This window comes from Nicotiana tomentosiformis, chromosome 4, assembly GCF_000390325.3.
Source record: "Nicotiana tomentosiformis chromosome 4, ASM39032v3, whole genome shotgun sequence".
In the NCBI taxonomy this organism is placed as follows: Eukaryota; Viridiplantae; Streptophyta; class Magnoliopsida; order Solanales; family Solanaceae; genus Nicotiana; species Nicotiana tomentosiformis.
Window position 1 is genome coordinate 39,853,481 of NC_090815.1, and position 72,089 is coordinate 39,925,569.

General features: G+C 38.4%; 2 protein-coding genes and 1 non-coding gene across 3 annotated transcripts; 2 read left to right on the plus strand and 1 right to left on the minus strand.

Moving 5' to 3' along the window:
• The first annotated feature begins 28,566 nt into the window (after nucleotides 1–28,566).
• LOC138909540 (secreted RxLR effector protein 161-like) lies at nucleotides 28,567–29,056 on the plus strand. Its single transcript, XM_070200744.1, has 2 exons — nucleotides 28,567–28,743; nucleotides 28,841–29,056. Exons 1-2 carry the CDS (start codon nucleotides 28,567–28,569, stop codon nucleotides 29,054–29,056), a joined length of 393 nt encoding a protein of 130 aa, XP_070056845.1.
• Nucleotides 29,057–31,423: 2,367 nt separating this feature from the next.
• Nucleotides 31,424–32,671, minus strand: LOC108948464 (probable DNA-directed RNA polymerase). The gene has a single exon (XM_018777623.2). The coding sequence runs from the start codon at nucleotides 32,669–32,671 to the stop codon at nucleotides 31,424–31,426; it is 1,248 nt and encodes a 415-aa protein (XP_018633139.2).
• A 33,949-nt stretch (nucleotides 32,672–66,620) lies between these two features.
• Nucleotides 66,621–66,692, plus strand: TRNAT-CGU (transfer RNA threonine (anticodon CGU)). Its single transcript has one exon. It is a non-coding gene; the product is annotated as a tRNA-Thr (tRNA).
• Nucleotides 66,693–72,089: the final 5,397 nt, after the last annotated feature.

Below are 72,089 nucleotides of genomic sequence, written 5' to 3' on the forward strand. Positions count from 1 at the left end.
TGCACTTTATGAGTATATGAAAATCATAAGGACGAGTGATTATTTGTGAAGAATGTAGTGCACATGGAATATGAATTCAATCGGTGGTGTTAAAGCATGGTTACTTCTTTGAGTGTTGTTGTGCTAATGGGGAACGTGTCTTTCAGCCCGTTTGGACAGAACAATTTAGATTTGGGCAGAGTGGATGACTCTCGAGAGGGTTCTAATGGATTCAAAATTTATATGTGGCAAATGAAATTTTTTTGACTTTTGTATATCACTAGAATTAGTTATTTACATTGGATGGTTTCAGGACTTGCGGTAATTCTATATGACTATGGATTCTACCTTCCAGTATAAGAAAGGTAAGAAGAACAATTATAAATTCACATAAGGTATTTTCAGAGTGGGTATTTCGGTTGTGGTATTTATTGGGGGTAATTATGATGTGGTGAGGCTTTACAGATATTTTTGTGGAAATATTCTTGGGTTCGGTGACCTGCGTGTCTTGGTCGAGTTATAGGGATTCAGTTCCGATAGCTTGGTTATGTGCAAATGGATTTTAAAGTGTTCTTGATGGTTTCTGCCATGGTTCGAACGAGATATTTTCTTCCGGTGTGAGAAACGTGTTATGTATGGTGATTTCCTCCTGGAAGGAAGCAAAAGGAAGGTTTCTAACTCACCGAGTATTTTAATTTTCTGGTTACCCAGAGTTGATAATGAGTTTCTTGTGCTTGTCACATGATGACATGATAGATGTGGTGTATTGTGCGGGATTAAGATTTACATGTATAAGGTGGCAGTTCATTCTTGAAGGTAAGGTCACAAATTCAGGACAAAATGGTCAGTTTTAGATATTAGATGAAAGTTATAACTGCTCGGTAATCCCTGAGAAGGGTGCGCATTTCAGTAGGCGCATTGTGTTTTGACTTACGAATGTTCATCGGTATTGCGGTACTCACCTGATTGATAGACTGTTGATATTCCAATTATTGCTATGTGGCACGGAAGAATTATGGAAGTATTCCTCGTGGGATGATCGTGCATGAAAGATGTGTTAGTCATTCGAGTGCTAGAGTTGGGACCAATTACGGTGATTTATGTGTTCTATGAATTTGGAGACTGGGAGTTCTTAGAAGCATATTGTTTCAGGGTTGTGGCCTGTTTGAGGTGAGCAATTTATTTAAACTCAGTGGAGGCACTAGTTGCGTTAATTTTTTGTGATAGCTACGCGTTACAAGTGCGTATATATGTGAGGTTTTAGCCCATGTGCGGGCATCGGGCAAGTATTCATACTCGGAAGAATGCTTAAGCTATGATATGCCTAGAGTTGACTGTTAAGCGCCAAAACTATAATGTTTCTCGTATTAGTACCTTTGTTGAGAACTATCTGGCTATACTTGAGTTTACAAATAGGGTAATTCCCTGAATAAACTGGGTAGTTACTATTTCTACATTAACTTACCGATTTGAGTTGTGATAGAACACTTTGCACATGCCTACTCTATGGCGTGCTATTTATACCAGTCTAGGAGCATGTGAATCTTATTTCATTTATCATATACATGTGTACTTATTTGATTGCTCCTGTATGATATGCTTGGACTGGAGGCCTATGACCATGCCCTGCGGATTATGTTATTGGCATGTGAGTTGTCCGTACGAATACATATACTGATATTATTGGCACGTGAGTTGTCCGTGCGGGTCCAAATATTGATACTATAGCACATGAGTTGCCCATGCAATTGATATTAATGTGAGCTCTAGGAGAGCTGGTTATCGTTATTAGATTAGTGTGTCTTGGTTCTACTATATATGATGAGCTCATAGCATTGCGTTTGTGGTGGTGCTTGTTGAATTTGCAATACAGTTCTCTTCTTTCAGACATTTTCCATTTTTGGGTACACGGATTGCGCATTTTGTGTCTTGAGTTATATTGGTGTGACATGTCTATGGAATAGTTGTGTTTGATAATATAAGGCCATTGGACCTAGAATAGGTACTATCAAGTTTGATTATAGCGTGTTTGGGAGAATAATTTAGAATTTGTCTTAAATAATTGGCTATGGTACTTGTTGAACGAAGAAAGCTCTATGACCTGTTGATCTGGTGAGTGGTTGTGAGTTCCTGTATGTTTCTTCCATTTTCGGTGGTGTACAAAGGTCTTGGAACGAGGTTTTATTTGATATGGGGTTTAATACTAGTACCAGGTTGGTTTTGGGTAGTTAATGTGATCGAAAATGGTGCTGCGAGTATGCGAGTTGTGTAGTATGTTATGTGATTATATATGGGTTTATGGTTATGGCTTGATACAACTTGTTCTAACTTATACAGTTTGTAGATGTGAGATTCGGGTCTTGTAAGAAATTTTGAATGCTGGAAATTGGATTCTAAGTTTTACGGACTAAGGTTAAAGTAATGATCTTCAATTATATTGTGTTTTTAGGCCTATATGGAATAGGGTGGTGTGGGATCACCCCCGGGTATGAGCATGGTAAGGTGGAATAGAGATTTGAAGGTTTAGGAACAACTCTTGGCACGTTCGAGGACGAACGTATGTTTAAGTGTGGGAGAATGTAACGACCCGACCTGTCATTTTGAGTATTTACGCTTCTTTCAACGGTTTGAAGTCTTGAATAGCTTCATATTATGTATTATGACATGTGTGAAACGTCGGTTTTGGTTTTCAGGTGTTTCAGAATTAGTTCGGAAGAATGAATTTCATGTTTGAAGATATAAGTTGGAAGAGTTGACCAAGTTTAACTTTTTAGTATTCTAACTCAGATTGGAGTTTTGATGATTCCGTTAGGTCCGGATGGTGATTTTGGACTAGGGCATATGCCCAGAATTTCATTTGGATATTTCTAGAAGGTTTCGACACCAATTGGTGAAAGTTGGAAATTTGAAGGTTTGGAATGTTCATAAGTTTGATCGGGAGTTGACTTTGATGATATCGGGTTCGGATTGTGGTTTCGGAAATTTCAATAAGTTCGTTATGTCATTTATGACTTGTGTGCAAAATTTAAAGTTATTCCGGATTAATTTGATACATTTCGGCATGAGTTTTGATAATCGCAAGATTTAAAAAATTCTAAGTTTGAATTGTGGTACGATTCATCATTTCGATATTGTTATATGTGATTTGAGGCCTCGAGTAGGTCCATAATATTATTTGAGACTTGTTTCTCTATTCGGATGGGTCCCGAGTCGCTCGGGTGTGTTTCAGGGTGAGTTTTGAGCGAGTCTGGGTATTTCGGTGCTCCAATGTTGTTCTGGAACATTTGAAGTGTGGGAGGCACATTTTGGAGTGTTGAGGCAAAGCCTCAGGTGCGGACCGCAGAGGAAATGTGCGAACCACAGAAATTCTCTCGCGGCCGCAGAAAGAAGATTTTGCAGATTCGATGGTCCAACTTCGGAAGCTTATATTCTTTCATATACAAGGAATTTGGAGATGATCGAAAAACGAAAGTTGTAGCCCTTTGAATCCAGTTTCCAGAAAGTTAAACCATTTATCAATTGGACATTTGGACATTTGTACCTAAAGTTATAGTCAAGTTACTGAAGCCTGGTAGTGTAGTGGCTTCTGAAGTGCAGTTGCAGAAGGATCGCGGCTGCAGAACTTGGAATGTGCGGTCAGCACAATGGGAGATCAGATTGTTGTACTTTATAAACGAGGGTTAGAGTATTATTTATTATTTGGACTTTGGGAGCTCGGTTTGTGGCGATGTTTCGTGGGATTTTCAAGAAATTCATCGGGGTAAGTGATTCTAACTCGTATTTGGTTAATATACATAAATATATCATTGTTTTCATCATTTAATTAGTATTTTGAGATGAAAATTTGGAAAAAATTGTAGGGATTTCAAAAAATGTATTTTTGGGATTTGAATGTCGATACATAGTCGGATTTGAGTAAAACTAGTATGGTTGGACTCATAATTGAATGGGTTATCGGATTTTGTGAGTTTTTTCAGATTTCGAGACGTGGGCCCCACTTCCAACTTTTTGGATAGAGTTGGGAATTTTTATATATTGTTAAATTGTAAGCATTGGAGTACATTGTGATTAATTTGCACGTTGTTTGAATAGATACAGATCATTTGGCTTGAATTGAGGAGGTAAGAGGGCATTTGGAGGTTGATAAATGCGGAATGGAATTTTTGGAGTATTATTTATCTTGCTCGGCATTGGATTCAACTTGTTTGAGGTAAGTAACATTTCTAAATTTGGTTATGAGAGTATAAATCCCTGAATTACATGTTATGTGAATTGTATGAAGGTGACGCACATGCTAGGTGACGGGCGTGCACCGTAGAAATTGTGGCTTAAATAAATTCTGTGGAGTTGTAAAATTTAAAGAATCATGTTATCCGAATAATCTTCACGTGTTAGGGAAGTTGAACTGAGACTCGTATTAAAGATCATATTTAGGCTATGTGCCGATATATTGGGATCCATAGGGTCGTGTTGCTGTTGAATTTAGTTGTTTAAAAATATACATTTCACACTCAGTCATGTTTATCCATTGTGAGGATATTGATGGGATCGAGCTGTGCGCCGCAGCAGGCCATATTGACTTTATATATATTATTATATTGGTCGGTGTTTCCCGCTGTAGCAGGCCTTATAGGCTTCATTATTATATGGATTGAGGCTGCCTGGCTGCAGCATGCCATATCGGCTTTATATCACACTTGGGTTGAAGGAGCCCCTCCGGAGTCTGCACCCCCCACAATGAGCATAGATGATTTATATTCGGGATAGACTTCCCAGGGCATGGACTTGCCTTATTAATTTATAATTGTGATAAATTTCCCTGGACATGGATCTTGTCCAAGCCATTTACATTTGGGGATAAATTTACCCCTAGGCTGGATTGGCCTTATACAGTACTGAGTGACTGACTGTCAGTCGATGTGTACATATATATAGGATGGATCTTCCCTGAGCTGGGTTGGCCATATACGGTACTGACTGATTGAGTATTTTGAGATTTCAATATATGAGGTTTCCATTGAAGTGCATCACATACAGTATGTACTTTGGCATGTAGATATAGATATGTCATATTCCTCATATTAGTCAGAATTGAGTTATTTTACTTATACTGGGCTTAACTGTTTAACTGGAAAGCATGCCTATATTTCTGTACTGTTATTTTTATATTGGACTATACCTGTTGAGCTCGTCACTACTTTTAGCCCAAAGGTTAATCTTGTTACTTATTGAGTACATGGGTCGGTTGTACTCATACTATACTTCTGCACCTTGTGTGCAGATTTCGGATGCTAATGTAGCTGTATACAGCAAGAGCAAGATCTGAAGATGTACCTGCATTCCAGTAATTGCTACCTCTTATTCATGATAGCTTGAGAATTTTAAATCTGTTCATGTATATATTCAGGCAGATGACATATTTTTATTTCACACCAGTTTTGTAAATTATAATATTAGAAGCTCATGATTTGTACTGTTAGTCCTTGGGGAGTATATTAGAGTCAGTTAAATATTAATTGAATCGGATTATTGTTATTTGGTTTACCTAGCGGGTGAGGTTAGGTGTCATCACGGCTAGTTGGATTTTGGGTTGTGACACAGCTCGGGATGTAACAGTAGTTGCAGGATCAGAGACTTCAGCTATATTGCCCATGCCCAGTGAGTCAACAGAGCATACATCCAGGGATGATATCACAGAGTCACTATCTATTTCAACTCATAAGGAGTCGAGGCAGTCTACTAGGACAAACAATCCACCAATTTGGATGCAAGATTACATTGTGAAGGGCCCTAAATCCTCACATTGTGCTTATCCTATATCAAACTACCTATCATATGATTGTGTGACACAACAGTAAAAAGACTATGTCTTGGCATTTGCAGTCCTTAGAGAACCACAAACTTTTAGAGAAGCAACCCAGGATCCCAAGTGGGTAGAAGTTATGCAACAAGAAATTCATGCCTTGGAGGAAAATAAAACATGGGAAGCAGTAGACTTACCACCAGGGAAGAACTCTATTGGTTTCTAAATAGGTTTATAAGATCAAATACAAGGCTAATGGAGAGGACAAGAGGTTCAAAGCTCGACTAGTAGCTAAGGGATACAACCAACAAGAAGGCATATGTAACAACCCAATTGGTCGTTTTCAGAATTATAGCCATGTTCCCCCATTTACTGCATATTTTATACCTTATTATTGTTATGTGACTTGTCGGGGTAGTCGGTTCGGGTTCGATGAGATTTCAGAATGAAATGAGACACTTAGTCTTAAGGTTGAAAGCTTAAGTTTAAATGATTGATTAGATATTGATCTTTGAATAAACGACTTTGGAACGGAGTTTTGATGGTTCTGTTAGCTCCGTTGGGTGATTTTGGACTTAAAAGCGTGTCCGGGTTATAATTTGGAGGTCCGTAGTGGAATTAGGCTTGAAATGGCGAAAGTTAGAATTTTTGGAAAGTTTGACCGGGAGTGGACTTTTTGATATCGGGGTCAGATTCTGATTCTGGAAGTTGGAGTAGGTCCATAATGTCAAATGTAACTTGTGTGCAAAATCTGGGGTCAATCAGACATGTTTTGATAGGTTTTGATGTCATTTGTAAAAATTGGAAGTTCAAAATTCATTAGGCTTGAATCTATGTGCGATTCGTGTTTTTGACGTTGTTCGAGCTGATTTGAGGGCTCGGTTAAGTTCGTATGATATTTTGGGACTTGATGGTATGTTTGGTTGACGTCCCGGGAGCCTCGGGTTGAGTTCGGATAATTTTCAGATTGATTTGAAGTTAAAGGGAATGCTGAAGCTCACCAACTTCTGGTCTAATCGCACATGCGGAGTAGGGATCGCAGGAGCTTTCTTGCAGAAGAGAGAAGGGAACCGCAGAAGCTGCCGGGGGGAAGTGAGCAGAGGTTACAGGTGTGAGATTATTTCCGCACCTGCGTGATCGCAAATGCGATATTAAGGGCGCAGAAGCGGGGGCTCGCATGTGCTATGGGGAGTTCCGCACCTGCGGATGCACATATGCGAAGCGATGACCACAGAAGCGGAGAGCCAGCTCCAGTGGTTCACCAAAGAAGCAGAATTTTGGTCTGTTTTGCAACACCGCAAATGTGGTTAAGTGTCCACAGAAGCAGAAAGGCTGGACAGAAAGTTAAATACAAGGATCCGCAATTTTGGCTTCATTTCAAACATTCCAAGCACGGTTTAGGCGATTTTTGAGAGGGTTTTGATAAGTTGGTATTTTAACAACTTATCTTGTCTTTAAGCTTAGATTTTTGTTGTGTTTGAATGATAAAATCATGTGTTTAGTATCGTTTATTTCTATAGGTTCTATGTGATTTTGAAGTTATCATGAAGTAACCAAGTGAAAACGAGTCAAAAATGAGTTGAAAAGAAGAAAATCTGGAAACTGGCCTCAGATGTCGCAATTGTGACATAAATGTGGGAAATGTGGGAAAGGATCGCAAATGCGAAGTCAAACCAGACAGTCAACCTTCGCGAATGCGAAGTCTTTATCGCAATTGCGATAGTCAACAGTAAAGTCATAGTTCGCAAATGAGAACGTAGCTTCGCAAATGCGAAGATCGCGCTTCAGTCTTGGGTACTTCTGTAATTTCATATTTTTTGGCCCCAAAACCATTTAATACACGACATAGCTTATTTGTAAAATTTCTTTGGCATATCTTGGGCTTATTTTTCAGTCTCTTGACTAGAGAAGACAAGTTATGGAGTAAGGGTTTTTGCACACACACTTGAGTCTTGAAGATTTGAAGTTTTTGGTTGATAATTTCTTACTCATTTATATTCATTTCTTCATTTTCTTGCTTTGTAATGTATATCTAAGTGTGTAGTATTTTTTTCTAACACTTTAATCTTGTTTATGGGAATATTCATATTTAAAGTGTGGATTAAATATCATGTTGTGCTTATGTATTGAACGATTTTTATTTATTATGAAGTGAGTTATAGTTTCTTTAATTATACTTGTTCTTTAATATTTCCAAAGGGATTATCTAACCCTAGGACTCGCCCATTAACTTCGAATTAATTTTGGAAAAGATAATTTGGGGTTGGGAAAGATTAATTAACAAGAACTTAAGGTTTTAACCCTCATTTTATAGATTCTACCTAAGGATAGGATTGAACTACTTGTATCCATATTCGGGTGTGCTTACTCTCTTAATTGTTTTTGGCATAATTCAATTAGGAAGTCTTGTTAGTCTTCGGAAGAAGCTAATATAGAATTATTACTCGAGGCTAATTCATATAGCTCCCTACAGAATTTGACCCCGACTCTTGTTGGATAGTACTATTGCATCGACCGTTTTCATAACCTCAAATAGAGGAGTGAATTTGGACGAGATCAATTTTTGGCGTCGTTGCTGGTGAGCTAAAAAATGGTGTTAGCTATATATTTAGGTATGTTTTTGGGATATATTATTTTCCTTCCTTGTTACTAATGTGTGAGTATTGTAGGTGCAATCATGGCAAACAACGAGCTCGAAAACATTGCCGTATGGGATGTGGATGTGAGGATGATCAAATGGATGAGGTCCCTTTTGAACCTCAAGCCAATAGACGAGGCCGACCGCCTCAAGACAATGTGCCCGCTCCACCCCCACCTCCACCACGAGTAGCTCCACACCGGGTGTTACTGAATGAAGGGTATGCAAGCACTATAGTCCCTCCCCGTATTAGGGCGGGCAACTTCCAAATAACCAACATGATGCTCACTTTGCTCAAGCAACGAGGGTTCTTCACCGGTGCACCGGGTCAAAATGCATATTAACACTTGAAGGGGTTCGTAGATATGTGTTGGGGGAGCAAACAAACAAATATCTCCGAGGATGCTTTAAGGCTAAGGCTTTTTCCCTTCTCTCTACGGGGAAAGCTTTAGATTGGTTGGAACGTTTACCAAATCATTCCATTCATATTAGGGATGAACTAGTAGAGAAATTTATTTCAAAATACTTCTCTCCCGGGCATATGGCTATTCTTCGGGATGAAATTCTAGCATTGATGCAAGAGCCCAATGAACCTGCACAAGATATGGGAAAGGTATAGAACAATGGTTAAAGAGTTCCCCAATAATGATATAATGGAAAACATGATTCAACAAACTTTCTATCGGGGGATCAATACCACAAACCAATGTGTAGTGAATCAACTTGCCGGTGGGAACTTCATGACAATGCCCTATGCGGAGGCATGTGAGATTTTGGATGAGATGGCGGATACTTCATCGGTGTGGCAATCTAGAGCCAATGTTCCACAAGGTGATCCAGATGTGATTATTCTTCACAAAGAGTTACATGACCATGGACATGCCATAGCCGAGTTAACAACTACCATGAACCAATTGGCAAAGACTCAACTTCAACAATTTCAAAACCCGAGGCAAGTCAATGCAATGAAGGTAGTCAATATGATGGTGAACAAGAGAAGGACAAGAAATCCATAAGTACAACAAATAGTGGACAATTTTGTGCAAGATGATAATGGATTTGATCAAGATGGTTCTTATGATGACCAAGAGGAAGAGGTTCAATATGTGAACAATTTTCAAGGGCAAAGAAACAACTTTCAAGGCCCTAATCAACAACAATGGAGACCTTCAAATAACCAAGGTAATTGGAATAATGTAAACAATCAAGGCAATTGGAATAACAAAAATCAAGGCAATTGGAGTGGAATAAATAACCAAGGGAAATGGCATAACAATAATAACCAAGGCAATATGGGAGGCAACAACCAAGGTGGGTGGAACAACAATCAAGGAAATCGGGGGTCGGGTTTTCAAAGGCCCCCGATGTATCAACAACCGCACAACCCACCTCCTTATCCTTCCCATGGTGCTATTTCGTCCAACAATGAAATGGGTCGTATTCAGAACATGTTCAAACAAATGATGGAGAAGAATGCTGATTCTGATGCCCAACTTGCTTCACACAACACATCAATCCATAATCTAGAAGTGCAAATGGGTCAAATATCTCAAGCTTTAAATCTTAGTCCTAACGGGGCACTACTAAGTGATACGGTGGTAAACCTGAAGGGTGGGAACAATACGGGGCATGCCATGGCCGTTACTACAAAAAGTGGAAGAGGTGGGAATGCACCTACCTCAAGTCAAAGGCAATTTGTGGATGCTGAGCTAGTGGTAGAAGAAGAGGAGATCCTAAACAATGTTGAGCAAGCAAATGATGAAGTACAGATTAATATTGATGACACGATGGAAGAGACTGAAGAGGATGTGAACCCATCTAGAGATCATGTGATTGACATACCGGAACCGGTAGTGCAAAAAGCTAAGGCACCATTGCCTAAGACACCTCCTCCCTATCCTCAAAGGTTTGCCAAGAAAAATGGCGAGAATCAATTCAAAAAGTTCGTTGATATAATGAACAGTCTCTAGATAAATGTGCCATTAGTTGAAGCTTTGGAGCAAATGCCCGGATATGCAATGTTTATAAATGACTTGGTGACGAAGAAACGGTCGATGAATTTTGAAACTATCAAAGTCACTCACCAAGTGAGTACAATTGTGCATTCGATGACTCCTAAGTTGGAGGATCTCGGTGCTTTCATAATCCCTTGTACCATTGGAAGCATCGAGTTTGCAAAAGCTCTTTGTGATCTTGGGGCGAGTATCAATTTGATGCCCTATTCAATTTTTAAGACATTGGGAATTGGGCAACCAAGACCCATATCTATGAGATTACAAATGGCTGATCGTACAATGAAGAGACCGTTGGGGGTGATTGAGGATGTATTGGTTCGAGTTGACAAGTTCATTCTCTCAGTAATTTTTTTTATTCTGGATTGTGAAGTGGACTATGAGGTCCCGATTATTCTTGGTAGACCTTTTCTTGCTACGGGGAAGGCTCTTGTTGATGGGGAAGCCGGAGAACTCACTTTCCGGGTGGGTGATGAAAAGGTAGTGTTCCGCGTGTGCAAATCTATGAGGCAACCGAATAGCAATGAAGTGTGTTCGTTTGTGGACTTGGTGAACGATGTGATTATTGATGATACAAGTGCCACGATTAATGTGGGTGACATGTTGGAGGCCGTCTTGCTAAATTCTGATGATGACGAGATGGATGTCTTCATGGAATGTGTTAATTCTTTACAAGGAATGGGGTCGTACAACTATGCACCCCGAAAAGTTTTCTTGGATCTTGAAAATAGGAAAACTCCTCCTACAAAGCCTTCAATTGAAGAGCCTCCTATCTTGGAGTTGATTCCATTGCCTTCACATATCAGGTATCAATTCATTGGCCCTTGTTTTACTTTACCGGTTATTCTTTTCTCTTGTTTGACTAACGTGCAAGTTGACTTGGCGATGATCCACAAGAGGAAGAAATCTATTGGGTGAACTTTGACGGATATTCGGGGAATAAGCCCCGCATTTTGCATGCACAAGATTAACTTGGAGGAAGATGCCAAACCCTCTATTGAACATCAAAGGAGACTAAATGAAGCCATGCAAGACGTGGTCAAAAAAGAGATCATAAAGTGGTTAGATGTTGGGGTTGTCGACGCCATTTCTGATAGTTCATGGACTTCTCCGGTGCAATGTGTTCCGAAGAAGGGGGCATAACTGTGGTCACCAATGATAAGAATGAGTTCATTCCTACAAGAACGGTGACCGGGTGGAGAGTGTGTATGGACTATCAGAAGCTAAACAAAGTCACAAGGAAAGGCCATTTTCCACTCCCCTTTCTTGACCAAATGCTTGATAGGTTGGCCGGCCGTGCTTACTATTGCTTTATATATGGATATTTGGGGTACAACCAAATCCCTATTTCCCCGGAAGATCAAGAGAAAATAATTTTCACTTGTCCCTATGGCACTTTCGCTTTCAAGCGGATGCCATTTGGCTTATGCAATGCACCGACATCTTTTCAACGGTGTATGATGGCAATCTATATGGATATAGTAGAGGAATACCTTGAAGTCTTCATGGATGACTTTTCGGTAGTCGGGGATTCTTTTGATGATTGCTTGGCAAATTTGGATAAAGTAATGGAAAGGTGTGAAGAAACGAACTTGGTGTTGAATTAAGAGAAATGCTATTTCATAGTCGAGGAGGGCATAGTCCTTGGCCACAAAATTTCAAAGAAGGTCATTGAGGTCGACAAGGCTAAGATAGAGGTGATTTCTAAACTTCCACCTCCAACATTAGTGAAAGGCGTGAAAATTTTCTTGGGTCATGCGGGGTTCTACCACCGCTTCATAAGGATTTTTCCAAAGTGGTAAACCCTTTGTGCAAGATTTTATAGAGAGATGCTAAGTTTCACTTCAATGATGATTGTATGAGAGCCTTTGAATTCCTAAAGTTAAAGTTGACAACAACTCCCATTATCACCGCTCCTAATTGGAGTATTCCTATTGAGCTCATGTGTGACGCTAATGATGTAGCGGTTGGAGCAGTTTTGGGGCAACGCATCAAAAAGATTTTTCATCCGGTCTACTATGCTAGTAAGACCATGAATGATGCCCAAGTAAATTACATCGTTACTGAAAAATAGCTTTTTGCCATTGCGTTTGAAATTGAGAAGTTCTTCCCTTACTTGATGGGTGCAAAGGTTATTATTCATACGGATCATGCGGCACTTTGCTATCTTCTGAGCAAGAAATATTCAAAAGCTAGGTTGATAAGATGGGTACTATTGTTGCAAGAATTTGACATTGACATTCAATATCGGAAAGGGAATGAAAATCAAGTGGCGGACCACTTGTCTCGTTTGGAGGAGAAGGGGAGGCCGCATGACAGCCTTGAAATCAATGACTCCTTCCCTGATGAGCAACTCTTGGCCATTTCAATGAAGGAGGTGCCATGGTTCGCCGGTCTAGCAAACTTCCTTGTATGTGGAATCATCCCGGATGAGTTCTATGCAAATCAAAGGAAAAAGCTCAAACGGTATTGTCAAGATTATTATTGGGACGAACCTTACCTCTTCCGGATTTGCATGGATGGGGTAATTAGAAGATGTGTACCGGATGAAGAGCAACATGTTATTCTTGAGGCTCTCCATTCTTCGCCTTATGATGGTCACCATGGTGGAGAAAGAACAGCGGCTAAAGTTCTAAGTTATGGTTTCTATTTGCCCACTCTCTACAAAGATGCAAGTGATATGGTGAAACGATGTGATGAATGCCAACAGGCCGGTGGAGTCTCGAAGAAGAATGAAATGCTTATCACTACTATTTTGGAGATCGATATCTATAACATGTGGGGTATTGACTTCATGGGTCCTTTTGTGAGTTCTTGTGGAAACACCTACATCTTGGTCGTGGTTGATTATGTGTATAAATGGGTTAAGGCTATTTCTCTACCCAACAATGAAGCAAGGAGTGTGGTGGCGTTCTTGAAGAAGAATATTTTCACAAGATTTGGTATTCCGCGGGCTATCATAAGTGATGGGGGATCGCATTTTTGCAACAAGGCGTTTGACACTTTGCTTAGCAAGTATGATGCTCATAAAGTTACAACTCCCTTTCATCCTCAAGCTAGAGGTCAAGTGGAAGTATCCAACCGGGAGATAAAGAGTATCTTTTCCAAAACAGTGAATGCTAACCAGACGGATTGGTTAAAGAAGCTTGATGATGCACTATAGGCTTATCGGACTGCTTTCAAAAATCATATCGGGATGTCTCCATACCGGTTGGTGTTTGTCAAAGCTTTTCATCTTCCGGTGGAACTTGAGCACAAAGCCATGTGGGCTTTAAAGAAGTCGAATCTTGATTAGGATGCAGCCGCCAACTTGTGGGTTGCACATTTGAATGAATTGAATGAGTTTTGGTATCATGCATATGCAAGTTCGTCACTGTACAAAGAGAGAATGAAGTACCTTCATGACAAATACATCCGAAACAAGGAGTTCAAGGTGGGCGATCTTGTTTTGTTGTTCAACTCACGATTGAAGATGTTTCCCGGAAAGCTGAAATCCAAATGGAATGGTCCCTTTGAAATTGTAGGTGTGACGTCTTTTGACGCATTGGACTCGAAGAACAAAAATGATGAGGTATTCCGAGTCAATGGTCACCGGGTGAAGCATTATTTGGGACAAGCTAATGATGGCCACGTGGTGGTAGTTATTCATTTAAAGTGATGGTAATATGCGTCGTGCCGCGACGTTAAATCAGGCGCTTCTTGGGAGGCAACCCATGTCTTCTTTTTCTTTTTCTTTTCTTCTTTTTTAGAGAGGTGTTATTTTCTCCTAACTGGATTTGAAGTGTGTTGCAGGAATGAGTGTGCTTTACAGCACCGTGCTCAGAAAAATTGGATAAGTGTGGAAAAAGTGCGAACCGCACATGTATTTTGAATGCTACAGCAGAAGGCAACTGCGGCCGCGCAATTCTTGTGCGGACCGCACAACTTGGAAGGGGAAAATACAAACTCTTTGAAGTTTGGTCTATTAGAGAATTGGCCAATCTGCGGTCGTATATTGAATTATGTGGTCCGCAGTTCAAATCTGCGGTCGCACCGCAAATTGTGCGGACCACAGATCAACAAAGACTATTGAGTCTTCATGTAAGAGAGTGCAGACTGCAGAAGGAATTATGCGGCCACACTCCTCCTTTAATTCCCCAAGTCTGCGTCTAAGTATAAAGAGTAGCCTTGGGCTACTGTACAAGTTTTTCCCTCTTTGAGCACTCTAAATTCTAAAACTTGGAAATCATCTGCCATACTCCATACACATCTGTGATCACTTAGTTGCACTCCTTCATATCTGGTATGTTTAATTTCTCATAGAATTTTTCAACTTTTAGTTAAATTTATAATTTGTTAGATAGTTTTAGGCCATTTGTCAATAGATTTCAATTTTACTACCATGGGGGGTGGGGGGAGGGGTTAATATTTGTTGGGTCAACTACTAATTGCTTTACGGGGAGTGGGTAACTTGATTTGCATGCTTAATTGTTAATACCATGTTGAAACTGTGCAAAAACTTGAAAACCCTAGAGGACTGATCGAGTTTATTTTGAAATATGTGGCCGCACAAGTAATTGTGCGGTCCGCAGAGTTGAGATCTAGGGTAGTTGATCAAGTAAGATTTTGCGGCCGCACTTGAAATTGTGTGGACCGCAGAAATTCCATCGCAGCCGCAGAAAAGTGTGCGCGGCCGCAAATAAGGCCAATCTCTATCATCAGAGAGTTGGCACTTTTGGAAAATCTAATATGCGGCTGCAATGAGAAATGTGCAGATCGCACTTCTTTTATTCGGTCGCATTCAAAATTGTGCGGATCGTTGTTCTATCTCTGCGGCCGCAAGTCTAAATTGTGCGGTCCACACAACCCAGTCTGTGGCTGCACTAGTAGTTGTGCGGACCGCACTTTACCACCCTGCACTCATGTTCTGTACTATGTGATATTGTCTGTTTGCAATTGAACCATAACTAACTGTTGATGTTGCTTGTAACAGAAAATGGTCAGATCTCAAGGTCGTGGCAATACATTAAAGGGGAGGGGTGAACCTTCTAGAGGTAGAGGCAAAAGCACTTTACCCCTCGCCCTCCAAAGGATAATCACTAAGAAATCTACTATAGGCCGAGGAAGACAACCTGAGCCCTCCTAATCTAGTTCAAATGCCCCATCTCGGGAAGCATCAGAGGGCGAGTCAATGCAAAAGTAGCTTGCTGTCCAATCACAGCCACAACAACCACATGGAAGGTATCAACTCCGGGACGAGCCTTTCTTCTCACAAAGCACCTCCAAGGGTTCAAAGAGTGCCAGTCAGACTTCAGAGCCTTCTTCTACACCTACCCCTGAGGCACCAACAGCCGTTGTTGATGATATTCCGGACGATGGTCGAGTGGTGATACTACAGTTGCCGACCTCGAGAGGTCGAAGAAGAAAGAGGTCTGGGAGGACCGTTTTGTGAGTCTCGCTACCTTCACCAACTTCCGTAAGTGGTGGCCGGTGAGATCGCTCACTCTTGAGCGGCAATTCTAACTCAAAGATCTTGACAAGTATAATCCATCTGTGTTGAGATAGTTTCAGGAGAGGAATGTGTGGATGTGGTTCACCCATACTGTGGTTGATGCCAAGGAGTATTTGGTTCGGGAATTCTATGCCAATGTGGCACACATAAAGAAAGGGACCAAAGTTACAAAATTGAGAAACCTGAAGGTGCGATTCGACCAGCACACATTGAACCCCTCCTTGGTGTTTGAGGACATGGAGCCAGTGCAGTACTTGGAGAAGCTGGCGATGGGTGATGCAGCTTGCCCATGGCAAGCTGAGATTCTTGCGGCCCCGGAGCCACCACCACCATGGATCACTGCAGGGGTTCTTATTCAGTAGAATACCCTAAATTTGAGGCGAAGGGATTGCAGACCTTCGTATGCAACAGACTAGATCCGTGCCAGAAGGAGACAAACTTACCTATTCCACGAGTTGTTCTAGTCATATCTATTATGGTCGGGTACCCGATCAATGTGGGTGTCGTGATGTCAGCCAACATGTCAGTGGTCGCCAGGCAGGCTAATATTTCCTACCTGTATCCCAACACCCTCAGTGAGTACCTTATAGATGCACGGGTAAAGCCCAGGGATTTTGACACGAAGGTTCAGGCAAAGAAGCCCTTCTCTTGGTATTCTCTGATGGATCCGAAGAACTCGAAGAGAAAGGGTCAGGCGACTACTACCGTAGACCAGTCTGATGAGCCTTCAGTGGTTGCTAAAGAGTCAGCAGATATGCCCTCCACCTCAGTAGAGCCTTCTGCCAGTGCAGCTGCCATACCTTTACCTTCATCCTCAGTTCCTCCCTCCTCGGCTTTGAAGCCGGTGCCTATGCCTTCTGCTCCACTATCTGTATTGTGAGTCTCCCATACTTTGGCGAGCCTCAACATCTGGATGCAGACAGCTACTGTAAAGTTGTCTGACATATCCAATCATATTGCAATACAATCATCTATGTTGGGACCCTAGATTCCTCCCAAAGTTGAAGAAACTTTGAAGAAGATCCTGGACAACCAGAACACTATCATGGCCACTCTGGTACAATATGGGTCCGTGATTGAAGAATTGTTCAAAGAAGTAAAGAAGATGCGGAAGTCACAGGCTTCGAAGAAATCAGTGGATAAGCTCCGGCGATAGGTCACCAAGCTTGCAGCAGCCGGAGACATTCCATTTGACATGTTGATAGACCCGCACCAACCCGGACCAGATTCCACAGAGCCCACAGCAGCAACTGGCTAATCTGAGGAGCCAGACCTGCTGCTGATACTACTGAGGCAGTCCATCAGATGTTCACCAACCCAGCTACTTCCAGAGTTGAGGATGATGAGATCAAAATGGAGACTGAGGTCGGTGCCACTACCGGGGACACAGAGCTGGCCACAGAGTCATAGGGAGTTTTTTTCACTCTCACCCTTTTATACTCTTATTTTGTTAAGCATTGGGGACAATGGTTATTTTTATTTGGGAGGTGGGGTTTCTTTGATATTTTGATGATTCTGATTCTGTATTTTGACAGCTATGACACATTTGGCATGTAATTAACTTATTACTATTTTCTTCTTCTTTCTCATTATGTATATATTCTCTCTATTCCCTTATTATGTATATTCATTTAGCTTTCAATAGTTTTTTGTTTTATAGCTTCTTTATCTTTATGTTTGTCTTCTTTTTGTATTAGTAGCTTCTTTTGGATTTTCTTTTTGAATTAGTAGCTTTTTTTGCTTTAATAGCTTCTTTTTAGGTTTAGTGGATAATAAGCCTTCAATTTTTTTAATGGCACAGTTCTTTCCAAAGGTGGTTTTGTTTTGTGTGAACCGGGTGACTCTTCCTAATGATGGATAGCGTGACAACCTTCTTAAGGGATTGAGTTCGTTTTTGGTAGTTAGGCAATAATAGTAGTAATAATGAATAAAAAGACCTAATTGAGTCATGCTCGAATAGTCAAAAATACTTCATTTGGTACCAACACACTTAACTACATGCTTATGGTTAAAAACAAGGGTTTTGGAAAGAAATAGCTCTAGTTAGTGACCTTTTGACTCTTGTGTTGACTTAGGCAATCATCCAGTGGTTTTGTCGAACCATTGTGATTTTCAATCTTGAATATGGTCATTGTGGGCCCTCGACTCTATCCTCTTTAACAATCCAGCTGCGAGACAGATGAGATGTTGTTGTTGCAAGTCCAAGTACTCGTGCGAATAGCCTAGAACTTGTCCCGAATGTGTTGCTAGGCAAAATTTTAAGTTTTGCTTTTCTTGAGAAATGATTGTAGGCTCTCCTTGTCCCGTTTGAAATTTTCCATGGCCCACCAATGTTGTTATCCCTAGTCAACCCATTTGAGCCTAAAGCCTTTCTCATTTGATAACCATGTTACAAGCTTTTACCCATTTTGTCGTGACCCTCTCTTGGCACCCGAGCTTTCCTTAATACTCTTGTGAGATAATTGAATAAAAATGCAAGTTTGGGGGAGAGACGAGGAGTTTGAAAATGTTATCAAGGCACAAAAGATAAAAGAAATGAAGAGAAGGAAAGGCAAGAAAAAGAAAGAGCAAGAAAACGAAAAATGCAAAAAAAGAAAGTGAATAAGTTGAAAAGTTGAAGGGATTCAAAGAAAAGTAATGATGTGAAGCATGGAGAAATCAAAGAAGGAGAAAATGAATAACATGACCAACAAAAAGTGATGTTAAGTCTCTCTAGTTCCTCTAAGAAAAAGAAAATGCCTCAAAGAAGTGGCAAAGGATGAGCCGAGAAAAGAAAATGGAGTGCTTAAGGAAATATGAGCCCGTTCTCTGTCATAGCATATCCAACCTTAGTCCAAAAATCTTCATTACATTCCGAAAAAGCCCTACATGATTTCAAGTCGAGTAAGCTTACATTAGTGGTCATTTACATGAGGGACAAGCCTATGGTACTTAAAGCCGTACTTGCGACATTCTTTTGGGAGAGATGATCAAACCTTTCACAAATCTTTCGATTGAGTGATATATTCTTAAGTGAGATAGGCAAACGGAGAGTAGAGGAGGAGGAGTTTGGGATCCACAATGACCTACATGAAACATCGAGCTTCTTTGATGAACAAAGTCAACTCTTGATGCTGTGTCACACTAGAACAATATGTGCTTAAAAGTTTAACTTGCTGCCTTGTTGATAATTCATAAGTGGTGTGGGTAATTGTTGGTCCCAATTGATTTGTGAATGACTCACCTTTGATTAGTTGGAATAGCTCTTAACTTGTGGAGGTGGGAATTACATTATTTTCTTGAGGACAAGCAAAAGCTTAAGTTTGGGGGAGTTGATAAGTGGGGATTTTGACTACTTATTAGCACCCTTTAGCTTTCGTTTTAGTCCAAAAGTGCTTAATTGTGTTCCCAAAAACTGATAAAATGTGCTTAATTGAAGGAATATTGGTAGCTAAGCTCCCAAGATGAAATCCAACTCAAGAAGGAGTAATCTTAACGCAAGGACAAAAACAGGCACAAAAGCTCAAAAGTGCGGTCCGCAGAATATCATCTGCGGCCACAGGTTATGAAGAAATTGCCATCAGAGAAATGTTCAAAGTGTGGTCCGCACATGAAATGTGCAGCCGCAGAAGCTGGGTCAGAGCAAAATTTCAAAGAACCTACATCTCAAGTCCAACAAAAGTGCGGACCGCACAATTATTGTGCAGCCGCAATCACATTTGTGCAGACCGTAGAAGAGCAAGGTGCGGCCGCAGACCTTATTATGCGGACCACAGAAAGAGTGCAGTACGGTCACAGTTCAGAATTATGCGGCCGCAGATTTCCAATCCTGTCAAGCTGAAGAAAAATACGGACCGCACATGGAATTGTGTGGCAGCAGAACCTCCGAAAGGGCATTTCTATCCGAAAATTCCAGCCCTGTATAAATAGAAGAGTTTTACTTTTTTAGGTTCATTTTTGACATCAACTACTATAATAGACGGTTTCTTTTACTCGTTTTAGTGGTTTTAGCTATTTTGAGCTTTCTAAACATGGAGTTTATCAATTTAGTTAGCAATATGTGTTTAATTATCATTTTGTTTCCTATTGCTTCTAGTTTAAGCATGAGTATCTAGATTTTTACTAGGGTTGTGACCCAACCCTAGTGTGTAAACTTAATGGGTGTTTGATTTATTGCTTGTTTATGATTGGGTGTTTATTATTTAGCCTTGTTCTTGCTTTTAATTGAAGAATTAATGGTTGCAAACATTAGTTCATGCCTAATTGACTTGGTTGCTACTTGAGAAGGAGAGATTTAGTCTAGGAAAACTTGGCTAACACGAAATTGGGTCAATTGAGAGATTGATAAGCCCAAGTAAAAGGTTGAACCTAGAGATAGTATAATCCGACTTGAGCTTTTATTCAACCATTTGTTCAATACCTATTTGGACTTGAGAAAGCCAACTTGGGCAAAATCATTCTCCGGTCGAGAGGTATTGAGTGGGTAACCGAGTGTTGATAGCTATAATACACACCGACCAATAAAACAAGCTTTAAAGTTTATAACCCATTAGGCAAACATCTAGGTGAAGGTCATAGTCCTAGGCCTTTTATATCATTTGAAAAACAACAAAAATAATTTCCTAGTTTCAGTTTTTAAATTGTAATCGTAGTGCAATTTAGTTTTTTAAACAAACCAAATATTGTGGAAGTGCAAATTTAGATATACAAACTCACGCGCTAAGATATATACTACTAACTCCCATTCTTATAGCTCCATGCGGAATTCGACCCTGACTCTTGTTGGGTATTACTATTGCATCGACCGTTTTCATGACCTCAAATAGAGTAGTGAAATTGGACGAGATCACCGAACCCTTAGGAAATTTCACATGCTTGTATTATTGTCGTGCGGATTTATTATTCCGGTAAATAAAGTTCTGTTTTTTATTCTCTCATCGATGGTGAAGACACGTGCTACCGAACAAGATGGATAGCCACCAGTACCACCAGCTAGGTCCACGAGAGGCCGAGGTTGAGGTAGGGGTAGAGGTGCAGCTCGTACAACAGCTAGAGCAGTACCTATAAATCTACCAGTTACTCTGGCTTAGGAGCAGGTTCCAGATGTAGTTGAGTCAGTGGGGCCAGCTCAGGAATCAGCAGTGCCCATTGTGATTCCAGGCCTTTAGGAGGCGTTGGCCCAAATATTGACAGTTTGCACTGGTCTTGCTCAAGTGGTTTTGGCTCAGGTCGCACCATCCACTTCTCAAGCCGAGGGAGGTACTCATACCCCCGCTACCCATACTCCAAATAAGGCGATGCAGGGACTTCAGACTCCGAAGGTACTACCTATCCAGCCGATTGCAGCTGCTCAAGCCACAATGGTCCCAGTTACGGCGGATGATGAGCAGAGGAGACTTGAGATATTTGGGAGGCTCCGGCCCCCATCATTTAGCGATGCTGAGTGAGAGGACATCCAGGGCTTCTTGGACAAGTGCTAGTGGACGCTTATAGCAGGTATTTTGGAGACCAGTGGGGTCTCGTTCACTACTTTTCAGTTTTTTGGGGCTGCCTTCAGATGGTGGGAGGCTTATGAGAGGCGCAGGCCGGTTGGTGCGGCACCACTTACATGGCAGGAGTTCTTCATTCTCTTTTTGGAGAAGTTCGTATCGTAGTCTCACAGGGAGGAGCTGTGCAGACAGTTTGAGTAGCTTCGGCAGGATGGCATGTCTATGACCTAGTACGAGATGAGGCTTTTTGAGTTAGCGCATCACGCAGTTTGGTTGGTTCCCACTGATCGGGAGAGGATCATAAGGTTCATTGATGGCCTCACGTATCAGCTATGGTTGCTTATGACTAGGGAGAAGGTATCTGGTTCCACTTTTCATGAGGTGGTTGACATTGCTCGACTAATAGAGATGGTCTGTAGCTAGGAGCGTGGTGAGAGGGAGGCCAAGAGGCCTCGAGGTTTGGGCAGTTTTGGTGGTGTGCCTTCTAGGGGCAGTCCAACCATAGCAGAACAGATATTGTTGCCTCTGACGCAGTGATTAAAGGTATTGTCTCAGTATGCCACAGGGATGCCTCTGCATTATTTGACCCTGGTTCCACTTATTCGTATGTATCATCGTATTTTGCTCATTATCTGGATATGCCCAGTGAGTCCTTAGTTTCATCTGTTCATGTATCTACGCTAGTGGGCGATACTATTGTTGCGGACTGTGTATATTGGTCGTGTGCAGTGACTATTGGGGGATTGGAGACTAGAGCGGATCTTTTACTGCTTAGTATGATGGACTTCGATGTGATCTTGGGTATGGATTGGTTGTCTCCATGTCATGTTGTTCTAGATTGTCATGCTAAGACCGTGACATTGGCGATGCCGGGGTTGCCAAGGATCGAGTGGAGGGGTTCTCTAGACTATGTTCCCAGTAGAGTGATTTCATATTTGAATGCCCAACGGATGGTTGAGAAGGGTTATTTATCTTATTTGGCCTTTGTGAGGGATGTTGGTGTTGATTCTCCTGCTATTGATTTTGTTCCGGTGGTACAGGAGTTTTCGGATATGTTTCCTGCAGAACTGTCGGGCATGCCCATTTCTATTTTGGTAGTGACTTGGTGTCGGGCACTCAGCCCATTTCTATTCTACCGTATCATATGGAACCAACTGAGTTGAAAGAATTGAAGGAGCAGCTTTAGGAACTCCTTGATAAGAGGTTTATCAGGCCTAGTGTATCACCTTGGGGTGCACCAGTTCTGTTTGTGAAGAAAAAGGATGGTACCATGCGGATGTGCATTGTTTATAGGCAGTTGAACAAAGTTACAATCAAGAACAAGTATCCTTTGCCGTGCATTGATGATCTATTCGACCAGCTTCAGGGAGCGAGGGTGTTCTCTAAGATTGACTTGAGGTCTAGGTATCACCAGCTGAAGATTCGGGACTCGGATATTCTAAAGATAGCATTCAGGACCTGATGAACATTATATTTCAGCCTCATCTTGACTCGTTTGTCATAGTGTTCATTGATGATATCCTGGTGTACTCTCGTAGCTAGGAGGAGCATGCCCATCATTTGAGGATTATGTTATAACGGTTGATGGAGGAGAATTTTTATGCTAAGTTCTCTAAATATCAGTTTTGGCTTAGTTCGGTAGCGTTCTTGGGGCACATGTTGTCCAGTGAGGGGATTCAGGTGGATCCAAAGAAGATAGAGGCGGTTTAGAGTTGGCCTAGACCGTCCTCAACTACAGAGATTCAGAGATTTCTCGGCTTGGACGGTTATTATCGTCGCTTCATGGAGGGTTTCTCCTCTATTGCATCACCTTTGACCAAATTGACCCAAAAGGGTGTTATTTTCAGATGGTCGGATGAGTGTGAGGGGAGATTTCAGAAGCTCAAGACTTCCTTGTCCACAACTCCAGTTCTAGTTCTACCTTTAGCTTTTGGTTCTTATACAGTATATTGTGATGCTTCTCGGATCGGTATTGGGTGTGTCTCTATACAGGGAGGTAGAAGGATTGCTTATGCTTCGCGTTAGTTGCAGTCTCATGAGAAGAACTACCCTGTCCATGATTTAGAGTTAGGTGTCATCGTTCATGCATTGAAGATTTTGAGGGATTATCTCTACGGTGTGTCTTGTGAGGTGTTTATAGATCATCGGAGTCTCCAGCATTTGTTCAAATAGAAGGATCTAAATTTGAGGCAGCAGAGATGGTTGGAGTTGCTAAAGTTCTATGATATCACTATTATGTATCATCCCGGGAAGGCAATGTGGTGTTTGATGCCTTGAGTAGAAAGGCATTGAGTATGGGTAGCCTTGCATTCATTCCTGTCGGTGAGAGACCTCTTGCAGTTGATGTTCAGGCCTTGGCCAACCAGTTCGTGAGATTAGATGTCTCGGAGCCCAGTCGGGTTCTAGCTTGTGTGGTTTCTCGGTCTTATTTATATGATCGCATCAAAGAGCGCCAGTATGATGACCCTCATTTGCTTGTCCTTAAGGACACAGTTCAGCACGGTGATGCCAGAGATGTTACTATTGGGGATGATAGAGTATTGAGGATGCAAGTTCGGATTTGTATGCGTAATGTAGATGGGCTACGTGAGTTGATTTTTAAGGAGGCCCACAGCTCGTGGTATTCCATCCATCCGGGTGCCGTGAAGATGTATCAGGACTTGAGGCAACATTATTGGTGGAGAAGGATGAAGAAGGATGTAGTGGGGTTTGTAGCTCAGTGCCTTAACTGTCAGCAGGTGAAGTATGAGCATTAGAAACCGGGCGGATTGCTTCAGAGGTTAAAGATTCCAGAGTGGAAATAGGAGCGGATCACCATGGATTTTGTAGTTGGGCTCCCACGGATTTCGAGGGAGTTCGATGTTATTTGGGTGATTGTGGATCGGTTGACCAAGTCCGCGCATTTCATTCCAGTTGGAACTACTTATACTTCGGAGTGGTTGCCTGAGATTTATATCCGAGCGATTGTTCGCCTCCACGGCGTGCCAGTGTCCATCATTTCAGATCGGGGCACGCAGTTCACATCGCAGTTTTGGAGAGCTGTGTAGTGAGAGTTGGGTACTCAGGTTTAGTTGAGCACAGCATTTCACCCTCAGACTGGCGGACAGTCCAAGTGCACTATTCAGATATTGGAGGATATGATACATGCTTGTGTCGTTGATTTTGGGGATTCTTGGGATCAATTTCTGCCACTCGCAGAGTTTGCCTATAACAACAGCTACCGGTTGAGCATTTAGATGACTCCGTATGAGGCTTTGTATGGGAGATGGTGTAGGTCTTTGGTGGGTTGGTTTGAGCCTGGTGAGGCTAGGCTATTGGGTACTGACTTGGTCCAGGATGCTTTGGACAAGGTTAAGATGATTCAGGAGTGGCTTCGCACGAGCAATCTAGGCATAAGATTTATGCCGACAGGAAGGTCCGTGATGTTTCTTACATGGTCGGGGAAAAGGTACTGCTTAAGGTTTCACCCATGAAGGGTGTTATGAGGTTCGGAAGGGCAAGTTAATCCCTCGGTATATTGGGCTGTTTGAGGTAACTCAGAGGATTGGGGAGGTGGCTTACAAGCTTTCCTTGCCACATAGTTTGTCAAGTGTGCATCCAGTATTTCATGTTTCTATCCTACGAAAGTATGTCGGCGATCTGTCTCATGTTTTAGATTTGAGCACAGTTTAGTTGGATGGTGATCTGACCTATGATGTGGAGCCGGTGGCCATTTTGGATTGGCAGGTTTAAAAGTTGAGGTCAAAGGACATAGCTTCAGTAAAGGTGTAGTGCAGAGGTCAGCCAGTTGTGGAGGCTACTTGGGAGACCGAGCAAGAGATGCGGATAAGATATCGACACCAATTTGAGACTCCAGGTAAGTTTCTACACACATTCGAGGAAGAACGTTTGTTTAAGAAGGGGATGATGTAACTACCCGGCCGGTCATTTTGAGAGTTGTAGCAATGTTCCCCCATTTACTGCTCATTTTATACCTTATAGTTGTTATGTGACTTGCCGGGGTAGTTGGTTCGGGTCCAATAAGATTTCAGAATGAAATGAGACACTTAGTCTAAATGTTGAAAGCTTAAGTTGAAATGATTGACCAGATGTTGATCTTTGAGTAAGCAACTTTGGAACAAAGTTTTGATGGTTCTGTTAGATTCGTTGGTGATTTTGGACTTAGGATTATGTCCGGATTGTGATTTGGAGGTCCGTAGTGAAATTAGGCTTGAAATGACGAAGGTTGGAATTTTTGAAAAGTTTGACCGGGAGTGGACTTTTTTATATCGGGGTCGGATTCCAATTTTAGAAGTTGGAGTAGGTCCATAATGTCAAATGTGACTTATTTGAAAATTTTAGGGTCAATCGGACGTATTTTGATAGGTTTCAGTGTCGTTTGTAGAAATTGAAAGATAAAAAATTCATTAGGCATGAATCTATGTGCGATTCGTGTTTTTAAAGTTGTTCGAGGTGATTTGAGGGCTCTACTAAATCCGTATGATGTTTTGGGACTTGATGGTATGTTTGGTTGAGGTCTCGGGGGCCTCGGGTTGAGTTCGGAGGGTTGTCGGATCGATTTGAAGTTAGAGGGAATGCTGGAGCTCACCAGCTTCAAGTGTAATTGCACCTGCGAAGTGGGGATCGCATGTGCATTCTCGCAGAAGCGAGAAGGGAGCCGCAGAAGCGGCCAGGGAGGAAGTGAGAAGAGGTCGCAGATGCGAGGTTATTTACGCACCTGCGTGATTGCAGATGCGGCGTTAAGGGCGCAGAAGCGGGGGGCTCGCAGGCGCTATGGGGAGATCCGCAGCTGCGGATGCGCAAATGCGAGGCGATGACCGCAGAAGCGGAGGCCCAGCTCTAGTGGTTCATCACAGAAGCAGAATTTTGGTCGCTTTTGTGACACCGCAGATATGGTTAAGTGTCCGCAAAAGTGGAAAGGCTGGACATAAAGTTAAATATAAGGATCCGTGATTTTGGCTTCATTTCAATATTCCAAGCACGGTTTAGATGATTTTTAAGAGGGTTTTCGAGATGATTCTTAAAGTAAGTCCCTTGTGCTCATTTTCTATCAATAATATTGCTTCCCCATTGATTTTACCACCTAGTTTGTGTGTATTTAAAGTGTAAATTGGGAATTTGAGGGTAGGGATTTGGAGGGTTTGATTTAGGGATTTGGGTGATGATTTGGTGTCGGATTTTGATAAATTTAGTATGGATAGACTCGTGGTTGAGTGAGCTTTCGGGTTTTGTGACTTTTATCGAATTTTGAGACGTGGGCTCGGCGACCAATCTTTTAGCCAATTTTTTATTTTGATTAATAATTTAGCATTTTCTTATGGAGTTGATTCCTTTAGCCCGTATTGATTTTATCACATTGTTTATGGCTAGATTCGAGGCATTTAGAGGCCGTTTCGCGAGGCAAGGGTGTGTTAGAGTAAAGACTATGGAACCATATAGTTGTATAATCTGTTGTTATCTGTACATTCTCCATGTATTAGAGAAATTGAATCACAAATCATATTTAGACCACGTGTTAGCATTGTAGGGACCCACAGAGGTCGTGTACATGTTGAATTATCTGTTAAATTATTGTTTTGTACTCAATCACAATTTATTTGTATATTACATCTCAGTCTCTATTGTTCATTTTTTATGCATCATATCATTGTTGTCTAGGCTGCTTATTATGATTTCTGAGAGACTGAGAGACTGGAGAGGTTGATGACTTAGTGAGGCCGAGGGCCTGATTATGAGGTATTATACTATAGCACGTGAGTTTTCTATGCAGCACGTGGTTTGTCCGTGCGGGTTCAGATATTATACTATAGCACTGATTTGTTCGTGCATCACGTGAGTTGTCCATGCAGATCCAGATATTATAATATAGCACGTGAGTTGTCCGTGCAGTATGTGAGTTATCCGTGTGGATTATAGCGTTTGGGCTGAAGGAGCCCCTCTGAAGTCTGCACACACCCCTAGTGAGTGCAGGTACCTACTGAGTATGAGTTCCGAGTGCCGAGTGCTGAGTGATTGGGAAGGCTGAGTGATTGTGGCCCTGAGATGATGCATTTGATTTCATATTTGTTGCACTTAGCTGCCATGTATCACTGTCTTGAAAATTTCTGAATGATATTACACTCTGTTTCAATTGAACTTGACATGAAATTACTGTTTTAGCCTTAATTGTCGAACTTGAAAGCATGCCTGCCTTTCTATGTTAAAATCACTGTAATTGAACTATAACTGTAAAGCTCGTCACTACTTTCAGTTCTTTATTTAGTCTTGTTACTTACTGAGTTGGTTGTACTCACGCTACACCCTGCACTTCGTGTGCAGATTTAGGTATTTTCGAACACGGTGAGTGTTGATTTCCGCGCACAGTTGATCTTCTGGAGATTTCGAGATAGCTATCGGTGTTTCGCAGACCTTATCTCTCCTTCCCTATCTTTACGCTTATTGTATTTAGTTTCAGACTATATTAGATAGTGTTTCTTAGACTTATGATGTATAGATGCTCATGTACTCAGTGACACCCCGATGTTGGGAATTTCCGCGTTGTATTTTGAATTTTCTATCCTGTATATGAGAAGTTATTATCATTTAAACTATTTTAAATCTGTTTCATGTTAAGTGTTGGAGTTATTTCATAAATGTCGGCTTGCCTAGTACGACGATAGGCGTCATCACGACAGGTTAGGATTTTGGGTCGTGACAGCATAGACTACAATGAAACTCTCTCTCCAGTGGCTAAAATGGTCACTGTGAGATCAGTCATTGCCTTAGCTACCTATAGAGGTTGGGGTTTATACCAAATGAATGTGTTTAATACATTCTTATAGGGAGACCTATCAGAAGAAGTGTACATAGACCTACCCGAAGGTTTCCAAAGACAAGGGGAGCAGAAGGTGTATAGATTGTTGAAGTCTATGTATAGCCTTAAACAGGCATCAGAGTAGTGGAATTTAAAGCTTACAGAAGCTTTATTGAAGGCAGGGTTCAGTCAAAGTGCATTTCATTGTTCCTTGTTCACTAAGAGGTCCAATGGTCACATTATTGTGATCCTAATCTATGTTGATGATATGCTTCTTACTAGTAGTAGCAAGATTCTTATTGATGAGGCAAAGGTTGTTCGACATTAGGAGTTGAAAGTGAAAGACTTAGGCAAATTAAGATACTTTCTTGGAATTGAGGTTATGAGATCCAAGCCTAGCATTCTCCTCAACAAGAGGAAGTACACCTTTGAGCTCATTTCTGAATTGGGCCTTAGTGAAGCCAATCATGCTGTCACACCTCTTGAGATTAATCAGAGGTTGACTTATGTAGAGTTTGACAAAGTTGCAGGGCTTCAGAATTTAGATACCTTAGTGGATGTTACTAGCTATCAAAAACTAATCGGGAAATTATTATATCTTACAGTCACGACTTGATATTTGTTATGCAGTTCAAAGCCTCAGTCAATTCATGCAGGTTCCAAAGAAGTCTCACATGGATGCTTCTACCAGGGTTGTCAGATATCTTAAGAATGCACCAGGACTTGGTGTTTTACTGAAGAGGGAGTCTGCACAGCCTCTACTTGGGTTCTGTGATTCAGATTGGGGTGTCTGCCCTGTTACTAGAAGATCAGTTAGTGGTTATTTGATGAAGTTTGGTAGTTCTCTTATCTCTTGGAAGTTCAAAAAATAGCACACTATTTCCAGAAGTAGTGCAGAGACAGAGTACAGGAGTATGGCCTCAGCAGTCGCAAAAATCACTTGGTTGCTAGGTTTGTTTGTTGAGCTTGGAGTTACCATTCAACAGCCAGTTACCTTATGTTGTGATAGCTGCAATGCAGATTGTTGCAAATCCCATTTTTAATGAACGCACCAAACATATCAAAATCGATTTCCACTTCATTCGTGAGAAGATAAAGCAGGGGTTGCTGGCTACTCAGTATGTTCATACTTCGCATCAACTAGCAGACGTACTTACAAAAGAGTTGACTGCTACGCAACATAATTGTCTGTTAGGCAAGCTGGGTGTGTTGAATATTCTTCACCCTCCAACTTGAGGGGGAGTATTGTAATATTGTAGCTAGTTAGTGGTTACTTAGTTGAGGGACTTATTTGTACACAGTAGAAGTTAGAGGACCTTCTTATTATTTAAGAAGTTATGTTAGTTGTATATAAATAGTGTATAGTCAGTTATTTAGTTATGAGAAAAATATTTTCCTTTCCCAGCAGAGCTTCTTTTCGATTCTTCTTCTCCAAGTCTCTCTCAAAATATTCTGACAGATTGTGATAATTTAAAGAGCAAAATAAAAATTGTGAGGTCAAATCCGAATTAGCCCATTTGTCACCCCCTTCTTTCTTTGATTTGAAGCAAGATTTTTTGAAAGTAACAATTCCAAATAGATCATCCATTTTTCTACCACATGGTTGAGATCAATGTGAAAATCAGAATGCCTATGTCCACGAAGCGAAGAAAGAGGAGCAGGAACAAGAGGTTGTCCTCTCCCAGCCTAGTAGTTCCGCAACTACTACCGTGGTTAATGCCAACAGGGATCTCCCATTCCGAAAGGTTACTAGGCCGCATGTTTCTTCTTTTTTTTTTGACCAAAATATTTCTTTTTTTTCTTCGCCCTTTGCATTGGAAGGGGGCAGAATATACTTTATTATATACGAGGAACTCACGAAAATCTCTGAGTGCTCAAGCATCCAATCAATTGAAATGAGGGTTAACAAAAACGAATAGGACCTATTATTCCTACATGTTCCATTAGTAACATTCCCTTGAGATGTTACTGCATATTTTTCTTGTGTTTAATCTTTCCCGATTAGAAATCATATAGGAATTTCTTATAAAATGAGCAAATTTATTGGATTGGTTTATTAAAAGTATTGATAAAATTTTACTCTGCGCTATTGATTCCACTATTATTAGTGTGGAATAATTCATTTATATTTATAGAGATAGGGGACATAATTCATATGGATATAGTAAGTCTGGCTTGAGCTGCTTTAATGGTAGTCTTTACTTTTTTCCTTTCACTCGTAGTGTGGGGAAGAAGTGAACTATATGGGTCTTACTAATTGAGTTAAGGAAGAGAACTGTATCAATATCAATTGCTTTCTAGATCGTTCTGCAACACGTTTTGAGCAAAATAAAAATATCTTCATTTTAAAATTCCATTGGACTTGACTAGAGTAATGTGTTATAGGAATCATCCTCTTTCAATCAAAGAGCTATTTCAACGATTCCCATATTTGTAGTTCGAAAGGAAGAGGATCCCAGAAAATCTATTCGAACCTAATTCTTCCGAAATTTTCTATTCCAATGAATCCCCCCAATTAGTAGCCGAAGTAAAGGCCAGCATGAGATCAAAGTCACTTGTCGTCCTTTCGTTGTCTGTTCAACAAAGGCCATCGATATTCCCTTACTTCACAAGTTTTGAATTTTATGAGCCCTTCGATTGTATCCCATAATAAAATCTCTCTGATAAATATCTTGTCATTCGATTTGCATTTTTTTCCTTTTATTTTTTAATTTGGCACTATTTAAATAAAAAAGAACCTACAATAAGTTTTTCTTCCTTTAACACTAACCTGGACAAGACTCACCAATAAGGTAACTCCACCCTGTATTTTATGGATCAAATCCGGTGATAATTCTCTACTCATGTCCTTCCAGAGCTGAGGAGAAGAAGTGCCCCAATCAATGCATTCCATTCTTAGCAGAGGTTCCTTCTATATAATCCCTCGAAGTACTTCACTCACCTTCGAAGAGTGAAAGGATCATTCAAAGAAAACTAAAGGCATAGGACAAAGGAGCTTAGAAGGGTGACGGAGAGGAGTAGTAAGGTATGAAATCACTTAGATAGAAGCATGTTGGATGACAGAACGATGACTTCATGCTTAAATTCTAAATTTGAGATTTCTGACCTTGAAAAATGACGTAAGTGATAGATGGAATCGTTCAGTAGGCTAGTTTCCATTTTCTATTGAGAAAGCGACGGCCCCAGTGTGCTCTCTAATAGTGCACCGAAACGGGGCCGGAGAGACGGTAAACCTTAGATCAGCTAAGATCTCTCAGTGTTACCTGTTCCGATTTCATATAGTCCTGGACTGTAGTAAAACATGGTGTAGAATAGTATACCGGTCTACCCATAGCAGATGCTAACCATCCTACAGAGCGGATTAAAGTCATTAGGTTTACAATATGGGGAAACCTCGATTTAAAGAACTTCTCGATATGAGTAGAAAGCGTCAAGCATTCTTTTTTCCTTATTAAACCGGAGTATTGTTTATAGAGATCGTCCGCCATGGTGTATGCTGCCTTACCATAGATCAACGGCATTAGGAGAGATTTAATAATTTTTCTATCAAACCGGGGACATACAACAGTCTTAATCATGTGAGGATCATCGAAAGTTTGAATTTCCTCAATCAAGGACTTTTTAATCTCCGATACAAAGAAGTCGTAAACGTCATTAATACCTAGATTCTTTATAGGCTCTTTATAACCATTGTTTATAGGCTCATTATCACCTTTTGTTGGAATAAGATTCGTATAATTAACTATTTCAAAATCTAACAAGAAGTAACTAATTATCTGATAAGCGCTTGCAGATGCATTTTGTGTGATAGGAAGTTTCCACTCTGACACCCTAGGATCCAACCTTTCGATAATTAGAGCCTTGCTTAGGAACTGCAAGGGATCTTTAGCGGTAGGTGCATACTCAATGATTCTATCAATAGAGTAAAACCTCTGCTCTCTATACCATTTACAAGTTGCAGGGTAAGTATCAAACTTTTTATAATGAAATGAGGCTGACACATATAACATTGAGTAAACCTTGTTATCGTATTCTTTAGTATGAGATGGATTTGCCTTCTTAGCATCATTAAATGTACTCTTAGAGAACACTATCAAAGACCTTGCTAAATCACGCTCATGGAAATGTAATACCCCCGCGCGATAAATCCTACCGCGGAAGTCGACGAATGCTAGCAGATAAAATTCATACCCCTCGTAAGCTGACGCTATATCGAGTATAAAGGTTTCATAACGGGCTCGCTGGATGTCTGTCAAGAACTTTTTTAGCAATGCAGGATAGAGGTAAGGTCGGCACTCATCACCTTCATTTGATAGGTAAGTTTCCCTCAATACCTTGCATCCCTCGGCTACATTTAAGTAGGCTAGAAACTTCGGCATCAGTAGATCTATTTCTACTAATCTATTATAATTATTTTTAATGATATCTAAGACACCCACATTTATCTCAAAAGCCTCTTTCTGTAAGGTATTCATAGTGTCACACATTTTCTGATAGTTTTCACCCAATAAAATATTAAAGTTATTCTTATCGCGGGATGCTAATAGATTATAGCGATTATATAAAATATAAATCCACGTTAGGTTCGCCTAAATAACCTCCAGTAATATCAGATAGTGATTTAGGTGCCTCTCCCCTCACTTTAAGTCGTTCTACAACACCCCACTCCTTAGGAGGGCATACCATAGGTAGACTTAACTGGATCGGCAGAATGCTTATATCAAAATTGCAAATTACATATATAGGCTTTTGTTTGTAATACTTACCACCCTTCTCTTTTTTATTAACCTTTTGATCAGGAAAATATTGTTATCAATTCTCTTTCTAATAAAAATTCAACCAACAATACACCTATATTCTTACTTATACAACCAGGAATTACATTAACGGAAGGTTTGCTCCCAACCCGTTGATAATTTCTTTCAGACAGCAATTTAGCATGAACTCTAGCCATTCTATCTAGTTGGTCTACAAGGGTAGAAAGGCGAACGGCTGGGCTCTCATTAATACTATTGAAGAGGCAACCAAAGATGTAAATAATAATGCCTTCCAATGTATACTGATGAAAGAGGTTTAGAAGATCCAACTCATCGGAAGTGAGTTTCTTACTAGCCTTAAGATACTCCTTAGCAGAGGGCGCATCCTTCTTAACCAAAAGATTAATCATCATAGGTGTAGCCTCAAACAAACTCTGTATATCATCATATGGATATGCTTGTTCTTCAATCTTCTTTTGTGTTTCGTATAATTTATAACTATCGTACCTGTCTACTTTAGATTTACACAGCAATTCCAACACAGCACTTTGGTATTTGAAAATATTTGTTTGTTCGGTAATATTTAATCCATTATCTTTGGAAATATCATTAAACTTCGGTTCGAGCACCAGTCTATAAATTAGCTTTAAGACATTTTTCAAATCAGGGTTTGCATTCGCTTTACAGGAACGACTCAAATAAAGGGTCTTGGCCTTCCTAATATCATTCTTTCTAGCATTTTGGTAACGGATACAAATTATTTAATAATATTTTTATTATTCTGTATAATAAACCACGAAACAGTCTATGTATCGCTCACTCTGCGCCAAACCGGTGGTAGCCTAAATCTATTTAAGCTAAATGGCGTAGGTATATTAATTACAGGGTGATCAGGTTTTATTTCCTATAGAGTTCAAGATATGTTAGTATCATTTTTTTGTGAAACGTGTTAAAACAGTGAAAATATCCTCTATAAATATAAGGCAAAACTGCATAAAATAGACTTAACACGGTTCAATCCTTACAAGATCCTTGACATATCAGGATTGTCGTGCATCATCCTTGTATAATCGAGATAGATCCCACACAAATATAACATAGTTATCCTTATTTTCCAAGATCAAACGCTTAAGCACCATTTATAGATAAAAGTTCCACATAAAGAAACGTTCATCTAACTACGTAAAATTAAAATAATTTGAAGAGCAAAAATTAACATGCAAACTACAATAAAAAGAAAAAAATATTCATATTAAATATTATAATATTTTAAAACTATACGAATACTTTACAAGTTCAATATGCAAGAGAATTAGTAGTATTTGAAATAAGCATATTTTAAAAAATGTTTATTCTCTTTTTTAATCTAAAGTGTGAATAAAGATTTTCAACAAATATATTTACTCTCTTCTTAAATTTAATAAATTGTACATGAGAAATTTTTATTGAACTTTTTGCTATTTTATTTTAATATACTTCGCTACTGATATACATTTTCTTTTTAAAACTAAACACTTAGCACCTTGTAAAAACAAAAGTATTATTCAAACTAATATTATGATTCCCATACATATTAAGAGGGATATGATTTTACGTCACATGGAGTATATCGGCAACTTAGACATATTACTGAGATATTAGTTTTTTAAAATATTTGGTCGGACGGACATAATGATTACGGACGGACATAATGATTACAGGTGCTAGCCTAACGTATAAAAATTATACACTAATTATGTATAAAATATGTATTATTATATATTAATATACGAAAATATATAAACCTTCGCTAATATTTTATAGCTAATTACAACGGTAGCCTCTATAAGTGACAGATCTTTACTTGTCCATGTTTTTGACTTCTTGCGACAAAAAAATGAGTGTTATATGCGTTGCATTGTTCTTCAATTGTAGTAGCTTGAAGCTCTTGTTTGGGATAGAAGTTGGAAGTTAATGCGTGATTATTGTTAAAATCGTTTGAATATTGATAATTTGTACTTAAATTATTGTTCAAACATTGATTTAGTGATTTGCTCTAAAAATAGTAAAACATCATTGTTAATTCTAAGAAAGTGTTAAATAAGACAAAGTGGGTCTTGTTAAGTTGGTGTTATGTGACTAAATCAGTGGTTGAGGATAGCTTGTGTTAGTATTTTGAGGCTTTATTTCAAATTTGAAATCATTTTGGTGCAGATTTAGGGTGGTTTGATCGAAACTAAAATTGTAAATTCGAAAGATTTTGAACATTACAGACAAATTATACCAATCAGATATACTTTGATGAATAATTTAGCAGATAGATCAAATACAGGTAACACAAAGTCATGCAAGTTTGGTAAAATTTGGTGATCAATTGAACAAATACAAAGTTATGTAGTATAGAGTTTGTGATTATCCAACATAATAGCTAGGTTAAATACATTATGAAATCCTACCTGTTTGACATAACTTTACTGAGTGAAAACTTAAAATTATGATAACCGAACGGAGTTTGCAATTTGTAAATTTTCCAACATAATAGCTAGAACGAATACAACGTAGAATTCTACCAATTCGTCATTAGTTTAATGTGAACGAAAACAGAAAGCCTACCAACTTTCGTCATAGCTACTGCTAAGCGCATGTTTGGATTCGGGGTCATTTTTTAAAAGACATTAAAAAATGGAACCATTATTTAGACCAATCCTTTATAGGATTAGTTGTGATGTCCCAAAATGTTATCTTTAAATTTAATTATTAATTATGTATCCTAAGACCTCGAAAAAGACTATTTATTATTTTTCGACTTGTGTGCGCAGTCTGTAAAATTTTCCGAAAAGTTTTTATGTGAAAAATAGATTAAAATGTGAAATAAAACCTTAAAACTCAACTGAGTTGACTTTGGTCAATATTTTGAGCAAACAGACCCAGATCAGTATTTTGATAGCTCCGGTAGGTCCGTATCGTAATTTGGGACTTGATCGTATGCCCGAAATTTAATTTGGAGGTCCCTAGCTCAAGTTATGACCATTTAACGGAAACTAGTAATTTAAAGGCTAAAAATTTCCAAGTCTGACCACGGTGTTAACTTTTTGATATCGGAGCCGGAATCCGATTCTGAAAATTTGAATAGCTTAATTATGTCATTTAGGACTAGTGTGCCAAATTTGAAGTCATTCCGGATTCATTTAGTATGTTTTGGCACGATATTTGCAAATTGAAAAGTTTTAAAGTTAAACGTTCGAATCGAGGTGTGAATTATAATTTTGATGTTGTTTGACGTGAATTGAAACCCGGAGTAAGTCTGTATTATATTTCTGGACTTGTTGGAATATTCGGACGAGGTCCCGAGTAGCTCGGATGAGTTTCGGACGAGCCACAGAGCAATTGGAACCTGCTGCCCAGTGATGGTTCTGGTGTGTCGCACCTGCGATATTTTGTGCGCATGTGCATGGTCGGCCCAGCGGAATTCCAATCGCTTATGCGACATTGGACAGCCCTACCGAGCTCCGCTTCTATGGAGAAATGAGCGTAGGTGCGAAACCGCATCCGCGATGGACGAGCCGCTTCTGCGAGGAAGACCGCTTCTGCGGTCACTAGTGCGCTTCTGCGATGTCGCATGTGCGACATTTTTGGGCGCAGATGCGGCCACTGGACAAGCTGCCATGTTCCACAAATGCGAGCTTTGTCTCGCAAATGCGAGGCCCCAGGTGTGAAAATATAGCCCGCAGATGCGAAAATGCTGGGCAGAATACATAAAATCGAGTTTTAGCCATTTTCACTCATTGTTGAGTTTTAAGTCTCGCATTTTGGCGATTTCAAAGGAGGTTTTCACGATTTCGAACTGGGTAAGTATTTTTTATCATATAGTGATTATATTTCATAAATCCATGTCTATATTTATTATTTATTTCGGATTTAGATGGAAGAAATTGGAATTTTTGTAAAACTTTCCAAAAACGAAAACTTTAGATTTGAAGGTCCATTTGACATCGGAATTGGATAATTTTTATATGGTTGGACTCGTCTTGGAATAGGTGTTCGGATTTCGTAAGTGTTTCCGAGATTTCAGATGCGGGCTCCACTGTCAATTTTTAAAATGAATTTCGGATTTTAATCCGGAAAATTAGTAAATTCATATGGAATTAATTCCTACAATTTGTATTGAATATATTGAATTGTTTATGACTAGATTTGAGGATTTCAGACATAAATTCGCGAGAAAAGGGTATATTGAAAACTTAAAATTTGATTTCGAAGCGAGGTAAGTCGCATGGTTAACCTTGACTTGAGGGAATAGAACCCTTAAATTATTTATTATGTGAATTGCATGTGAACGACATATATGCGAGGTGACGAGTGTTTATACGTCGTCAAATTAAATGTTTGCATAAATATTTGAAAATCATAAATCGTGTTAAATCGTGAATGAATTATTATATTAATTGTTTCACTCATAATTCCTTATCAAATATTAATTTTTGAATTCCAGTAATAATTGCTACATGCTTATTTGAATTATGTGAATTAATTGCTACTTGACATTCAGCATATTAAGCATTAAACTGCCTAATATCTCCCTGATTTTTAAAATAAATTATTATTTATCATTGTTTATTTCATAATTATTGAGTGCTTGTTGCCTTATAATATTATATTAATTGTTACATTTATTGGAATAATTTTTTCTATGAGAATTGGTAAATGAATATATTGGAGGATCGGGTTGCCCGCCGCAATAAAATTGATTAAAATGAATATATTGGAGGATCGGGTTGCACGCCGCAACAGACTTATTAAAAAGTCTATATATATACTTGATTAAATAAATATATCGGAGAGTTAAAAATGAATATATTATAGAAACGGGTTACACGCTGCAACGGAAATTGATTGAAATAATAATTGATTATGACTGCTGAGTTGTCTTCAACTATTAAAAATGAGTTACCTGATTTATTTCTATTATTGTTGTTTTACTAATATTGCGTACAGGTTAATCTAAGTGGCCCACCTTAGCCTCGTCACTACTTCGTCGAGGTTAGGCTCAGCACTTACCAGTACATGGGGTCGGTTATACTGATACTACACTCTGCACTTCTTATGCAAATTTCGGAGTTGGTCCCAGCGGCGTACCATAGACTTGCTCGGATTTCAGCTACTCAGAGGAGACTTGAGGTATAACTGCACAGCTTTCGCAGTTCTGAAGTCTCCGTCTATCTTAATTTAGTTGTGTAATTACTTTCAGACAGATTTACTTTATTCAGACCTTTGTTTGTATTATTCTAGAAGCTAGTGCACTTGTGACATCAAATTCTGGGATGGTATTTAGACAACGTGATTTTTATGGATTATTCACTATATTTCAGACCTTACTTCCGCAATTTATCTTTGTTATTAATAAATTTAAAAATTGTTTAAAATGGCTAATATTATTCTAACGTTGGCTTGCCTAGCAAATGAAATGTTAGGCGCCATCACGGTCCGAAGGTGAGAATTTTGGGTCGTGACAGTTGGTATCAGAGCACTAGGTTACATAGGTCTCATGAGTCACGAGCAAGCTTAGTAAAGTCTAAAGGATCGGTACGGAGACGTCTGTACTTATCTCTCAGAGGCTATGAAGTTTAGAAACAATATCACTTCTTTCTTATTCTGTCTTGTGATTTTTTTCTATCATCGATGATTGAATCATTCTACTCTTATTCTCTCGCAGATGGTGAGAACACGTAATACCTCTACCGATGGACAGGGACCAGAACCCCGGTGGAAACTATGGCCAGGGGTAGAGGTCGAGGCCGAGGTCATGCTAGAGGCCGAGAAAAAGGCAGAGGTAGAGCTCAGTCCAGAGCTCGAGCAGCTGCACCTGTTGTAGAACCTCAGGTGGATCTTCAAGAGGAAGTTCCAGTTCAGAATGTACCAGTTAGGCCAGTTCAGGTTCCGGAAAGATTCATAGCCACTCTAGTGCTTCAGGACGCTCTAGTCCGGTTGGTGAGTCTTATGTAGGGCGTGGCCCAAAATGGTATATTTCTAGTGGCGCCAGCCATCTCACGGGCTGGGGGAGGAGCACAAACTCCTACTACTCCCGCTCCGGAGCAGATGGCTAACCAGAATCAGGCTCCAGCAGCTCCGTCAGTTAGGGTAGTTCAGCTAGTTATTGCGGCACAAACCAGTGATAGGCCCGCCATGTCTTTTGAGGCCTTATTGAGACTGGATAAGTTTACCAAGCTCTTTCCAGTTCACTTCAGTGGTATATCTTCTGAGGATCCACATGAGTATCTAGAACGCTGCCATGAGGTGTTGCGGAACATAGGTATAGTTGAAACCACTGGGGTTGATTTTCCTATATTTCAGATGACGGGTTCTGCCACAAGATGTTGTAGGGATTATACATTGACTAGACCGGTTGGATCGCTTGCACTTACCTGGGAGCAGTTTTCTCAGCTATTTCTAGAGAAGTTCCTCCCTATCACACTGAGGGAAGATTACCGAAAGCAATTTGAGCATATACAACAGGGCAGTATGACGGTTACTCAGTATGAGTCCCGTTTTATGGATTTGGCCCGGCATGCTCTCCTTTTACTACCTACTGAGGGAGAGAGAGAGTGAGGAGGTTTATTGAGGGACTCACTCACCATATCAGGCTTCAGATGGCCAAGGAGACCAGAAGTGAGATTTCTTTTCAGGCAGCTGCTAATGTCGCGAGAAGGGTCGAGATGGTTCTTGCACAGGAGAGAGGGCAGAGGTCTGATAAGAGGCCTCATCAGTTCGGTGGTTTCGGTGGTGCCTCGTCTAGAGGCAGGGGTAATTTTGGTAGGGGTCATCCTCCCAGACCGTTTCATTCAGCACTTCATGCATCTCCCGGTGCCTCAGGGAGTCACGGTCCTATTATTCCTTACTATGGATAGCCAACAGTTAGTGCACATTCAGCTCTTATCAGTGCACCACCACTCCATAGTTACTACAGCGGTTATCTGGCCTATTTGGGTCAGCTTCAGATTCAGCAGCCACGGCATCAAGATGGGCGTTATGAGTGTGGGAACATTGGTCACATCAGGAGGTATTGCCCTAGATTGGCGAGTAACAGATCTCGACAGGATTCTCGTGCCATCATACCGGCACCGGTTGCTTCACCACCTGCTCAGCCAGCTAGAGGTAGGGTTCAGGCAGCTAGAGGTGGAGGTCAGGCCATTAGAGGTGGAGGTCAGACCGTTAGAAGTGGAGGCAAGCTAGTTAGAGGCCATCCCAGGGACGCAGTTCAGAGTGGTGGGGCTCAGCCCCGATTTTATGCTTTTCCAGCTAGGCCTGAGGCCGAGTCATTTGATGCTGTGATCACAGGTATTATTCCAGTTTATCATAGAGATTCTTCAGTTCTATTTAATCCAGGATCTACTTATTCCTATGTGTGCTCTTATTTTGCTTCATATTTGCTTGTGCCTTATGATTCTTTGAGTGCTTCTATGTGTATCTACACCGGTGGGAGACTCTGTTGTAGTAGATTATGTCTATCATTCTTGTGTAGTTACTATTAGTAGTCTTGAGACTAGTGTGGATCTTCTACTTCTTGATATGGTAGATTTTGATGTCATCTTGGGTATGGATTAGTTGTCACCATATCATGCTATATTAGATTGTCATGCCAAGACAGTAAACCTAGACATGCCGGGGTTACCTCGGTTAGAGTGGAAAGGAACTCATGGTCATTCTGCCAGCAGGGTTATTTCTTATATGAACGGTCGGCGTATGGTCGAGAAAGGGTGTCTAGCCTATTTGGCTTATATTCGCGATCCCAGTGTGGATGTTCCTTCTATGGACTCAGTAGCAGTTGTTCGTGAATTTCCAGGAGTATTTCATGCAGATTTGTCGGGGATGCCACCAGACAGAGATATTGACTTCTGTATTGATTTGGCTCCGGGCACTAATCCCATTTCTATTCCACCATACAGTATGGCCCCACCAGAGTTGAAAGAATTGAAGGAGCAGTTACAAGACTTGCTTGATCAGGGATATATTAGACCTAGTGTCTCGCCCTGGGGTACGCCAGTATTATTTGTAAAGAAGAAAGATGGTTCTATGCGGATGTGTATAGATTATCGACAGTTGAATAAGGCCACTATCAAAAACAAATATCCGCTGCCAAGAATTGATGACTTATTTGATTAGCTTCAAGGTCCCAATGTATTTTCAAAGATTGATTTGAGGTCTGGTTACCATCAGTTGAAGATTAGGGCATCTGATGTCCCTAAGACAACTTTCCGGACTCGGTATGGGTATTACGAATTCTTATTGATGTCATTTGGGTTGATAAATGCCCCAGCAGTATTTATGAATTTGATGAATTGAGTGTTCAAGCCCTATTTGGATCCTTTTGTGGTTGTATTCATTGATGATATCTTGATTTACTCCAGTAATTGGGAGGAGCATGATCAGTATCTCCAGAGTGTGTTTCATACTTTGAAGAATAATCAATTATATGCCAAATTTTCAAAATGTGAGTTTTGGTTAGACTCAGTTGCCTTTTTGGGGCATGTTGTATCGACACAAGGCATAAAGGTGGATCTTAAGAAGATTGAGGTTGTTCAAAATTGGCCTAGACTTACTTTAGTTACAGAAATCTGGAGTTTCCTAGGTTTAGTAGGTTATTATCGTCGGTTCGTGGAAGGATTTTCATCTATAGCAAGCCCATTAACCAGATTGACGGAGAAAGATGTCCCATTCAGATGGTCAGACGAGTGTGAGTTGAGCTTTCAGAAGCTCAAGACTGCTTTGACTACGGTGCCAGTGTTGGTATTACCCACAGGTTCAGGATCGAATACGGTATATTGTGACGCATCTCACATTGGTCTTGGTGTAGTATTAATGCAAGATGGCAAGGTGATTGCATATGCGTCGTGGCAGCTAAAAGTTCACGAGAAGAATTATCCTATTCATGACTTAGAACTAGCAACCATTGTTCATGCGCTGAAGATTTGGAGGCATTACCTCTACGGTGTCTCGTGTGAGGTATTTACTGATCATCGTAGCCTTCAATGTCTGTTCAAACAAAAAGACCTTAATTTGAGGCATATAAGATGGTTGGAGTTGTTGAAAGACTATGATATCACCATTTTGTATCACCCAGGAAAGGCCAATGTGGTGGCTGATGCTTTGAGTAGAAAGGCTATGAGTATGGGCAGTCTTGCATATATTCTAGTTTGTGAGAGGCCATTAGCTGCAGATGTTCATACTTTGGCTAATCAGTTCGTGTGGTTAGATGTTTCAGAACCCAATCGGGTTCTAGCTTGCACAGTCGCTCGGTCTTCTTTATATGAGTGCATCAGATAGAGGCAGTATGATGATCCTCATTTACTTTTCCTTAAGGACACAGTGCAGCACGGTGATGCCAAATAGGTTGTTGTGGGGGGAGATGGAGTTCTGCGAATGCAGGGTCGTATTTGTGTGCCTAATGTGGATGGGATTCATGAATTAATTCTTGAAGAGGCACACAGTTCCAGGTATTCTATTCATCCAGGTACCGCCAAAATGTATCAAAATTTGCGGCAACATTATTTGTGGAGAAGAATGAAAAAGGATATAGTTGCATATGTAGCTCGGTGTCTGAATTGTCTGCAAGTTAAATACGAGCATCAGAGACCCGGATGTTTGCTTCAGAAGTTAGAAATTCCTGAGTGGAAGTGGGAGCGTATCACTATGGATTTTGTTGTTGGACTCCCATGGACTCAGAGAAAATTTGACGCAGTTTGGGTCATTGTGGACAGGTTGACCAAGTCAGCACATTTCATTCCAGTAACAGTTACCTATCCTTCAGAGAGGTTAGCTGAAATTTTCATTCATGAGATTGTCCGCCTTCACGGTGTGCCTATGTCTATTATTTCAGATCGAGGTACGCAGTTTACCTCACATTTCTGGAGGGTTGTACAGTGTGAGTTAGGCACGCGAGTAGAGTTGAGTACAACATTTCATCCACAGACAGACGGACAGTCAGAGCGCACTATTCAGATATTGAAAGATATGCTCCGTGCTTGTGTTATAGACTTTGGAGGTTCTTGGGATCAATTCTTGCCACTTGCTGAGTTTGCTTATAATAATAGCTGCCAGTCGAGCATTCAGATGGCTCCATATGAGGCATTATACGGAAGGTGATGCCGATCGCCAGTTGGTTGGTTTGAACCGGGAGAGGCTTGGTTGTTGGGTACCGATTTGGTACAGGATGCTTTAGATAAGGTAAAAGTTATTCAGGATCGACTTCATACAGCTCAGTCTAGGCAAAAGAGTTATGCCGACCGTAAGGTTCATGATAGTGCATTCATGGTTGGAGAAGGAATATTGCTCCGGGTTTCACTTATGAAAGGTGTAATGAGGTTCGGAAAGAAGGGCAAGTTAAGCCCTAGGTATATTGGACCCTTTGAAATTCTTGAAAGGGTGGGTGAAGTAGCCTACAGGCTTGCATTACCACCTAGTTTATCAGCGGTTCATCCGGTGTCCTATATGTCTATGCTCCGGAAATATCATGGTGATCCGTCCCATGTGTTATATTTCAGCTCAGTCCAATTGGACAAAGATTTGACTTACGAAGAGGAACCTGTGGCTATTCTAGTCTGGCAGGTCCGACAGTTGAGGTCTAAGAGTTAACCTTCAGTTCGAGTGCACTGGAGAGGTCAACAGGTATAGGCATCTACCTAGGAGTCCAAGTCGGACATGCGGAGTAAATATCCACACTTATTCACCAGCTCAGGTACTTTTCCTAACTCCGTTTGAGGACGAACATTTGTTTTAGAGGTGGAGAATGTGATGACCCAAAATGTCATCTTTAAATTTAATTATTAATTCTGTATTCTAAGACCTCAAAAAGCACTATTTATTATTCCTCGACTTGCATGCGCAGTCCGTAAAATTTTCCAGAAAGTTTTTATGTGAAAAATAGATTAAAATATAAAATAAAATCTTAAAACTCAACTAAGTTGACTTTGGTCATCATTTTGAGCAAATGGACCCGGATCAGTATTTTGACAGCTCCGTAGGTCCGTATCGCGATTTGGGACTTGGGCGTATGCCCGAAATTTAATTTGTAGGTCCCTAGCTCAAGTTATGACCATTTAACGGAAATTAGTAATTTAAAGGCTAAAGATTTTTAAGTTTGACCACAGGGTTGACTTTTTGATATCGGAGCCGGAATCCGATTCTAAAATTTTGAATAGCTTCGTTATGTCATTTAGTACTTGTGTCCAAATTTGAAGTCATTCCGGATTCATTTAATATGTTTTGGCACGAGATTTGCAAATTGAAAAGTTTGAAAGTTAAAAGTTCGAATCGAGGTGTGAATTATAATTTTGATGTTGTTTGACGTGAATTGAAATCCCGAGTAAGTCTGTATTATGTTTATGGACTTATTAGAATATTCGAACGAGGCCCCGAGTGACTCGGATGAGTTTCGGACGAGCCACAAAGCAATTGGAACCTGCTGCCCAGTGTTGGTTTTGGTGTGTCGCACCTGCGCCATTTTGTGTGCTGGTGCGTGGTCGCTCCTGCAGAATTCCAGTCGCTTCTATGACATTGGACAGCCCTGCCGAGCTCTTCTTCTATGGAGAAATGAGCGCAGGTGCGAAACCACATCCGCGATGGACGAGCCGCTTCTGCGATGAAGACCGTTTCTACGGTCACTAGTGTGCTTCTGCGATGTCGCAGGTGCGACATTTTTGGGCGCAGATGCGGCCACTGGACAAGCTACCCTGTTCCGCAAATGCGAGGCCGTAGGTGCGAAAATATAGCTCGCAAATACGAAAATACTGGGCAAAATACATAAAAAATCGGGTTTTAGCCATTTTCACTCATTTTTGAGTTTTAAGTCTCGGATTTTGGCGATTTCAAAGGCGTTTTTTACGATTTCGAACTGGGTAAGTGTTCTTTATCATATAGTGATTATATTTCATAAATCCATGTCTATATTCATCATTTATTTCTAATTTAGATGGAAGAAATTAAAAATTTTGTAAAACTTTCCAAAAACGAAAAATTTAGATTTGAAGGTCCATTTGATATCGAAATTGGATACTTTTTGTATGGTTGGACTCGTCTCGAAATGGGTGTTCGGATTTTGTAAATTTTTCTGAGATTTGAGATGTGGGCCCCTCTATTGATTTTTAAAATGAATTTCGGATTTTAATCTGGAAAATTAGTAAATTCATATGAAATTAATTCCTACAATTTGTATTGAATATATTAAATTGTTTATGACTAGATTAGAGGATTTCAAACACTAATTTGTGAGGCAAGGGTATATTGGAAACTTAAAATTTGATTTGGAAGTGAGGTTAGTGTCATAGTTAACCTTGACTTGAGAGAATAGAACCCTTAAATTATTTGTTATGTGAATTGCATGTGAACGATGTATAGGCGAGGTGACGAGTGTCTATACGTCGTTAAATTTATTGTTTGCATAATTATTTAAAAATCATAAAATCATGTTAAATCATGAATGAATTATTATATTAATTGTTTTACTCATAATTTCTTGTCAAATATTAATTCTTGAATTCCTGTAATAATTGCTACATGCTTATTTGAATCATGTGCATTAATTGCTACTTGACATTTAGCATATTAAGCATTAAACTGCCTATTTTCTCCCTGATTTTCAAAATAAATTGTTATTTATCATTGTTTGTTTCATAATTAAATCATAATTATTGAGTGTTTGTTGCCTTATAATTTTCTATTAATTGTTATATTTATTGGGTAATTTCTTCTATGAGAATTGATTAAAATAAATATATTGGAGGATCGGGTTGCACGCCGCAACAGAATTGATTAAAATAAATATATTAGAGGATCGGGTTGCACGCCGCAATAGACTTATTTAAAAGTCTATATATATACTTGATTAAATAAATATATCGAAGAGTTGAAAATGAATATATTGTGGAAAAGGGCTGCACGCTGCAATGAAAATTGATTGAAATAATAATTGATTATGATTGTTGAGTTGGCTTCAACTATTAAAAATGAGTTACCTGATTTATTTTTATTATTATTATTTTACTAATATTGCGTACAGATTAATGTAAGTAGCCCGCCTTAGCCTCGTCACTACTTCGTCGAAGTTAGGCTCAGCACTTACCAGTACATGGGGTCGGTTATAGTGATACTACACTCTGCACTTCTTGTGCAGATTTCGGAGTTGGTCCCAGCGTCGTACCATAGACTTGCTCGAATTTTAGCTACTCAGAGGAGACTTGAGGTATAACTGTACAACGTCCGAAGTTCTGAGGTCCCCGTCTATCTTAATTTAGCTGTGTAATTTCTTTAAGACAACTTTACTTTATTGAGACCTTTATTTGTATTATTCTAGAAGCCCGTGCACTTGTGACACTAAATTCTCGGATGGTATTTAGACACCGTGATTTTTATGGATTATTCACTACATTTCAGACCTTACTTCCGCAATTGTTCTTTGTTATTAATAAATTTAAAAATTATTTAAAAATAACTAATATTATTCTAACGTTGGTTTGCCTAACAATTGAAATGTTATGCGTCATCACGGTTCGAAGGTGAAAATTTTGAATCGTGACATTAGTACTGTTGAGATAATCAAAATTTGTTTTAATTATTTAACAAAAGTTTTGTAGAAGAATCAGGTTGTTTGAAGTATATCAATTAGAAGTTGAAGATCGTTTTCTAATGCAAGTTGATTTGAGCCGGAAAAACGACTCTGGTTGATAAATGAAAAAATTATGTTCATGTGCTACAAGAAAAATATTAGTTGAAGAAATTTATGTTCAACATGGATTAATTAATTATAGAAATGCTTGCATGGAAAGGAAGACATGTAAAGAAGTCTTTTAAGGGGGAAAAAATGAGTCCATTTATGAGGAAAGACTCATAGTTTTTTTGTCATCAGCGTAGTGTGGACATCCTAAAATTTCTCTTGAAAAGATGCCTTTGTTTGTTCCCAAATCGTTCTAGAAAAAGGATCAATGAATGAATATAGAAAGTTGATTTCTAATGTTATTTGTAAAGAATAATTGAAGGAAATAGCTATCAATCGATGACTTTTGTTTACTAGAGACATCAATATATTATTTTAGCTAGGTGAAAACAAAATCTTTTTTCTCAAGATTTAATAATAGAGAATGAAATATCTAGAAAAGTTGTTAGAATCCCCCTCTTCTAGAAGAATCATCTACAAACATGTTCGGATATGGACAGTGTCAATAAGATTTCATTCTTGAACAAAAATTCGTCTCTAGTAGACCGAGGGATAAGACATTCCACTTATTCAGATCCAAATCATGAATGTTCAAATCCTATGTAGAAAGTAAAGAGTACCATAGGCACTCATGCATCCTCTCAGATTGTGTAAACTGCAAATGAAAGATGAAAGAACAGAGACATTTAAAAAGAAAAGAAACGAGTACCTGCCATGGAAGAGGGACACATGACTAATGGTAAATTTTACAAATGGCCATATAACTAAGTTTTTTTCACCAAAATCATATAACTATATTTTCTCGCCAAACAAATCATCAAACTTTTAGGACTCGTTTGTCCATATAACAATTTCTTTTTTTTTCTGATTTTTTCTTTCAAAAATGTGTTTGACCATGAAATTTTGTAAGATTTTGAAATTTTTTTGGAAAATGAGTTTTTCAAAAATCAAACACTTTTTCAAAATTTGCAAATATTTTTCCTCGCTCACAAAACTGGAACTTTTTTTCAAGTGAAATGCAAGTCCAAACATAATTTCAAATACTAAATACTATTTTTTAATTTAATTTCAAATATTTTTTCAAAAATTATATTTAAACTCATGTTTACTAATGCACACAAAAATCAATAATGATCTTAGAACACAACTTTCCAATAGGTTTTTCTTATTCCATGCTTTCTTTTATTTTTTATTTTCAGTTTAATAAATAATAATCCAATTAAAATAGGAATGACCTAACTCAATAACTAGATACATAAATTAAAATAATACTAAATTGAATCCTTCCCACAAACTACTCTAAATAAGCTCAAAGTTGAAACATAACCTCCAAATACTATCAAGAATAAATTTCAATCATAGTAGTAAAACAAAAGTGCCACAACAGCTCAAAACAAAAGTGCCACAACAGCTCACTACTATAAAACATCATAAACCACCTTAAAATATACTTACAAACACCATATAAATTCACCGTCAGCTTTATTTTTACAGCGAAGGAGGAGGAGAATGAGAATAAGAAGAAGAATGAGAAGAATAATGAGAAGAAGAAGAAGAGGAAGAAGAAAAAGAAGAGGAGGAGGATGAGGAGGAGGAGGAGGAAGAGGAAAAGGAAGAGGAAGAAGAAGAAGAAGAAGAAGAAGAAGAAGAAGAAGAAGAAGAAGAAGAAGAAGAAGAAGTAGTAGTAGTAGTAGTAGTAGGGTCTAGGGAGGGTAATATATACGTAGACATTACCCCTACCTCATTTGGTCCAAAGTATTAAATAATTAAAATAAATCAAAAAATAAATATATAAATATTTTTCCTCCTCTCTCAACCCCCATTGTTGAACTGTTCAAGCTTTTTGTAAAAATATCGAACGTCATTGTATATCATATGTATATCAATATATTACACTTTGACATACAGTAATATGCATTGACATGCAAGATATACACGTGACATATACACAATATACAGTAATAGCCACACTTGTTATGTCGTTCTACGCACTTGTATATCGTATGTATGCCACAATATAAACCGATACATAATACATAAAGTAACATACACCAGACATAAACCAAATATACAGTAACATACACCAAACATGCATTTATTCCACCTTCAAACCACCACGATAAATTACCATAACCACCATCACAAAAGCATCATAACTACATCATAAACCACCGTAACCGCCATCATTCTACCATAACAAAAAATTATATTCATACAAAAAAAGAAAGGAAGAAGAAGAGAATTCGTTCAAGATTTATCCAAATCTATTTTGCCGTAGAAGAAGTTTCTCGCCAATTCTCACAGATGGAAGAGGACAGTGAAAGAGAGGATGACGACCTGCTCTGACTTAGAAGATTTGGGGAAGAGCAAGTTGGTGAATAGGATGATGATATGTGATGAGGAAGATCTGCTAAGGCGAATTGCAGAGAGGAAGATGGCAAAGAGGACATTAATCTGCTAAGAGGAACGTAATGCATATCTCCCTTCAAATCTGCTCCGGCCACTGACGAAGAGCACGACGGCTATTGTTGAGAGGGAAAGAGTATTCGGATTAGGGGATTGGAAGGGATAACAAAATGTCTTAAATCAAGGGATGCCCCTTATTTTCCTAAGTTGCTATATTTTGAAAAAATGTTGTTATTTTAGTTGAATGTGTCTTTAAAACTAATAATTACTGAGTCATTTTCATCATAAAGCATAAAATTCTCTAAAACGATTGATTAGTGTTATTGGGTTTGAGCTACCCTTGGATAATAAGGGAGTTCGAGCTTGGTGCAAATGGCTAAAGTATCATATGCTCTATATGATTATCAATTAAATAAAACGTTATTTTTATTTTTGTACTTGTTGTTTTATTTTTTAATTATTTCTTCAATTAGGAAAACGAAAGAGAATAAATTCGGAAGCATCTCATAATTCATTTTTCCATGACTGTTTATGTTTCTAGCATGACCACTTGATAAGACGATAGTTCAATTAAATTATTGCTTTCGACTCGAATTATAATACATATACAAGAATTTTTAAAAACATATACATACAAAAAGATTACACGCATTTGGAACCTCTATGTAAATCATTAAATGTTCGGTTGGCTCTAACCTATATGTTCTTGAAAAACATGATTTGCCTATGAGATACGCTAAACATTACTCCAAATATTTCTCCTTGAAGGTTATCAAAATAGAAAACGCAGTAATTAACGAGCGACTTCTCAAGTGATATATTTGCCAGATAATATATACAAATATAAAGTAAGATAAAAGCACTACAAGAAATTAGGTTTTTAGTGACCATCTTTAGTGGCGACGGTTCTTGTTGCCACAAATGTACTAGTTTCTAGTCGCCACTAAATATTATAAATTTAGTAGTGTCACGACCCGAAATTTTCACATTCGGATCGTGATGGTGTCACACCCCAAACTCGGGGAGCGCGACCGACGTTCAACCGAGTAAGCCCGGCTGAGCAAGCCTGTTAGATTTCATTCTACCCAAACTCATTCATGAAATAATAGAAGATGTACTCCATTAATCAAACACTGAAAAGATTTTATTAACAACTTCCTTTTTCATTCCCATTAGCAGCTTCCTTCATAATTTCCAAAATATTACGAGTTTATAGAATTAATGAAAAACATGATTTCCAAATACCAACATTTCTAGTTCAATTCCCCAACACCAACCACAACCCACGACCTGTCTACGGAGCCTCTAAATACAATAGAAGAGTAATATGGAAATGCCGGCAACAAGGTCCCGGCTATACCTCAAAACACAGTACATGAGAAACAAAAGATACATGACCCCGAAATGAAGTGGGGCTCACCAAATCAGCTGAAAAAAGTGTACTGCTATAACTGATAAATGTCGCCTGCTGTAGAACCACCTGCATCCATTAAAGATGCAGCGCCCCCGACAAAAGGGACATTAGTACTGTCGAATAGCACTAGTTTGTATAACTAAAAGTCCTCTTTCAAAATAGAATGTCCATATAAGAAAAGGCAACACATAAAAATATCAAGTCACAATCAACAATATCCAAATATTCAGTTAAAACATAATAATTTTCAAAATACGAACTTCATATACAATTTTGGTTGGGAGATCATTAGCACCGATATACCACCGTCTTTGTTAGCACGAAATCCTCTCACGCCCGATCGGCTAGGCCATCTCCCCACGGACAATGTGGTTTGACAGGTGATGCGAAAGAAAGTTGTTACCAAGAGTAGTACCACCATGTGTACAACATGGCATCTGATCTCCACCCGATCAGCTAGGCCACCTTCCCACATATGCCATGCGGGTTGACTTTTTCAATCCACAAAGGTTCCAGTTTCATCCCAATTAAGGGGAATAATATCACAATTTTCCAAAGGTTCCAATTTTATCCCAAATAAGGGGAATAATCCCAATCCACCCTACATCGGCACGCGTACTTTCAGGTGTAGGCCCTATGACCCACCCTTCCTCGGTATTTCTAATGATGCTCCCAAAAACTTTTTTTATTTGATTTGCAAATAGAAATATCATAAATACAATTGTACTCACCTCAACATCTTTCACATTGTATAAATTCTCATTAGTATTTCGAGTCATTCACAACGACAATATTTCCTTGGCTCATTAGGCCATTCACAAGATTCTTTATTCCTGGCACGATGGCCGTATTTCATATTCCACATTTTCACCTCTTTCAATTTCAAAGATCACCATCAAATATCAACATATAGAAAATTTCAGAAATCATATACTTCCAATCCATTTGAAATGGGAACTTCAAACACAAATGGTTTCTTCCCAAAGAATGAGGCATATCAACCAACAATAGAAACACACATGAAAAATCATAAACAGTCAATACACTATTTACTCTTGCAACACTCTTCCCCAGAATTGACAATGTACAATTTCAACACATGAGTATATAGAACTCGAATCACACTCGATATATTTATAAAGCAAAGCATTAGTTAAAGCAACCACTAATGGGCATGAATTGAGTACAAAAGCTTTTAGGTAATTCTATCTTCGAAATCATTTGTTTAAACAATTGAGTCGAGGCTCATTTTATATTCTTTATCGCATCTTCTCAAATCATTTGCACTAGTAGCCATAATCATAACTTAAATTCTTGGCACGTTGGCCACACTCTATATCCCCAATTAACTTATTTCACTTCCAACCATCTTTATAGATTATCAACAATAAGAAATTTCCAAATCAAGACTTTAGGTACACATATGAGCTATTAAGAATCTTAAGAATATCGAGTTTTTCTCACCCAATTGGTATACTAGTTCTCATTTAAAACACGACTCAAAGCCACAACATTTTAATACGTAAACCATACGTTGAACATCTATCTTTTGACATAAGGTTCATTCGGAATAAATAAGTTTATAGGGAATAACCCGGAATATAGAAGTTAGGATTCTTGAGCCAATCATACTTGATCTTACGGAAATATTATGCATATCTATTCTAAAAGAGAAAGTTTAGCCAACATACCTTGCTTTGAGCTTTTCTTAAATTATTACAATATTCCGGAAATTCTAGCAATCATAATCTATTTTGAGACATAACAAAAATTGAACCATTATTAGGAAGATATTCATGATCTCAGCTCATTTGAGCATTTTATCAAACACTAGATGTGCAAATCTAACTACAAGGTTCTTCTATAAGATTTCCTTCACTCCACAATCCAATATTTACCTATTTGAACTCAACAATCTTCCCACAAACCTTATTAGTACAAGCATGTATAAATAATGCTCTTATACCCAAGAATCAAACTCCAAATCAACCATCTTTTACCCAAATTCGAAATTGGAAACTAGGGTATGGAACCTTACCTCTTAGATGAAGATCTTGTGATTAGCTTCCTTGATTCTTGAAGATTGGTGTAACATTAGATGATTATAATGTTAGGTTCCCCCCTTCTCTCTCTAAAATGCTCTTACCTCTCTTTAAAACCCTCAAAAAATACCCCAAAATAAGCCCCAAAGCCTATTTATCAAAATGGGGCCGGGTTATGAATAGAGAAAAATTAACCCTCCGAATTCAACTATGCGGTCGCACAATGGACCGCACAATTGGTGTGCGGGTCGCACAATTCGGTGCCCAGAACTAGGCTGTTCTGGTCCATGCTATGACCAGTTTGCAGTCGCATAACCATTTTGCGATCGCATAATGGTCGCAGAATTGGTCGCAGAATCACATTCTGGCAGTCTTTGGTAATGTGGTCATAATTTCTTGTAGCAATGTCCAAATGATGAACAGTTTGAAGCGTTGGAAACTAAACTCAAAGCGATGTAATTTGATAGGTAATACACCATATAACTCTTCATATCAAGAGAGGTATGATCGTTTTAAATTAGGTCTTATGCGAACTCACTTGAAACTTTATTATATCATAAATATTTCAACTTGACTTAGCCATGGGGCTCTTCTTAGACCATAAACCATTCTTAATGCACCTCATACATATATTACCATGATCAATTGATATCATTTATATTATAGTCCTTGTCTACGCACAAAATAATATAATTAGCGCATATCGACTTTCTTAATAGCGCTTAAGTACTTCAATATTTTTCGGGGTATTACATTCTCCCCCACTTAAGAACATTCGTCCTCGAATATTTTACAAGTCCCTTATAAGAATAGATTTACCATCATTTTACCTCCAACCATTATACATAGGCATTTATGACTACATCGGTCTTATACATCCTTTCCAAATTTTCAACTTACTTATGGACCTTAAGATTTGACTATCTTTACAAATTCTTAAAACTTTCGACAGAGTTTCCCCTATAATTGGGCCTATCCACCTGTCAGATAATCACTAAAACCAACCTATCAACACATCCACAACTTGACAAAGCATCACCATGTATATCAATATCACAAATCTCATTATTACAGGCATTATATTATCAAGAGTGATATCTCAACATGAGCTGCACATATTTAAATCATAACACATAGAAAGTACCTTTCAAATCACAATCATTTGACTATACACTCAAGCGAGAACATTTTATTTCCTTAACACTTTTGGCCTTCAAGGTGGCCTCCTCGACTTACAGACTTTGCCATAACACATTAACGGAGGCAATCTCAACTCCCGGACTTTTCTAACAAGGATAGTAAATATTTGCTCCTCACCATCCAATTATCCATTAACTTTACCTTCTTAGACATAGACACATGAAATACCGGGTACACGGAGAACAATAATAGGAAAACATCATACTCATAGTTTGGCCTATTTCCTTTCAAGATTTCATAAGGCCTAATGTGACTACATATACGTTACCTTCCTTAACAATTCACACAATATATTCATAGAGAAATATTTAGAATAACCCGTTTACTTTCTTCCATTCTAAATTTCTATGCCGAACACCCAAACTAAAATTTTGGCAACCTCCAACAATTAGTCTAAGATGTGCTAGCTTGAATATGACCATAAAATTTTCTATCCAATATATTTAATCACGGGATGATGCTTCTTCTTTGACATGTTTGAACCTTCAACCCCATAGGTTTACTATAAATAGGAACAACGAGGTTCGAGATTAGGCTGGAATTATTTTCATTTCCATCAATGTGCTGAGCAAAAAATCTCAGGAGGTTATATCCTAAGAGATATGAATGTTACTACCAATAGCGTTGGCATGGTTAATCATTGTGATGACATCATTGATTCGACAAATGAGCCATAAAGTTTCCTAGTAGGCATTGATAATGTAGGGAAAATGTTCATGATTCTGAAATTTAAAAGAAATGAGTCATGAAAAGGAAAACAATAATTGTTTCATTCCATATGTGCCTTGTTCGGCAATAGTAGGCCTCAAAGAGAAATAGTTAAGTACGTGACACCAGTCGTCTCCTGGAAGGTAGGGAAAATCCGTTTAACTCGGAATGAGAATATTCTAGCACCCTGAATGTGATATGAGTTTCAAAATACATAAAGTTGTATTATACTCTTAACAGTAACTAGCACAAGGAATCTATGCCACAAGCCTACAAGGATGAAAAGGAAGTTGAACACTTGTGATATTATTATCATTCTGACAGCTTAACCCCTTTCCGATAGTTGATCATATATGAGAGAACTAGAGATACGTTGAATTTGTCCTTCAATTCAATATGCTCATCATAAGGCCGCTTAACTTTCAACCTTACACAATTGGAATCATGTAACTAAGACATCTTAAAGTTGGGATGAAATCATGTATTGGTTAGAGAGAATGAACACTTTGCTATGAGCTATGAGCTATGAACACTTTGCCATAACAATTCTCAAGTTGCAATATTAGGCCACTTCATGTGCAACTACAATACTAGTAACAATGTTAGTTACTCACTGAGGCAGGATCTAGGTGGACATGAAAGTCATACTGAGATGGGCGAACAAATAGATCTTCCTGTGGTGAATTTGTGAAAACCTCAAATTTCTCAGAAGCTTTATACGGAGAAGTGGCCCCTTTCAATTGACATGTACGCACATGATAGGTGCTAAGATATGCTCTCATGTTACTAGACCGTGGAAAGGATTCATGATAATACTCACAGAGGAGTAGGGTGATTGTTCAAGCCATATGAGCCACATATACCAGAGAAAGAAAGAGTTGATTAAGAAGGATCTCAATACTAGGCTTCCTTACATTATATTTGATACCAGATAGGTATCCTTTATGACTGTGCATGCATAAGCACAAGTGAGAAGATATTATCCATTTGAATCAAAATGTTATGTAAGAAATTCATCAGGTATAGTCCCTTGTTGAGAATTTAGGGAAGCAAGTGGGAAGTATTAATCCTAGAGTTATAACTCAATTTCAAGGACATAATTATAGAGCTCAATTCCACAGGAGGTTGTAAATAAGAGAATTTGTGATAGAGTGGCTTCACGAATAATGTGTCTCGTTCAGAAAGTATGCAATATTTTGTGATTCAACGCTTTGGTTAAGACCATATTTATGTAGGCCTCTTCAATATGGATGTACATATACAACAAAGAATATAATGCGGTGTTCATAATGATGTACTAAGGAGTGACTTACTTGATGACTTTAGATTGACAGGATAGTACCTTAATTAATGTCCCTCTACTCCACATCCAAAACATACATTAGTACTATAGTGACATACACCCAAATGACATCTCATACAATTCACACAACGAGGATTAGGCCCGTTAAACTGACTCACCCCACCGACCTAATATTTACCCTTTTTGCATAAGTCATAAGAATCCCTCTTATTTTTCCTCCAGGCATTCATGGCGGGAGTAACAATCTCTGTAACAGTTTGCTCTATGGGTCTTTGGAATTCCCTGATCCTACCACCCCTAACACGCTCCTGAGCATATTCACAACATGGCGAAAAAATGTTCTCGCCTGCATATCGGGCAGACATAGCTAGGTGTACCCAACCTAGGGGCATTCACGGTGGGAGTAACAATCTTTGTAACAGTTTGCTCTATGGGTCTTTGGAATTCCCCAATCCTATCACCCCTAACACGCTCCTGAGCATACTCACAACATGATGAAAAAAATTTCCCGCCTGCATATCGGGCAGACATGGCTAGGTGTACCCAACCTAGGGCATTTCTTCTTCTTATGCCCCCTCTTTCTATAACCATAACATATTTCAAGAGTCTTTCAACACATTCCCAAATGGCGTTTCTTACAAATCAAACATTCCGGCTTATTGGTACAAACAACCCTCTTTCGTTTCTTAGGTGCTCTTACCACATGATCCGGTGGCACGATAACATTAATAGGAACAAGGACACTTCCCTTAGCAACTGGTTCTTTCAATACCTCCTCGCTGCCTCGAACCTGTGGGTTACTCATATGGAAAATAAGACATGACGAGGAATTTAGCTTCCTACCTTGAGCTCTATCGCACGAACTGGAGTATCAAAGAAGTGTGAATTTTCTAAATGTCCAAGTAGCCACCCCATTATAGATGTGGTCGACAACACACCGATAAGAAGGACTCTACTAGACACGGCTCTAAGACATCCTAGGACACTTTAAAACCTTAGGCTTTGATACCAAGTTTGTCACGCCCCAAACTCGGGGAGTGCGACCGATGTTCAACCGAGTAAACCCGGCTGAGCAAGCCTGTTAGATTTCATTCTACCCAAACTCATTCATGAAATAATAGGAGATGTACTCCATTAGTCAAATACTGAAAAGATTTCATTAACAACTTCCTTTTTCATTCCCATTAGCAGCTTCCTTCATAATTTCCAAAATATTACGAGTTTATAGAATTAATGAAAAACATGATTTCCAAATACCAACATTTCTAGTTCAATTCCCCAACATCAACCACAACCCACGATCTGTCTACGGAGCCTCTAAATACAATAGAAGAGTAATATGGAAATGCCAGCAACAAGGGCCCGGCTATAAAAAGTGTACTACTATAACTGATCAATGCCGCCTGCTGTAGAACCACCTGCATCCATTAAAGATGCAGCGCCCTCGGCAAAAGGGACGTTAGTACTGTCGAATAGCACTAGTATGTATAACTAAAAGTCCCCTTTCAAAATAGAATGCCCATATAAGAAAAGGCAACACATAGAAATAGCAATTCACAATCAGCAATATCTAAATGTTCAGTTAAAACATAATAATTTTCAAAATACAAACTTCATATACAATTTTGGTCGCATAATTGGTCGCAGAATCGCATTCTGGCAGTCTTTGGTAATGTGGTCATAACTTCTTGTAGGAATGTCCAAATGATGAACGGTTTGAAGCGTTGGAAATTAGACTCAAAATTATTTAATTTGATAGATAATACACAATATAACTCTTCATATCAAGAGAGGTATGATCCTTTGAAGTTAAGTCTTGTGCGAACTCACTTGAAACTTTATTTTATCATAAATATTTCAACTTGACTTAGCCATGGGGCTCTTCTTAGACCATAAACCATTCTTAATGCACCTAATACATATATTATCATGATAAATTGATATCATTTGTATAATAGTTCTTGTATACACACAAAATAATATAATTAGCGTACATCGACTTTCTTAATAGCGCTTAAGTACTTCAAAATTTTCCGGGGTGTTACATTCTCCCCCACTTAGGAACATTCGTCCTCAAATGTTTTACAAGTCCCTTATAAGAATAGATTTACCATCACTTTACCTCTAACCATTATACATAGGCATTTATGACTACATCGGTCTTATACATCCTTTCCAAAATTTCAACTTACTTATGGACCTTAAGATTTGGCTATCTTTACAAATTCTTAAAACTTTCGACAAAGTTTTCCCTATAATTGGGCCTATACACCTGTCAGATAATCACCAAAACCAACCTATCAACATATCCACAACTTGGCATAGCATCACCATGTATATCAATATCACAAATCTCATCATTACAGGCATTATATTATCAAGAGTGATATCTCAACATGAGCTGCACATATTTAAATCGTAACACATAGAAAGTATCTTTCAAATCACAATCATTTGACTATACACTCAAGTGAGAACATTTTATTTCCTTAACACTTTTGGCCCTCAAGGTGGCCTCCTCGACTTACAGACTTCGCCATAACATATTAACGGAGGCAATCTCAACTCCCGGACTTTTCTAACAAGGATAGTAAATAGTTTCTCCTCACCATCCAATTATCCATTAGCTTCACCTTCTTAGACATAGACACATGAAACACCGGGTACACGGAGAACAATAATAAGAAAATATCATACTCATAGTTTGGCCTATTTCCTTTCAAGATTTCATAAGGCCTAATGTGACTACATATACTTTATCTTTCTTAACAATTCACATAATATATTCATAGAGAAATCTTTAGAATAACCCGTTTACTTTTTTCCATTCTAAATTTCTACACCGAACACCCAAACTAAAATTTTGGCGACCTCCAACAATTAGTCTAAGATGTGCTAGCTTGAATATGACCATACAATTTTCTATCTAATATATTTGATCACGGGATGATGCTTCTTCTTTGACATGTTTGAACCTTCATCCTCATAGGTTTACTATAAATAGGAACAACGAGGTTCGAGATTGGGCTGGAATTGTTTTCAAGATTCCATCAATGTGCTGAGCAAAGCATCTCAGGAGGTTATATCCTAAGAGATATGAATGTTACTACCAATAGCGTTGGCATGGTTAATCATTGTGATGACATCATTGATTCGACAAATGAGGCATAGAGTTTCCTAGTAGGAATTGATAATGTAGGAAAAATATTCATAATTCTGAGATTTAAAAGAAATGAGTCATGAAAAGGACAACAATAATTGTTTCATACCATATGTGCCTTGTTCGGCAATAGTAGGCCTCAAAGAGAAATAGTTAAGTACGTGACACCAGTCGTCTCCTGAAAGGTAGGGAAAATCCGTTTAACTCGGAACGAGAATATTCTAGCACCCTGAATGTGATATGAGTTTCAAAATACATGAAGTTGCATTATGCTCTTAACAGTAACTAGCACAAGGAATATATGCCACAAGCCTACAAGGATGAAAAGGAAGTTGAACACTTGTGATATTATTATCATTCTGACAGCTTAACCCCTTTCCGATAGTTGATCATATATGAGAGAACTATAGATACGATGAATTTGTCCTTCAATTCAATATGCTCATCACAAGGCCGCTTAACTTTCAACCTCACACAAGTGGAATCATGTAACTAGGACATCTTAAAGTTGGGATGAAATCATGTATTGGTTAGAGAGAATGAACACTTTGCTATAAGCTATGAGCTATGAACACTTTGCCATAACAATTGACAAGCTGCAATACTGGACCACTTCATGTGCAACTACAATACTAGTAACAATCTTAGTTACTCACTGAGGCAGGATCTAGGTGGACATGAAAGTTATACTGAGATTGGCGAACAAATAGATCTTCCTGTGGTGAATTTGTGAAAGCCTCAAATTTCTCAGAAGCTTTATGTAGACAAGTGGCCCTTTTCAATTGACATGTACGCACATGATAAGTGCTAAGTACTTCGAAATTTTCTGGGGTGTTACTGGTGGCGCCTAACATTTCACTTGCTAGGCAAGCCAACGTTAGAATAATATTAGCCATATTTAAACAATTTTTAAATTTATTAATAACCAAGAAACAAATGACGAAGTAAGGTCTGAAATGTATTAAATAATCCATAAGAATAACGGTGTCTAAATATCATCCTAGAATTGGTATCACAAGTGCACGAGCTTCTAGATACAAATAAAGGTTTGAATAAAATAAAGTTGTCTGAAAGCAAATACACAGCTAAAATAAGATAGATGGGGACTTCAGAACTGCGGACGTTGTGCAGTTATGCCTCAAGTCTCCTCTGAATAGCTGAAATCCGAGCAAGTCTATGGTACGCCACTGGGACCAACTCCAAAATCTGCACAAGAAATGCAGAGTGTAGTATCAGTACAACTAATCCCATGTCATGGTAAGTGCTGAGCCTAACCTCGACGAAGTAGTGACGAGGCTAAGGCGGGTCACTTACATTAACCTGTGCGCAATATTAGTAAAACAACAATAATAGAAATAAATCAGGTAACTCATTTTTAATAGTTGAAGCCAACTCAGCAGTCATAATCAATTATTGTTTCAACCAATTCCCCTTGGAGCGTGCAACCTGCTTTCACAATACATTCATTTTCAACTCTCCAATATATTTGTTTAATCAAGTATCTATCTATCTATATATAGACTTTTTAATAAGTCTGTTGCGGCGTGCAACCCGATCCTCCAATATAGACTTTTTAATAAGTCTGTTACGGCGTGTAACCCGATCCTCCAATATATTCATTTCAATCAATTCTGTTGCGGCGTGCAACCCGCTCCTCCAATATATTGATTTACCAATTCTCATTGAAGGAATTGCCCCAATAAATGCAAAAATTAATAAAAACTTTTAAGACAACAAGCATGGAATAATTATGATTTAATTATGAGACAAACAATGACAAATAGCAATTTATTAAGAAAATCAGGGAGAAAATAGGCAGTTTAATGTTTAATATGTTAAACGTCAAGTAGCAATTAATGCACATAATTCAAATAAGCATGTAGCAATTATTACAGGAATTCAAAAATTAATATTTGACAAAGAATAGGAGAGAAATAATTATTATAACAATTAATTCGTGTATTAAAATAAATTTAGTATTTTCAAATAATTATGCAAACAATTAATTTGACGACATATAGACACTCGTCACCTCGCCTATACGTCGTTCACATGCATTTCACATAACAAATAATTTAAGGGTTCTATCCCCTCAAGTCAAGGTTAACCACGACACTTACCTCACTTTGTAATTTCAATCAATTACTCGACCATATCTTTTCCTTTTAAATTGGACTCCAAAAGCTTCAAATCTATTCACAAACAATTCGATATACTCAATACAAATCGTAGGAACTAATTCCATATGAATTTACTAATTTTTCGGATAAAAATCCGAAATTCATTTAAATATTCGACAGTGGAACCCACGTCTCAAATCTCAAAACAACTTACGAAATCTTGCATCTAAATCTGAAATAAGGGATGATTATAGGCATGGATTTATGAAATATAAATACTTTTGGTTATAGAACACTTACCCAATTCAAAATCGTGAAAAACTCCTTTGGAATAGCCAAAATCCGAGACTTAAAACTCAAAAATGAGTAAAAATGGCTAAGACCCGATTTTATGTATTCTGCCCAGCATTTTCGCATCTGCGGGCTATATTTTTGCACCTGCAGCCACGCATTTGCGAGACAAAGCTCGCATTTGCGGAACATGACAGCTTGTCCAGTGGCCGCATTTGCGCCCAAAAATGTCGCACCTGGGACATCGCAAAAGCGCACTAGTGACCGCAGAAGCGGTCTTCCTCGCAGAAGCGGCTCTTCCATCTCGGATACGGTTTCGCACTTGCACTCATTTCTCCGCAAAGCGGAGCTCGGCAGGGCTGTCCAATATCGCAGAAGTGACTGGAATTCCGCAGGAGCCACCACGCACCTGCGCACAAAATGTCACAGAAGCGACTGGAATTCCGCAGGAGCGACCACGCACCTGCGCGCAAAATGTCGCAGGTGCGACACACCAAAACCAGCACTGGGCAGCAGGTTCCAATTGCTCTGTGACTCATCCGAGCCAGTCGGGACCTCATCCGAATATTTCAACAAGTCCAGAAACATACTACGGACTTACTTGGGGTCTCAAATCACATCAAATAATATCGAAATTGCAATTCACACCTCGATTCGGACTTAAGAGTTTTAAACTTTTCAATTTGTAAATCGCGTGCCAAAACATATTAAATGAATCTGGAATGACTTCAAATTTGGCACACAAGTCCTAAATGATATAACAGAGCTATTCAAATTTCCAGAATCGGATTCCGGCTCCGATATCAAAAAGTCAGCCCCCTGTGGTGAAACTTGAAAATCTTTAGCCTTTAAATTACTAGTTTTCGTTAAATGGTCATAACTTGAGCTAGAGACCTCCAAATTAAATTTCGCGCATGCGCTCAAGTCCCAAATCACGATACGGAGCTACCGAAACTGTCAAAATACTGATCCGGGTCCGTTTGCTCGAAATGTTGACCAAAGTCAACCTAATTGAGTTTTAAGGCTCTATTTCACATTTTAATCCATTTTCCACATAAAATTTTTCGAAAAATTTTATGGACTACACATACAAGTCGAAGAATGATAAATAGTGCTTTTCGAGGTCTTAAAACACATAATTACTTATTAAATTTAAATCATCACAAATAGCAACCTTCATTATCGCCTCAAAAGGTCAGGTTTTAGTGGCGACTTTGCCGAGGTCGCCTCTAGTAGTTACTAAGTTTTTATTTTGAAAATTTGCTCAAAAATAATTTGTAGCGACCTTTAAATACTCGCTAGCACTCGATCCCAACTTTTTCATCAGTTAGCTTTAGCACTCCTTAAAAAACATATAATGTAATTCTTATATTACAATCTAGTTGTAATTGAAATTCTTGAACCATGTGAATAAAAGATAAAAAAATTTGATCACTTTGTTCCTTATGGTGGAGTCTTAAGGTTGCCATAACAAGAATACCAGAGGCTTAAGATCTAGTATTTCCTTAAATATATCAGTTGTAATACATATACTACCTCCAAAGTAGATTATAGTTGCCTGATACTCGAACAAAAAATATGTTGAGAAATTAAACATGCTTTAGAATGTTAAACTGTACAGAGAGAAAAGTTTAATATATAACTAGTGCAAAGTGTACTAATCTCAATATGTGCACGAGAGATCCCTGGTCCTTATATATTGATATCAATGTGATGCGACCCCTAGCTGTAAACAACGCATTAGTCTCAATATATGCATCGATATCAACATTATCATATAGTACTTCATAAGTATTGTAGCAGTGAATATGGCAGCTGTAATAATATGAGTGAAGTATGTCAAGGTACTGTATGCTCTTGATATCTCTACCTTTTAAAGAGTTTTTGGATTACTTAAGTTGCTTCTCTTGTTAGTTCCTAAAAGGGATTGATCTGATTGTATCTATATTTGTGTTCATGTTTTAGTATTGATCCATGTACTCGGTATTATAGAAATTTTGATCATACCCTCTATATTCATGCACATGTATCTATTAGCTCTAGGTGAAGGATCGACAAATACTTTAGATACTTCCACCTATCAATGCTTGGAAGTTACCTTGAAAACGTGAAATTTCTGATTAGTTTATGACTTATTCAAAAAAAATTGTATGAATTCAAGAAAATTAAGTGTACAATAAAAACCTCATTGGTTTCTTTAGCTACACCAAAAGTCCAAAACCACCACTATCATAGCAAATCACTTCTATTCCTGAATGAACTCTTCTATTGTGAATTTTCTAGTTCAACCTACAGAAATAATAAAGCACTTTGGTGTAAAACTCTTGGTTTTTTAAAATTATGCTCCGTTGTACTAACTTTTGATTTTGTGCACCTCGCATCTCGACACAAACTACAGTAGTGATCGACGTAATAAAAGTTTAGTTACTGAACAAGAACAAATTCAGATCCTATACTAATTAGAACCTTATCTTCTTTAATTAGTTCTCAAGTATGAAAAAGTTATTATCCAATCATTAAGTTCTCAAGTGAACACTAATCATATTTTAAGCGTTGTCTCTAAATTGCTTATCTTCTTGTGAGAATTGCTCATTGCTTTGGAATAATGTCGTTAAAGAACAAATGGTATGGCTTATCTAACTACATGTTACTTGTCGATAGTATAACATGTACCAGTGAAGTGGGAAAGAACGTACTCAAAAGTCAGCAAATGCATGTTCAGATATAGGCAGTTAACTTTTCATACTTTTTAGATTCTTATAATATTCTTGTTACAATGGGAAAATTTTGATTTGAATAAAGTTGATGGTGTTATCCGGAGTCGACCCACGTGATGTATATCCCAATACATGTTATAATATTTTAGTTGAATTATCAAATATTTGGCAAATCATAATTCGTACTTCTTGGCTCTTTCAGTACAGAAACTTGAGGGAGATTAAGCTAGCGTTTTGCTATAGATTCTCAAATTTGTTTTGAAAAATTTGATTTGGGTTAAGTTTGGTTTGAAGATGAAAATGTGTTTGGAAATCAGTTTTCAAAATATATTTCACTTTTTTATTTGAAAACATATGAAACCTCACTTATATCCACAAGTTCTGAAAATTATTATAAATACCTAACAGTACCTTCATCAATAACATTCATTATCGTTATCACAAACTATAGTCATGAACATAAATAAATTTGGTATAAACTTATTATTTTTGTAATGAATTACATAATACACTATCAAATGACTGAAAAGATAAAACAGCATTGTTACAAAATAATAAATTGTGGGCTCTTTTATAAAATATAAAAGTTTGGGGTAATTTTTAAAAAATTTTAAAAATATAATAATAATATTTTGGGCCAAAACCAGCTTTTAGGATTTGGAAATTTGTCAAAATATGGATAAATTTTATGAACAAACATGTATTTGCCAAAAAGAATTTGGAAAAAATTTAATAAAATTTATGGCCAAACGGGTCCTAAGAATTTGAAGGATACAGAGCATGAAGCTAAGAGAGTTGGTGTGAATTAGCAATTGCTCTCCATGTGTGCTTTATAGACTGCTTATATATGGTAACGGTCATAGATTATATACCATTTGTAAGGATAGTGAAATTATATATAACATATTGCTTACCGGTGATTTTTGATTGTCGATGACAGTGTTCTTCATCAACTGGCATTGAAGGTGGACAAGGACTAGGATGAGTTTGGAGACAGTAGTTTGAAGGAATTATGTATTTTTTAGTATTCTGTATATATACAATAAAAATGTAATGTGAAGTATTGGATATCTTATTTGTATTAAACTTTTAGCAATAAAAAGTTCATGCAATTCTATTTGATAATTGATTGTTTGTTTTTTAGTTCTCTATTAGCATGTCAATGGGTTAGAGCAAATTATAGATGTAACTAATTTATGAAAACTAGGTTAATAGTGGGAATGTATTAGATTGGGGAAAAATGTGTTTTAGTGGCGACTAAACTTTCACAATAACAAATGAAATTTGTGGCAACTAAAGTTCAAGTATTTGTGGCGAGTAGAGCTGCTGCTGAAGCTGCAATAGTATTTGTAGCGATAATGGTTGCCACTGCAAATCATTCATTAGTGGCGACCTGCCGCTAAAAGTCAGATTTCTTGTAGTGAATGTGACGAAAAATCAGCAAAGCAGAATAATTGGTTGATAATAGAAAATAATCAGTAATATGTTCGAAATCATAGGCAACTAATTACTGATTTCTGCATCTTTTCAGTTATTGGCAAACATCGAGCCAGAAGCACAACGACAGTGAAACCATGACACAAACAATGATCATAAGCATTTATGAGATAAAAAAACTAGAGTTGTATATGTATAAAGTTCCAAATACGCATCAATTAAAACGGAAAAATCACGAAGTTAAGAACTAATAACACCCAACTAGGAAAAGGTTTTTTGGAAAAGGAATTCAAAGACAACTTCAGTCTATCATGTTTTAAACAGTGTTTCAAAAGGCGTGGGCGTAAGGCGAAGCGTTTTACATATGCCTCAGCGAGGCGTAAGCCCCATAGATATTTAATTTTTAATATTTTATAAAATAATATAATTACAGTAAATATTTATAAACAGTTAAAATTGCATAAAAAATGAAGAAAACCATAAATATATGAAAAGAATATATATATATATATATATGCTTCATCCCCACAAAAAACTAGACAAAACAATCTATTATACGCTACTTAGAAGCCGCAGTAACTTGAGTCGAAAAGAATCAAGTTTTCTACACGGAGGAACAAAAATGATGACTAACCTTCAATTTGAATTTTGAACTTGCTGCTACGAAGGAGAATAAAGTTCTCTTTGTATTTGTAAAAAAACTGAATATTCGTTGCTTTTGGGAGATATTAGCAGACTAGCGGACAAGATAAAGAATTGAAAAAGACCATGAATTGGGGCACAAAATCAATAAAAAAGGTCTTGACTTTTAAATTTAATACATTTTAGTTCCTTTTTAAAACTTTTGAGTAATTACCAAGCTGAATTTTAAAAATTTGGGTATTATATGAAAGACTTATTCAACAAATTTTGTTTTAATTTGAAAAAATCTATGGGGCTTACGCCTCACTAAAAAAATTCGCCTCAAACGCCCGGGCGTACGCCCCGAATTGCTGGGCATACGCCTCTTGAGACTTTCGCCCCACACCATCGCCCCGGGGCGTTTTTGGTGCGCCTCACCCCAGGGCTTGCCCCGAAAACGCCTTTTAAAACACTGGTTTTAAATGGATCAAATGCCGTAGAATTAGCACAGCAAATAAATGTTCCTAGATAATTCGACAGAAGAAATATATTTAGAAAACGAAATGCCAGTCTCTTGCCTCCATAGCATAGTGGTATTGCGTTTGCCTCGTAAGCGAAAGGTTGCGAGTTCGATCTTCGCAGGGGGCCTTCTTTCAAGATAAATTAATTATTAAAAGAGATGGGTTTAATCTGCCAACTGCCTAACAATCACAAATTCATTCTTTTTTAATGTATATAGGTAAGTGCATTTTTCTTCTAAAACATGTGTAATACGTACATATAATAGGCCGAAACTGTTGGAAAACTGTCACGATCCAAAATCCGCATGTCGTGATGGCGCATATTTCAATACTAGTCGTGATGGCGCATATTTCAATACTAGGCAAACCGACAACCTCAATAAGCTACAATTTCTTTTAAATTTGAAAACATAATATATAAATTTAATAGAAAAATCTCACATACTAATGTAAAATACACTCTCTAAATCCAGTGTCAATCAGTACATGAGCATCTAAATAATAATAAAGTCTGACTGATAAGAATATTGTCCGAAAAATGTAGAACATCACAATAACTGAAGGGAAGAGAGACAAGGTCTGCGGACGCCAAACAACTACCTTGATAGTCTCCAACAGATAAATCACCAAGTCTAGCAACCGTAGTATCCGGGAGCACCTGTATCTGCACACGAGGAGCAGAGTGTAATATGGGTACAACCAACTCAATAAGTAACAAAACTAATCTCTGGGTTGAAAGTAGTGACAAGCTTAGCAGGTACAGTCCAGTATAGAAATAACGGTACAGAAATGTAGGCATGCTTTCAAGTTCAACAGTTAAACTCAGCACAGGTAAAAATAGATCAATTTTGAACACTATGAGGAATATTACATCTATGTATCTACATGCCAATGTACATACCGTATGTGATGCACATTAGTGAAAACTTCGTGTACTCACAATCTAAAAATACTCAATCACTCAGTACTGTATATGGCCAATCGAGCCCAAGGAAGATCCATCCCTCATATATATGTACACATCAATTGACAGTCAGTCGCCCAGTACTGTATAATGCCAATCCAACCCAGAGGAAGATCCATCCTCAAATATCAATAATTCGGACAAGATCCATGTCCAGAAAAAATTCATCCCTCAATATATAAATGCTTCGGGCAAGATCCATGTCCAGGGAAGATCCATTCCCCATATATATATATATATATATATATATATATATAATGCGCTCACTGTGGGGGGTGCAGACTCCGGAGGGGCTCCTTCAGTCCAAGCGCTATAATAGCCAAATCCAGGCATAAATAAATTAACATAAATATCACTCAGAATCTCCAGTCTCTTGGGCTTTCAATGACACGAAAATCAACCTGACATAATGATATGATGTATCAATAAATGACAATAGAGACTGAGATATGATATGCAAGTGACATATGTGACTGAGTGTAAAATTATATTTTAAACAAATAGTTCAACAGCAATACGACCCATGTGGGTCCCAAAATATATCGGCGTGTAGCCTAAACAGGATCTTTAATATGAGTCTCAGCTCAATTTTTCTAACACGTGGAGGATATATGGTTAATGACATTTATTTAATTATACAACTTACACAGAATCAATTAAGTCACAATTCCTATGATGCACGCCCACACGCCCGTCACCTAGCATGTGCGTCATCTCCAAACAATTCATACAATACGTACTTCAGGGATTCATACCCTCAGAACCAAATTTAGAAGTGTTACTTATCTCAAACCGTGTAATTCTTTACTCCGCTATGCCTTTGTCTCGCGAATTGGTCTCTGAAAGCCTCGTATCTAGCCACAATTAATTTGATTCAGTCAATACAAATTATTGAAATTAATTTCATTTGAAAATACTAATTTTCCAACAAAACCCGAAATTGCACTCAAAAATTATCCGTGCGACCCACTTCTCGGAACCCGACAAAAGTTTAAAATTCGAAATTCCATTCAACCACAAGTCTAACCATATCAATTTTATCAAATTCCGACAACGAATCGACCTCCAAATCCTCAATTTAAGGTATAGAAAATTTCTACTATTTTCATCCCAATTCACTAATTTCATGAAAAACACAATAATAGATTCATGTATTTTAACCAAAATCGAGTTAGGAATTCTTACCTCAATGTTTTTCCAGAACAACTCTCGAAAAATCGCCCGAGCTTCCTTGGTCCAAAAATAGAAGAATGAGAGGAATTTGGACTTTATTCTGCTGCCAAGAGGTTCGTTCTTCGCGTTCGCGATGAACAAATTCCTCAACCGCGATTTTCAAACCCTTCCTAGATAGTATATAGTTTAATAGTCATAACGTTTCGTACACAACTCCAAATAATAAATGGTTTAACTTTATGAAAACTAGACACCAAGAGCTATAACTTTTATTTGTTGGTCATCTCACAATTCCTTATATATTGTGAGGTATAAGCTTCCAAAGTCAACCTTGTGCAATAAAGATTTTCAAAAACTTCCCAGAGAGCCTGTAGTTTATTCACCATAACGTTTTATACAACAACTCCAAATGACAAATGGTTTACGTTTAGGAAAACTATACACAAAGAGCTATAACGTTCATTTTTGGATTATCTCCAAATTCCTTATAGATTGCGAGATATGAGCCTCCAAAGTAAGACTTGTGCAACAGAGATTTCCTTCTTCGCGAATGCGAGAGTCTCTTCGCGAACACGAGAGTCTCTTTGCGAACATGAAGAACAAAATCCCAGAAGACAAATCATTCTTCGCGAACGTGAGAGGCTCCTCGCGAACGCGAAGAACAACAACAGACATCAGAAAATCAGCATCCAAAGTAGTCCAAAATGAACTAAAACACACCCGAAACACACCCGAGGCCCCCGGGACCCCAACCAAATATTCCAACAAGTCCTAACATATCATACGAACTAAGTCAAAATCTCAAATCACATCAAACAACGCTAAAACTACGAATCATACCGCAATTCAAGCTTAATAAAATTAAAAATTTCCAACTTCTACATTCGACGCCGAAACGTATCAAATCAAATCCGATTGACCTCAAATTTTGCACACAAGTCATAAATGACATAATAGAGCTATGAATATTTTTAGAACTAGATTCCGACTCCGATATCAAAAAGTGAACTCCCCGGTCAAACTTCCAAACTTAAATTTTTATTTTAGCCATTTCAAGCCTAATTTAGCTATTGGCTTCAAAATAATTTTTCGGACACGGTCCTAAGTCCAAAATCACCATACGGAGCTATTGGAATCATAAAAACTTTATTCCGGGATTGTTTATACATAAGTCGACATCTGGTCACTATTTTAACTTAAGCTTTAAGCCTTGGAACTAAGTGTTCCAATTCATTCCAAAACCTCAGCGGACTCGAACCAATTACCCCGGCAAGTCACACAACAACTGAAAAGTGCAAATTGAGAAGTAAATGGGGGAACGGAGCTGAAATACTCAAAACGCCCGGCCGGGTCGTTACATTCTCCCCCACTTAAATATACGTTCGTCCTCGAACGTTCCAAGAGTTGTTTCCAAGCCATCACATCACCATTTCATCTTACCACGCACATACCTGGGGGTGATCCCACGCCATCCTATTCCATATAGGTCTGACAATACCACGTAATTGAAGATCATTACTTCAACCTTAGCCCATAAACCTTGGATTTCAATTTCCAACATTCAAAATTTCTTTTCAAGACCCGAATCTCACATCTACATACTGTATGAATCTGAACAAGCTATATCAAGCCATAACCATAACCCCATATATAATCATGTAACATACTACACAACTCGCATGCTCGCAGCACCATTTTCAATCACAGCAACTACTCCAAACTAACCCGGTAATAGTATTAAATCCCATATCAAGCCAAAACTGTCCAAAAACTTCGTACACTACTGATATTTAAATAAACACGCAGAATCTCATAATCACTTATTAGATCAACAAGTCATGGAGCTCTCTCGCCCCAACCCAAACCATAATCACTTTCTAAGCCGATTTTCGATGTCATCCTCCCAAATATACCGTAATCAAATCCGATAGTACACATTCTAGGCCCAATGACCTTATATTTTTAAACACAACTATCCCACAGACATGTGACGCCAATATAACTCAAGCCCCAACTGCGCAACCCGTGTACCCAAAAATGGAAAATGTCTCAAAGAAGAGAATCGTATTGCGAGTTCAACAAGCACCACCACAACTGCAATGCTATAAGCTCATTATATATAGTAGAACCAAGACACACAAATTTAATAACAATAACCAGCTCTTCTAGAGATCACATTAACACCACTTGCACGGACAACTCACGTGCTATAGTATCAATATCTGGACCCGCACGGACAACTCACATGCCAATAATATTAGTATATGGATCCGCACGGACAACTCACGTGCCAATAATATAATCTGCATGGCATTGCCACAGGCCCCCAGTCCAAGCATATCATACAGGAGCAATCAAATAAGTATACATGTATATGATAAATGAATTAAGATTCTCATGCTCCTGGACTGGTATAAATAACACGTCATAGAGTAGGCAGGTGCAAAGTTTGCTATCACCACTTAAATCAGCAAGTTAACGCAGAAATAGTAACTACCCAATTTATTGAGAGAATTAGTCTCTTTGTAACCTCAAGTGTAGTCCAGATAGTTCTCGACAAAGGTATGAATACGAGAAACGTTATAACTTTACGCTTAACAGTCAACTCTAGGCATATCATAGCCTAGGAATTCTTCTGAGTATGAATACATTCTCTGAAGCCCACACATGGTCTCAAACCATACATATATGCGCACTCTTAGGGCGTAGCTATCACAAATAATTAATGCAACTAGTGCCTCCACTGAGTTTAATTAAAATACTCACCTCAACCATGCCACAACCATGAAACAATATGCTTTTGAGAACTCCCAGTCTCCAAATTCATAGGACACATGAATCATCATAATTGATCCCAATTCTAGCATTCGAATTACTAACACATCTTTCATGCACGATCATGTGAAAAATATGAGAATCTCATTATCAACTCTGAGTCACCAACAAATTACATACCTGGTTAGTTAGAAACCTTTCTCTTGCTTCCTTCCAGGAGGAAATCACAATATACAACATGTCCCTCACACTGGTAAAAAAATATCTGGTTCGAACCATGATAGAAATCATCAAGAACTCTTCAAAATCCATTTGTACATAACCAAACTATTTGAGCTGAATCTCCCTATCTCTACCGAGCCACGCAGGTAACCCAAACATATGTAGAGCCTCACCATATCATAATTACCCAAAAGAACCGAGCATGTCATTACCATACTAGTCTAGCCTACTACCAAGTTATCCTATTTTTTTAAATTCTTTTTTCTCGAGTTTCTTCTGAATTACCCTCAAGTTGACACTTTTCCTTGTCGGAACACTACGATCCATACCCAAAGCTCACTACAAGACATCATAACATAAAATTACTCCGCCCTAAGGCTCATAAGCCAT

Coding starts and splice junctions, on each gene's coding strand:
- LOC138909540 (XM_070200744.1), top strand. CDS start 28,567: ATGAGATCCAAGCCTAGCATTCTCCTCAACAAGAGGAAGTACACCTTT. Junction 28,744..28,840: donor ATTTAGATACCTTAGTGGAT/GTTACTAGCTAT, acceptor CAATTCATGCAG/GTTCCAAAGAAGTCTCACAT.
- LOC108948464 (XM_018777623.2), bottom strand. CDS start 32,671: ATGTGTGACACTATGAATACCTTACAGAAAGAGGCTTTTGAGATAAAT.